Consider the following 72,089-nt stretch of genomic DNA (forward strand, 5'->3'; position numbering starts at 1 on the left):
GGATGTATCAACAAACACCCCTTCCCCGGATACCACGTGGCCTAAGAATTTGACTTCCCTCAGCCAGAACTCACACTTCCCAAACTTGGCATACAGCCTATGGGCTCTAAGTAACTCAAGCACCACTCTCAAGTGTGCCTCGTGCTCCTCCTCAGAAGGCGAATAGATAAGGATGTCGTCCACAAAAATGACTACAAACCGATCCAAGAATTCCCGGAAGATCCGGTTCATCAAGTCCATAAAGACTGCCGGTGCATTGGTAAGCCCGAATGGCATCACCAGAAACTCGTAATGGCCATACCGCGTACGGAATGCCGTCTTAGGAACATCCTCCTCCCTGACCCTCAACTGGTGGTAACCCGATCTCAAGTCTATCTTAGAGAAACAACGGGAACCCTTCAACTGGTCAAACAGGTCATCTATACGGGGCATAGGATACTTATTCTTAACCGTAGCCCGATTCAACTTCCGGTAGTCAATACACAATCTCAAGGCACCATCTTTCTTTTTAACAAAGAGGGCCAGTGCTCCCCACGGCGAAACACTAGGGCGAACAAAGCCCTTATCGAGCAATTCCTGGAGCTGAACTTTCAACTCAACCAACTCTGCTGGAGCAAAACGGTAAGGTGCCATAGAAATCGGCGCCGTGCCGGGCACTAAATCAATAGAGAACTCTATCTCTCGGTGAGGTGGCAAATTAACAAGATCTTCGGGAAAGACATCCGAATACTCACAAACCACCCTCGGCAACACAAGCTGGGTCTCACCACTCTCACCACTCTTAAAGCTGGCAAGTAGATTACTAAGCTCACTTCGCCCTCGCGAATCATACCCTAGTGGCAACACACAACCAACCCGGTCTCCCAAGAAATGGAACCACTCCCCGCTCAAGGTACATAACGTGACCCTCTAGCGGTAGCAATCGATAACAGCCCGGTATGACGATAGCCAGTCCATACCCAAAATAACATCAAAGCCCTTCATAGGCATGACAACAAACGGAAAAGGAAGCCTATAGTCGGCGACCTCTATATCACATCCTCTAACACCCTGTTTCAGGATCAACTCACCACCCAAAGGCGATACCACACAAATAGGAGATGCTAACTGTGCTAACTCCAATTCCAAAACAGATGCAAATGCTGCAGATACAAAAGAATGAGATGCACCCGTGTCAATCAACACACTAACAACCGAGTTGCAAAACAGAAAAGTACCTCTCACTACCGATGGAGCCGGTACTAAATCCTGCTCGGTAACAGCATACACGCGCCCCGTAGGCCCCTGGCCTACCTGCTCACCCCTCGGAGAAAAAGACTGCTGCACAGACTGGGATGATGAAGCTCCCGGATTGGCCCTCGAGGCCTGCACAGACTGAGCTGGCTGAAAACCCTGCGTCTGCCTAGAACCAGACGCTCCCGAAGTGGCACTCAACTGCGGGCAAAACCTCTTCAGGTGCCCAGGCTGTCCACACTGATAACAAGACAAGGGCTGCCCCCTGCCCAAACTCTGACTCTGCGGTCTAGCTGAAGAAGAAGCAGCTCTCTGACCCCCACCCTTCTGCGGGCAAACAGAAACCTTGTGACCCAGCTGGCCACACTTGTAACAAGAAAACTCCCCCTGATTGCCTCTCCCCGAGCCTGCACTCGGCACTGGAAAGGTCGATCTAGAAACTGCTCCTTGAGACTGCTGGGGGTTATAACCCCTCTGTCTCCTGCCATCACCCTGACCATCCTGGCTCCTCTTGGAGCCCCTCTGTTCTTCCTCCTCTTCCTGCATCATAATTTCCATATGAGCAGTAGCATCTACCAGGTGTCTATACTCTCGGATATAAGACCCACCAACTCTCAACTTGAGGCCCCGCCTCAACTTCCGCTCAAACTCATAGCAACGGCGTTCCTCGGACGCCACCAGTTCAGGTGCAAACCTGGACAGACTGGTAAAAGTAGCCTCAAACTCGGCCACTGACAAGCCCTGCTGTTTAAGCCGGCTAAACTGGTCCCTCAGCTTCTCCCTAGCTGCTGCAGACAGAAACCTCTCCTGAAAAGCATTCACAAACGCCTCCCAAGTACCACCAACACAAGCCTTGTCGTACTTCCACCATTGACCCGCATCCCCCTTCAGTTGGAAGGATGCCAAGGTCACTTTCAGTGCTCCGTCCTCGATGCCAAGCATCTCGAACGTCTTACTCATTTGCTCTAGCCACTCATTAGCCTTCAGCGGCTCCTTCGGATCCCCGATAAACTCATCCGGATTTGACCGGAAAAACTCCCTCTTCAAGAAAGAAGGCCCCGCCTCAGCTGCCTGATTCCCAGCTCTAAGAATACCCAAAGCTCCTGCTATCTCTCTGGCTAAGGCACCCATGGCCTGCTGACCCACTGGCTCGGCCACATTGGCCTGACCAACTCCCTCTTGCACTGCCGGAACCTCCTCCGGTAACGGTACCTCCTGCCTCGCAGGTCTACCATGCCTAGCACCTCTTCCTCGTCCTGACATCCTAATAAAGGTAATACAGAACGTTAGCACATTCACAAATGTGCCAAAACTAAACACTCACGTCCTAATACATGGACAACTTTAATTCACTCCACGTAAGCACATAAACACATAAGCACTTACGAATTTCATTTCCGGATAATGATAGTCCCGAGGCATTACTAGAGTTTCGGTTAGAAATAGCATTGATCAAGTGCTTTTCCAACAAGACTCCCAGAAACCCAAGGATCCAATCAACATCCTAGAAATTAAATCCCATACCCACATAGTCACATAAGCATGTTATCAATTAAGCACATAGCATATGATACTACATCTAAGTCTCTATCAAGCGAGACAAACCCATTGTGATCCTAATCACTTCCCACGTACCCAAAGTATTCGAACCCGGTATGCTCTGATACCAAGTTGTAACGCCCTCAAAAAAACAACATTAAACCCATCAATAAAGATATGCATTGATATGTAAAAGTTCCACATTCTTCCATTTATCAGAGTTCCATTACAAAAGTATTACATGTTAACAACAAAAGCAAATGCCCTATGGGCTTACAGCTTTCCAAGTTAACACTTGGTTACAACAAAAGAGTACTAACTCATTTACACATTAAGCCCTTGGCTTGAATTTACATGTAATACATCAAAAAGTAAAACGACAAAAGTATGTCCGCCTCTAGCCTCCTAAGCTATGTCCTTGGAGGTGGCATGCTACCTGTACCTGAAAATGATATTCCCATATAGGGTGAGCCACAGCCCAGTAGAAATACACTAACCCAACCATGAACAATGACTAAAAGATTAGTAATTGATAGATGGCCAACACTGATACATTCACATAAATCACATATTTATGTCATACGACTTATGAGTCCAAGTTACTTTTCATTTTCCCTTTTTCAACAGATAGGCATATAAGCTCTATCATCATCTCAACAGATATGTATAAAAACTATATCCCACATTCACAGATAAGCATATAAGCTATATCCACATTCTCAACAGATATGTATAACAACAATATCCCATATTCACAGATAAGCATATAAGCTATATCCACACTTCACAAAGATAAGCATATAAGCTCTATCTTCACTTCTCTAGACAAGCATATGAGCTGTATCTACGGAGTTCATCCCCTATCTTCTCCCAACACTATCCGGTTTAGAGGTACATCCTCCATCTTCCCCTAAACCGCGGAGTACATCCCCCATCTCCTCCTCTACACATAACGTATACAAACACATTGGTTCTATATACAATCACTCAATACATATAGTTAATGTATTCTATCAACCGTCAAATTCCATGACACATTCCATTGATTAGTTTCCGTTTGCCTAATCATCATGCATTGTCTACAACAATCACGACTATCCTCCACCGATAGCCCAAAGCAGTTATCTCTAAACAGAAAATAAATGCACAATGGATATTCAATCAACATTTCATTTCCTCATTTCTCACAATTAATTATCCCAATTAATCAAACAATGTAATTAGGTCATTATCCATAATTGACATTTCAACCCTTAGGTCCCATTTTCACCAATGATTCAACATTTATTCCATTTCTCTATGCCAAACATGCATCTAGGTTTATTATGAATAAAACCCCAATTTTTGTAAAATAACACAAAAGCCCCAAACTTTCACCAAATTACCAAACCAACCCCAACATCTCAAAATACTAAAATTTAAAGACAAAATCCATAGAGAGGAGTAGGATATCCCTACCTCGAAGTTTGAGCCAAAAAGGAGATGAAGACTCGAAGATCAACGTGCTCCAAATCCAAACTTTTTCAGATTAAGTCGAAGCTCTCAACGCCCTCTATCTTTTTAACAAAGGCCCTAGGCTAGATTCATACTCTAGGGAGATCAAATCTTAGAGAGAGTGTAGGTTTAGAGAGAGAGAGAGAGTCTCGGATTTAGGGTTTGAAAGAAAAAGAAAGTGAAAAACTGATGTTCAAAAACGCTACTGACCGCTGATATAAAACACGCTCGCTCGAGCGAAGCCTTTGTCGCTCGAGCGACCAGACACAGAAAACTCTCGCTCGAGCCAAGAAGTTCTCGCTCGAGCCGAAAACTCAAAAGTACGCTCGTGCGAAAGAATGCTCGCTCGAGCTAACAACTCAAACCCTCAGGTCTGCAACCAGAAGCACGCTCGAGCGACAGACTTCTCGCTCGAGCGAAGAACAAACCAGACCGCTCGAGCGAAGAAAACTCGCTCGAGCCAAGAAATGCAACTCTCAGGTCCAGAACCAGACGCAATCGCTCGCTCGAGCGAAGCCACTCTGGCTCGATCCACCAGACACGAACTCAACTCTCGCTCGAGCGACCAACTCCTCGCTCGGGCGAAGGTCCAAAAATCTGGGCAGCAGCACTAGGCTCCCAAACACAACCAACCTGTAACAACCCTGCCCAACACATCCTATAACTCAATATACAAAGTAAAGAGGATGCAAACAAGATAATAAACAATTACCAACATCCACGGACACATGTCCGGATCACTGTACAACAAGGGTAAACCCGGAATCGCTATACCACTTCTCGTTGCTTTGGCATTTGTGGTGGCTCCAAGTTTTCAATGACCTTGGGAATGGAAGAATTAGCCATTCCACTTTTAACAATGACAACTAGTTCTTCCAAAATACTTTTAATGTCACAAACAGTTGTCTCAATTTTTGAAATCCGACTATCATCAATATTTTTCATTCCCTCACTTTGTACTGATGGTGGCATTTTCTCTTCAACAACAAAATTAACAGTAACCTATTTAAAGACATGTTATAGAGAATTTAGTTTTCCATTTCAACATGAATAAGAACAAACAAAACCAAACCTAAAAGAATGGAAACAAAGGATGACCTTCTATTCTGGTAACTTCTTGAATTTTTGAATAGTTTCAATGTCTCCTTTATTTCTGCATCGCCCCAATCAGCCAAGCAAGGGACTGAGCGAGCACGAGCAACATGACAACCACTCGGAGCAACACGATCAAAATAAAACAACTACATCACAAAAATGTATGAATTTAACACATACTATGTAATGAAATAGACATTAAAATCAAGTATTTATAAGAAAACAATTATTAATTGGTTGCAAGTATACCATTATAAGAAATAAGCATCCATTTGGTTGCGATTGACTTTTTGATCTGTACTTGCATAAACCACGAACAAGGAATTAAAGAGTGAACTTTGACCAATTATAATCCTTCATGCCATCCACATTCTGAACGAGGTGAATGAAGGATTGCTTAACAACATCCTTTGTGGTTGGGCATAAGAATGCACCTAATATGTATAGGGCAAATATCCTCTTAAATTCCTCTCCAGCTCCATCGGTTTTGGTTAAATACTCTCTCAAAGCATTCAATTTGATAGCACCTTGGACAACTCCAAGTTCTTCAAATAGTTTGGGAAATTCTTTTGAAGATTTTTTCAATTCTATAGTTTTTCCTTTGGCAGGAATGCCCAATAACTTGTGAACGTCTAGTTCTGTAATGAGGAGTTGTCGCCCATGAACATTCAAGGAACAAGTTTTGGGATCAAATTTTTGAACCAACCATTTGTAGAGGTCATGATCAAGCTTTGTACATCTGAGATTCAATAGGCCCCCTAACTCACTATTACTAATTGCATCATGTTGTTCCAAGCTCAATCTTTTTATTATTTTAACAATTGATCTCAAGGAAATTCGCGTTTGGAAATGCCACTGAAAAAGAATATAGTGGGTGTTAGAATAATTTAAGATAGACAACTTCAATAAATTAACAATAGTGTGTGAATCAATTTATGTGAGTATATGCAAATGCAAACATGTTATTACAATGTGTGAAATAGTTCATATTAAAACAATAAATTTTTGCTCTCCCTATATTTCACCTTTCTTGGTTTTGTGGGAAGGGGACCTTTCAACTTGGCTTGCTTATCAACACTACACCTTCCTATCTCTTTGTAATCATTCTTCTCCTCCTTCTGTTGGGTTCTCCATTGATGTCCTATGTCATTTGTCATCTACATTGCCTCAAAAGTGAACATAAGTGATGCTAGTAGAAAAAAACAGATACAGATAACATTAAATATGATAACAATATGTGGTAAGCAATGTGCAAACCGTGTCGGTGACTTTTATTTGTGTTTCCTGCTTGCTTTTGTTTTCATATTTGCTATAGGTTCAACCAAATGAATAATAAGGACTAATATTTAAACCCAACATAACAAATGCAATTAAAATAAGAAATTGAATAGTGTGAAGAAATAATACTTGTAGAAGAAGAATGCCGGTGTAAATCGTTTGTGTATGCAAGGTTTGTTACTTCCTTCGCTCATTGTGTATTATTATATATTATCTACACAAAGAGAAAATTAAATCAAGTTAGTCAGTGCGAGAAAAGTACACACACTAAAAGAAAATAGTAAAGACAAACTGTTCAATTACACATTGTTTATAAAAATAAAAAAATAAAAAAAATTAAATGAGGCAAACAAATAAACACACAAAATTCAAAGAATACAACAAGAAAACTATAGATTTTGGGAGTCTTCATTTTTTGCAGGGATATGGAATTAGGGGAAATTTGGCGATCTACTAAAGTTTTGGGTGATTTTCTAGGCTAATTTGAAATTGGAAGTTAATATGCCATTAGTGTCTAAATTGTTATAATGTCAGGATCAACTCACATTGTGCCTTTGAAATCAGGATATCATGGGGAACTTTTTGTTGGTCTACTTGCTAAGCTGGTGGACTTTTTCAAAGTTGAGGTTTGTTTAAGGTCCTAGTGGTGGTTGCTACTGCTGTGTAGGTTGGTACTATTTGAGACTGATGTGATGAAGCTGTCATTATTGTTTGTCTATGGTGATGTTCTTGGCTGACTTCTTGTTGTTGGTTGTTAGGGTTTAGGATTTAGAAAAAACAAAAAACTGGGAATTTTTGTCCTTAAGGCATTAGCACCGCGGGGATCAAGAAAAAAAATGTGACATTGTATCTCCTGTGAAGGCCACCTCTGGAGACAGTATAGTGTCTGTGATCTACAAGAATAAATTGCAAGGTCCACTAACATTCAATGATGGAGCATTTAACCAAAAACTAGTTTTCAAATAGGAATCTTAACACCAGTTTTCGTTAGCTTGTCAATTTCTTTTCAATTCAAATGCATGTACTGCTTCCTCTTTGTTTTTTTTCTAACCAAGTAAATGACGTAACCATGAACACATAATGCACATAACTGGACTTGTGGGCAATATCAGGATAAACGTACCTAATTGGGTATCACATGGTGAGTTTTAAATGGTCTTACAACTAGGTGATTTCACACAAGTTCTTTTTTTTTTCTCCTCTTGTTGTGGTTGGCCTCTTGGCAACCATTGTTCTGGTTTTATTGCTCAACTTCCACAACCAATTGAGTAATAGTTTTCTATTAAAAACATTAACAGTGTTATCAATTGGACTAAACTGATACAAAATCTATAGTTAAGGGTCAAAATTGAGTCACATGAAAGTGTTTGGAGCAAAGGTACACAAGGGGCAAAACATAGAGACTGCAAATATAATTTACCATTTATTTTACTCAAAATATTATATAAAAAAAATTAGTGCATGATTTAGCTTTGATAGTAAAAATAAAAAGGAGTAATAGTTTGCAGATACATATGTGGTAATTGAAGGAAACTAAATAAAAAGTTTGAAGAAATTACATCACATCATTGAGAGAGAAATTACAAACTCATCCAAATAGTGCTTCCCTTCACTTCTCAATGAGGGAGAAATAAAAAACTATAACCTACCTATTATTGAGAAGACCAATAAAGGGATAGTAGAAGATTTTCAAGTTCAAAGATTTCTTATTCGAATGGGTATTGTATATACGATACGAACAAGAACATGAGTATTTTCATCATATATAACTCATCAAAAGCAACTAAGTACATCATATTAGGTTTTAAACACATGAACAACACATATATACATATTAGGATATATGCACAACTGAAAAACTGAATGAACACATAAAAATCCAAACACACCAAAACAAGTTTAAAGCAGGGCACTAAAATAAACTTACACAATTTCAACAATCAAAGAAAACATACCATACGTCTCTACAGCATGAAGGTGTTGGCTAGTAATGGTGGTGGCAGCAGCAACTGTGTGGTTTCTAGCAAAAAGAGTGACCGGCTGTAAGAGAATAGGAGGCTGAAAAAGAGAGAATAGGAGACAGGAAATGTGAGGGACAAGGGTTATATCCAAAACTCCAAGGGTTCCGTTTGGGTGGGAGTTTTTGGGTTCCCAAATAGGCATTGGTTGAGTTTTTAGGAAGTTTTAAATTATTATTTTCTTTGGAAACAAAATATATGATTATTATAATCGAGGTGGATTGCCTTCAGCACATAATATGGACCGGACCGTATTTTTTGGGCCTTCTGGGGGCCATCATGGATCCCATTTCAATACAAAACCCTTTATTTTGTCATGCGTTTTGTGTATTTTATTCACAAAAAAAATTAGATCGATCTGATAATGAATCCAAAACAAATCCGAAATCAAATAATTTGTGTAAAAATTAATATTATTAAAATAACATAGGTTAAGTTAATTTTTGAGTGATACTTCGATGGGGAAAATGATATTCCTCTTTTATCTGTAATAAAATAATTAAATCTTCATATTAAATTATGTTAGCCTATTTTCAAATAATAATTATAATTTATTATGACATTACTTACATAAATAATTTCTTCACAGATTAGGGCATGATTTGTATTTTTTAAAAAGCTTAATTACACATTCATAGTTTCTCACTTTGTTCTCGATACTATTCAGCTTGTTTGGTTCTGGTTTTCAGAAAACATTTTTCAGAAAATTCTACTTTTTGATTTTTCATGTTTTAATGTTTTCAATGACATTTTTTAATATTTTAAGCATTTTTTTTTAAATTTTTTTTAGACACACCTAACATAAATACACTTAAAAAGTATAATATTTGTGAAAAAAAAAATCTTTACAAAATACACTAAATACCAAAAAAAAAAAAAAATGAAAAGTCAGTACATTTCTCGTATTTTTGCATATTTATTAATTTTAAAAATATTTTTTCACAAATGTTTTACTATTTAGAAACATCTAAGTAATGTGCATCTAAAAAAGTAAAAAAATTACTTAAAATTTAAAAAATATTCACTAAAAACAAAAAAACACGAAAAGCAAAGAACTTAATTTTCAAAAGTTGAATTCAAAAAACTAAAACCAAACACACTGATTAGATTCCTTTCACTTTGGTCCAAATTGTAACAAATGTTATACTTCTGTGACGGAAAATGCCCCATGGGTCAAGTTCACCTAAAATTTACCAAATCCTTTGCTATAGACCACCTCAACATGCAACCCTCCATTATAGAACCCTTCCATTTACCGCTTACCATGAACCATCTATTTTGAAGTGTGAAAACAAAGGTCTCCGAGTGATCAAGGTAGGAAAGTTAATTTTAAAAATTCCAAAGTTTCCCTCAGAAGTTAGCAATTGGACCAAAGTAAGAAAAGACAAATAATGTAGTCATTAAGGTGGGCACAGTGAGAAACAATATATATCTACGAATGAAAATACAATTTATTATTTTTAAAAATGAGTGACAGTAAAAAGGTAGCGACTGTCTATGAGATAATAGGCAAGGGCTAATACTGGTACGTGCTAGGGTCATCAATGTGTCAAACTGATTCATAGGTGACGTCATCATTTCGACATGAAGATTGTAACGCCCTCAAAATAAACCCATAAATCATACATTCATGATACAAGAAAATGACAATATATTCCATACATCAGAGTGTCAAGTACAAGAGTATTACATGTTGACAACAAAAGTAAATGCCTTACGGGCTTACAACTTTCCAAGTCAACACTTGGGTTCAACAAAAGAAGAGTTCTAACTCTTTATACAAAATAAGCCCTTGGCTTGATTTACATGTAATGCACAAAAAGAAAACAACAAAAGTTCTTCAGCCTCTAAGCCTCCCAAGCTACGTCCTTGGAGGTGGCATATCACCTGAACCTGAAAATGATGTCCCATATAGGGTGAGCCAATGCCCAGTAGAGATATACTAAACCAAGTATAAGAAATAACTAAAACATTAGCATTTGATAAATGGTTAACACTTGTAAACCAACTTACAACACAATCCGGTTCCATGACAATTAAATGAGACTACATCTCATGTCAAAACACTTCCTTTATCCACAATTCAAATGAGACTACAACTCATGTCAAAACACTTCCAATACTTCAATTATCTACGTTACGCAAACGTAATTAGAATTTCGGGACTTTCACCCTGGACACTCCGGCCAACTTAGTTATCAATGGAGTCCATCCCCTATCTCCTCCCAAACAGGTTTGAGAGTACATCTTCTATCTTCCCTCAAACCATGGAGTACATCCCCTATCTCCTCCCAAACAATACACATATACACTGTGTTTAAACACTTATCATATACAATGATCAATCAATACACATATTCGATGTATTATTCCAACCGTCATATTCAATGACATATTCCAGATGATTAGTTTCAGTTTTCCCTAATCAACATACAGTGTCTACAACAATCAAGACTATCCTCCACCGATAGCCTAAAACAGTTATTTCTAAATAGATAATAAATGCTTCAAACAGATATAATATCAACATTTTCATTGGTGAGTGATTAATTTATCCAACTGCACCATTCAATCCCATAATTCCCCAATTTCATGATTTCCAACTCAATTTCACATTTCTCATACTTTCTCAAATTAATTAATCATAATAAATTAGGGCTTTTTCCCTTTTCTCAAATATTGCTCATAAGGCCAAATTTAATCATTCAGATGCCATAACTTCATTTTAGGGACCCTTCATACACTTGGAACTCCAAAAATAGAAAACTCCTCTTTTATAATTTCAATTTCAAAACCCTAACTTTTCCAAGTTACCCAAACAACACCATATATCCAAAATACCCAACATTTATGTCAAAACTCATAGAATGGAGTAGGTTATCCCTACCTCAAAAGAAGAAACCCAAAGGAGATGATGAAGAAACTCGAAGGTGCTCCAAACCCACAACTTTTCGGATCAAAATGGAGCCCACGCGAAGCTCAAGCTTTTTAATGAAGGAAGGGGGTGAATAGATCACTTGATCCTAGCCAAAATGTAGAGAGAGCGGGTATTCTAGAGAGAGAAGCTCTCAAACTAGGGTTTTGAAATGTTTTAGAGAGAGGAAGAACCAAAAAAGTGATTCAAAATGACCCAGCTGTGATCTAATATACGTATAGTCCGCTCGAGCGAAGAATAGGACGCTCGAGCGTCAAACACAAAAACTTAACCCGCTTGAGCGCAAAAATACCCGCTCGAGCACCAAGGCACAACAGAAAAGCACTACCCGTTCGAGCGCAAAAATACCCGCTTGAGCGTAGAATGCACTCCTCTAGTACTTTTACAGACTTCGAACACCCGCTCGAGCGTAAGGAACCCCGCTCGAGCGTGAAAAACACACCTGCAGTAATTTTGCAGACGCACAAAATGCTGAAAGGATGCAAACTCCGCTCGAGCAGATCATCAGAAATCTGGGCAACAAGCTTAGAGACCAAAACTCAACCAACCTATTCGAAACACGCCCAAGACATTTCTAAACTCAAATTTAAAGAGTTAAAGGACGGAAATGCAACATGTACTACAACAGACAACCACGGAACCGAGTCCGGAATATAGTAAACAATGAGAGGAAAACCGGGATCGCTATAACCTCCCCCCCTTAAAGAATTTCGTCCCCAAAATTAACAACATTTGTTTCAAAATTGTGATTTTTCAATTCTCAACAATATTACCATTCAATATTCAACATTCTGACCCATTATTGGTCATCCCATCTCTTTTCAAGAGGCAACTTACAACAAAACTTACAACATGCATTATCAACATGCATTACCTTGAAATTCATCAATTTCAACACATGTATTCCATAATTCAATAACATATTCAATGTTAATAATATATTTGCATTTCTACACCACGTTCAACATATACAATGTTAAATTAAACTTACAATTCCGAAATGTATTCAACAATTTCAATATTTCCATAAGCCAAAACATATACAATGTTTTTAGATTTCAACAAGACATAAGATTTCCAATACATGGCTAAACATTAACAAACAAGCCCGGATATTTCCACAGATCTCTAACTCACGTTCCCAAGTGGCTTCTTCCACTCCGTGATGTTTCCACAAAACCTTCACCAAAGGTAACGTCTTGCCTCGCAAGACTTGATCTCGCCTATCCAAGACCCGTACCGGTCTCTCCTCATACGAGGCATCCTTATCTACCTCTAAGTCGGTCCAATCCAATACATGCGACGGATCCGGCTCATACTTCCGAAGCATACTAACATGAAACACGTCATGCACCCCGGACAACTGCGGCGGTAAAGCTAAATGGTATGCAACCTCCCCAATCCGCTCAAGGAACTCAAAGGGACTAGTAAATCGAGGGGAAAACTTCCTACTCTTCCCAAACCTCATCAAACCCCGTCTAGGTGATATTTTCAGAAAGACGTGATCACCCACCTCAAATGACAAAGGCCTCCTTCTACGGTCGGCATAACTCTTTTGGCGACTCTGGGCTGTAACGAGTCTTTTACAGATAAGCTCAACTTTCTTCGTTGTCTCCCGAACCAACTCCGGGCCCAACAAAAGTGCATCATCCACCTCGGCCCAACAAATTGGGACCTACACGGTCGGCCATACACGGCCTCAAACGGTGTCATACCAATACTCGATTGGAAACTGTTGTTGTAGGCAAACTCCACTAAGGGCATATGCCTCTCCCACGACCCACTAAAGTCAAGGACACAACCTCGAAGCATATCCTCAAGGATCTGAATAGTACGCTCGGACTGCCCGTCAGTCTGAGGATGATAAGCCGTGCTAAAGGTCAATCTAGTACCCAAAGCACTCTGCAAACTCTGCCACAATCTAGCAGTAAAACGCGGATCTCTATCTGAGATGATCGACACTGGGACCCCATGCAACCTCACTATGTCCCGAATATACAAGTCGTCAAGATGATCTATCGAATCTCTCATGCGCATAAGGATAAAGTGCGCCGACTTAGTCAACCAGTCTACAACCATCCAAATAGCATCACTACCCCGTTGTGTCCTCGGAAGACCTACAACGAAGTCCATCGTGACATGCTCCCACTTCCACTCGGCAATAGGCAAGGGTTGTAACAAACCCGCTGGCCTCTGGTGTTCGGCCTTCACTTGCTGACAAGTAAGGCACTTAGACACAAAAACTGCCACATCTTTCTTCAAGCCCCGCCACCAGAACTGGCGACCCAAATCACGATACATCTTAGTGCCTCCCGGATGCACCGCAAGGCGTGAATAGTGAAACTCTCGAAGTACCTCCTCTCGGCAAGACTCTGGCACAAACAAATGGTCTCGGTACCTCACGCTCAGGTCGGGATACACAGTCAAACCCTTCTCAACTTTCTCACTGAAGATCTTCTCCCGGAGGGATTCTGCCTCAAGGTCACTCCCCTGTGCCTGTAACACTAGATTCACAAGTGTTGGTTGCGCAATTACAGAAAACAAGGCCGCAGACTCAATAGATTCGCCCAGAAGCAAATCAAACTCACCAAGTGCACCCAACATTTCCCACTCCCGGATGGCTATACAAGCTACATCGCTAATGGATTTCCTACTAAGGGCATCGGCCACAACATTGGCCTTTCCCGGGTGATAGTGCAACTCGAAATCGTAATCCTCGATGAACTCCATCCACCACTTCTGCCTCAAGTTCAAGTCTTTCTATGTAAACAGATATTTCAGACTCTTATGATCCGAGAACACCTCGAATCTCACACCATAAAGGTAGTGCCTCCAAATGTTTAAGGCAAAAATCACGGCTGCTAACTCTAGGTCATGTGTAGGGTAATTCCTCTCGTGTATTTTCAACTGACGTGAGCCATAGACTACTACTTTCCCTTCTTGCATCAGCACACAACCCAAACCCTCTCGTGAGGCATCACAATATACTGCATAACCCAAACCTCTCTCCGGAATAATCAACACTGCAGCGGTGGTAAATCTAACTTTCAACTCCTGGAATGACTTTTCACAAGTCTCACTCCACACAAACTTGACCCCTTTCCGCGTCAATCTAGTCAAAGGCGAAACTAGCCTGGAGAAATCTTTCACAAACTGACGGTAATAACCGGCCAATCCCAGAAAACTGCGGATCTCAAAAACGCTCTTAGGCTGTGTCCAATCTTGCATTGCCTCAATCTTGGATGTATCTATAAACACCCATTCCCCGGAGACTACATGGCCTAAGAACTTAACCTCTCTTAGCCAGAACTCACACTTTCCAAACTTAGCATATATCTTATGGGCTCTAAGTAACTCAAGCATGACTCCCAAGTGTTCCTCGTGCTCTTCCTCAGAAGGTGAATAAATCAGAATGTCGTCCACAAAGACGACCACAAAATGATCTAAGAATTCCCGAAAGATCCGGTTCATCAAGTCCATAAACACTGCCGGTGCATTGGTGAGCCCAAAAGGTATCACCAGAAACACATAGTGGCCATACCACGTATGGAATGCCGTCTTCGGGATATCCTCCTCCCTTACCCTCAACTGATGGTAACCCGATCTAAAGTCTATTTTAGAGAAACAACGGGACCCTTTTAACTGGTCAAACAGATCATCTATATGAGGCATGGGGTACTTGCTCTTGACCGTAGCCCGATTCAATTTTCGGTAATCGATACTGTTAGGTTTTTATTCTTGGCAATCCCATTTGACAAAACTCCTTTCAGTTGTACTTATTTTCGCACTTCGTATTTCAGTGAGGCTATGAGTTTTTAGATACGAATCCAACCTGAATTATGCCCTGCAGAGAAGTTTATGATGTTAATGCTTTCAAGATTGCCACTTCGCTGATTATGACGGGGATCGAGCTGCCCGGTCAGAGAGTCTTCGCTCGAGCGAGCATCGCGATTCAAATTTCTATAAGTACGTGTTTCTGTCAGATTTTAAGATTACTCCTCCAGATCTTCTTCTTGGATATTAAGGTTTATATCTGGAGATATTTTGCTAGTTTTCTTTGATATTTTGATTGAGTATTCAACTCATGGTTTAAAAAGTATACATCAAAGGATTATTTGTTTGTTCTACACAAAAGAGAGAGTTGTTCTTCGGTGGATTCTGAAGAATTCGAGCCTGAAGCTTTGGTGGATTCTGGTGTGGCTCATCGTCAAGACAATTTCGAGGTGAAGACGGGGTTGGAAGAGGCACATAGGGGTTGGTTCAATTCGGGCGTGGATTCGCTAGGTAATTGAGAGTATACCGGTGTAATTCTTTTATATCTTCTTAGTGGATTGTTTTGTGGCTGTTGCCCATGGTTTTTTTATCACAATTGGAGGTGCTCCAATTGTGGTTTTTCCACGTTAAAATCGTTGTGTCGATTTGTCTTGATTGTTTGATTGGGATTGTTTTATTGCTTTAAATTGATAGATAATCACAAATCAATATCTAGCGGATTTCTAGATTTTTCAGATACAAAGTCTCAAAGCCCCATCTTTCTTTTTAGCAAAGAGGGCCGGTGCTCCCCACGGCGAAGTACTAGGGCGGATAAAGCCCTTATCTAGCAACTCTTGGAGTTAAATCTTCAACTCACTCAACTTGGCTGGGGAAAAACGATATGGTGCCATGGAAATCGGTGTCGTGCCAGGCACTAGGTCAATAGAGAACTCGATCTCTCGATGAGGTGGTAAGCTAACAAGGTCCTCGGGAAAAATATCCGAGTACTCACAAACCACTCTCGGTAACTCAATCTGGATCTCATCACACTCACTACTCATAAAGCTAGCGAGAAGACCACTAAGATCACTCCGCCCTCACGGGTAATACACTGGTGGCAAAACACTACCAACCCAGTCCCTCAAGAAATGAAAACAATCCCCGCTCAAGGTACATACAGTAACCCTTTGGCGGTAGCAATCAATAACAGCCCGGTATGACAAAAGCCCGTCCATACCCAAAATCACATCAAAACCCGACATAGCCATAACTACAAAAGAAAATGGAAACCGGCGATCGGCGACCTCTATATCACAGCCCCCACACCCTTGTTTCAAAATCAACTTACCCCCAACAGGTGATACAACACAAATAGGAGAAGCTAACTGTGCCAACTCCAACCCCAAAACAGATGCAAATGCAGCTGATATAAAGGAATGGGATGCACCTGTATCAATCAACACATTAGCAACCGAGTTGCAAAACAAAAAGGTACCTCTTATAACAGATGGAGTCTGTACAAGATCTTGCGCGGTAACAGCATACACACGCCCTGAAGGTCTCTGATCTACCTGCTCACCTCTCGGAACAAAAGACTGCTGTACAGACTGGGACGATAAGGCTCATTGATTGGCCCTCGAGGCCTAAACTGACTATGCTGGCTGAAAACTCTGCGTCTGCCTCGAACCAGACACACCAGATGTGCCACTCAACTGCGGGCAAAACTTCTTCAGGTGCCCCACCTGACCACACTGGTAACAAGAGAGCGGCTGGCCTCTGCCCTGACTCTGGCTCTGAGGACAAGCCGAAGATGAAGCTCCTCTCTGCCCTCCTCCCCTCTGCGGGCAAGCTGGAGACTTGTGGCCCAGCTAACCATACTTATAACAAGTAAAGTCTCCCTGACTGCCCCTTCCAAAGCCTGAACTCGGCACTGGAAAGGTAGATCTCACAAAAGCACCCTGGGACTACTGAGGGTTAGAACCCTTCTGCCTCCTACCATTCCCTGGTTATCCTGACTCCTCTTGGAGCCCCTCATCCTCTCCTCCACCTCATGCATAATAATCTCCATATGGGCCGTAGCATCCACAAGGCACCCATACTCCCGAGTCATGGACCCTGCAACTCTTATCTTGAGCCCGGTCCTTAACTTCTTCTCAAATTCAAGACAATGGCGTTCCTTAGACGCCACTAGCTCAGGTGTAAACCTAGATAAGCTAGTAAATGCGGCCTCAAACTCGGCCACTGATGTACTCAGCTGCTTGAGCTGACAAAACTGATCCCTCAACTTCTCCCTGACAGCGGGAGACAGAAACTTCTCCGGAAAGGCACCAATGAAAGCCTCCCAAGTCCCTCCAATACGACCTCGCACAAACTTCCACCACTGACCCACGTCTCCCTTCAGTTGGAAAAATGCCAAGGTCACCTTCAAAGCCTCGTCTTCGATGCCAAGCATCTCAAACGTCTTCGTCATCTGCTCAAGCCACTCATCAGCCTTAAGTGGCTCTTTATGATCACCCACAAACTCGTCCGGATTTGATCGGAAGAACTCCCTCTTCAGAAAAGAAGGCCCTGCCTCAGCAACATGGGCCTGGACTTGATTCTCAGCTCTGAGAATGTCCATGGATTCCCTCAATGCTCCCGCCATCTCGCGGGCTAAGGCGCCCATAGCCTGCTAACCTACTGGTTCGGCCACGTTGGCCTGACCAACACTCTCCTGCTGCACCGGAATCTCATCCGGTATAGGCATCTCCTGCCTCCTAGGCCTACCTCGCCTACCACCACGTCCTCATCCTGACATCCTAATAAAGGTAACGAAAACATTAGCACATTCACAAATGTGCCGAAGCTATCTCACTCGCGTCCTAAGCATTGGACAACAGTAATTCATTCCACGTAAGCACATAATCACACAAGCACCTACGAATTTCATTTCCGGATAATGACAGTCCCGAGGCGTTGCTAGAGTTCCGGTTAGAAACAACATTGATCAAGTGCTTTTCCAACAAGACTCCTAGAAACCCAAGGATCCAATCAACATCTTAGAAACTACATTCCATACCCATATAGCCACATAAACATGTTATCACATAAGTACATAACGTTACACCTAAGTCTCTAACAAGCGAGACAAACCCATTGTGGTACTAACCACTTCCCACGTACCCGAAGTATTCAAACCCGGTACGCTCTGATACCAAGTTGTAACGCCCTCAAAATAAACCCATAAATCATACATTCATGATACAAGAAAATGACAATATATTCCATACATCAGAGTGTCAAGTACAAGAGTATTACATGTTGACAACAAAAGTAAATGCCTTACGGGCTTACAACTTTCCAAGTCAACACTTGGGTTCAACAAAAGAAGAGTTCTAACTCTTTATACAAAATAAGCCCTTGGCTTGATTTACATGTAATGCACAAAAAGAAAACAACAAAAGTTCTTCAGCCTTTAAGCCTCCCAAGCTACGTCCTTGGAGGTGGCATATCACCTGAACCTGAAAATGATGTCCCATATAAGGTGTGCCAATGCTCAGTAGAGATATACTAAACCAAGTATAAGAAATAACTAAAACATTAGCATTTGATAAATGGTTAACACTTGTAAACCAACTTACACCACAATCTGGTTCCATGACAAATATGAACATGTTTCATTCCACTTTCCTTTACTTATCCAATTCAATTCATAAATGTGGCTCAGAACCTAGCCAAACAATTAAATGAGACTACATCTCATGTCAAAACACTTCCTTTATCCACAATTCAAATGAGACTACAACTCATGTCAGAACACTTCCAATACTTAAATTATCTACGTTACGCAAACGTAATTAGAATTTCAGGACTTTCACCCTGGACACTCCGGCCAACATAGTTATCAATGGAGTCCATCCCCTATCTCCACCCAAACAGGTTTGAGAGTACATCCCCTATCTTCCCTCAAACCATGGAGTGCATCCCCTATCTCCTCCCAAACAATACACATATACAATGTGTTTAAACACTTATCATATACAATGATCAATCAATACACATATTCGATGTATTATTCCAACCGTCATATTCAATGACATATTCCAGATGATTAGTTTCAGTTTTCCCTAATCAACATACAGTGTCTACAACAATCAAGACTATCCTCCACCGATAGCCTAAAACAGTTATTTCTAAATAGATAATAAATGCTTCAAACAGATATAATATCAACATTTTCATTGGTGAGTGATTAATTTATCCAACTGCACCATTCAATCCCATAATTCCCCAATTTCATGATTTCCAACTCAATTTCACATTTCTCATACTTTCTCAAATTAATTAATCATAATAAATTAGGGCTTTTTCCCTTTTCTCAAATATTGCTCATAAGGCCAAATTTAATCATTCAGACACCATAACTTCATTTAAGGGACCCCTCATACACTTGGAACCCCAAAAATAGAAAACCCCTCTTTTATAATTTCAATTTCAAAACCCTAACTTTTCCAAGTTACCCAAACAACACCATATATCCAAAATACCCAACATTTATGTCAAAACTCATAGAATGGTGTAGGTTATCCCTACCTCAAAAGAAAAAAACCCAAAGGAGATGATGAAGAAACTTGAAGGTGCTCCAAACCCAAAATTTTTCAGATCAAAATGGAGCCCACGCGAAACTCAAGCTTTTTAATGAAGGAAGGAGGGTGAAGAGATCACTTGATCCTAGCCAAAATGTAGAAAGAGAGGGTATTCTAGAGAGCGAAGCTCTCAAACTAGGGTTTTGAAATGTTTTAGAAAAAGGAAGAACCGAAAAAGTGATTCAAAATGACCCAGCTGCGATCTGATATACGTATAGTCCGCTCGAGTGGAGAATAGGACACTCGAGCGTCAGACACAAAAACGTAACTCGCTCGAGCGCAAAAATACCTGCTCAAGCGTAGAATACACTCCTCCAGTACTTTTACAGACTTCGAACACCCGCTCGAGCGTGAAAAACACACCTGCAGTAGTTTTGTAGACGCACAAAATACTGAAAGGATGCAACCTCCGCTCAAGCGCAACAAGACCCGCTCGAGCAGATCATCAGAAATCTGGGCAACAAGCTTAGAGACCAAAACTCAACCAACCTGTTTGAAACATGCCCAAGACATTTCTAAACTCAAATTCAAAGAGTTAAAGGACAGAAATGCAACATATACTACAACAGACAATCACGGAACCGAGTCCGGAATACAGTAAACAATGAGAGGAAAACCGGGATCGCTATAAAGATAACATGACACTAGTAGCGGTAACAATGCTATTATAGTGGTCTAAGTCAATGATGAAGGTTGTGTTTCAGTGGACCAAAGGACGTGATTAATCAAAGCTTTTATGATTTTTGGGTGGGAAGTCTAAATTCTCCATAATTTGGCTCGATGTTGTGCCAATTGCTGAGATCAACCCAAATCCTCATAATTTTTTTGTGAAAAATACAGAAATAGTACCTACAAATGATAGGAGATGCCTCTTTTGGTTGGATATTTGGATTGGAAATCAAAGGCTTACAGATGTGTTCCCTAGATTGTTCTTGCTGTCTTAAGATAAAATGGAGTCTCTTACAATGATTATGGACATAAGGGGTGATTAAAGTGGCTAGGGTCTAGGGTTCAGGACAAGTTTACTAGCCTGAACCCAAAACAATAGGAATTAACAAGGCTTATTACTATTTTGAATGCTGCAACACATCTTAGAGAAGGTGTTGAAGAGAAATTAAGATGGAGAGCGGAACCCTTAGGGGAATTCAGTGTTGACTCAATTTGTAAATGGTGTGAATATTCTCAACGCCCAATCATGTTACCTCCTAAGCTGTTCTGGAACAACATTAGTCATCCAAAAGTTCAATTTCTTCAAAAAATTGGGGTTGTAAATATTAATGCTAATACTACTTGTGTCTTATGTAATGGTTAGGCTGACGATGTGAATCACTTATTCTTGAGTTGTAAACCTGTACGATGTTTATGGTCTGTAATGTTAAAATGGTGGTGAGTTCAATGGGCAATGCCAAACTCAGTGGAGGGAGTTCTACAATGGTGGGCAGGGTATAGATGGAAGAAATTTAATAAGAAAATTTAGAGAGCCATTTTACTCACAGTACTTTGGTCCATATGGAAGCAAAGGAATGACTGTATGTGTAATACGTCTCATTTTGATATGGAGGAGTTCTGTCAACTTGTTAAAACAAGGATTGTTTTTCGGGGTAAAAAGCAACTCACAAGAGATATACTATTCCATTATCGACTTCATTTCAAATTTAAATCAGGTAAGATTGTGTTTAGGAGGAAGGGGTGTTGTCTGATTTTTTGAATACACCATCGCTGTTTATGTTTGGAATCTGGATATGCTTGTAGGATCAGCACTCATGGCCAGGTTGCTTCAAACGCATTGTGCATACGATTGCTTCAGATTTTTTATGCTTCTCTGCTATTTCTCTGCTTGATGCTACTGCTGTTCAAGCTTTAGTACGGGGTCATTTTGGATACAATAATCTCATTTGCAAATGGCGTATAGATTTAGTTGTATAATGTCAGTCCATTGTATTGAATGTTGTTGTGTTTTTTAGGTTTGTTGGTGTGTATATTTAGTTGTGTTAGGTTTTTATTTTTGGCAATCCTGTTTTACAAAACACCTTTCAGTTGTACTTGTTTTCGCACTTTTATTTTAGTCAGGCTATGAGTACATAGATGCGAATCCAACCCGAATTGTACCTTGCAGAGAAGTTTGTGGTGTTTAATTCTTTCATGATTGCCACTTCACTGACTATGACGGGGATTGAGCTGCTCGGTCAGCTTGCGGGGGTCTAGGGGGCAGCGCCCCTTGGCAGGTTCGGGGCAGCGCCCAGGTGGGGTCGAAGGACAGCGCCCCCGAAGCAAAATGCAAAAATGCATTCAAAGTTGGTTCGTCGCTCAAGTGAAGAAGTCCTGCTCCCAAAAGTTGCATTTGTCTGCCAAAAACCTGAGAATATGTTTTTCTCGCTTGAGCGAGACTTTGGTGGCTCGAGTGAAGACACTCGGAAAAACATGAGTTTTAATCTCCTCACTCGAGCGAGCATTCTTTCGCTTGAGCGAGCATCGTGATTCAGATTTCTATAAATACATGATTCAGTCAGATTTTAGGGGAACGCCTCCAGATCTTCTTCTTAGATATTAGGGTTTATATTTGGGGCTATTTTGCTAGTTTTCTTTGATGTCTCATTGAGTATTCAACTCATGGTTTAAGAAGCATACATCAAAGGTTTGTTTGGTTATTCTACACATAAAAGAGAGAGTTCTTCAGTGGATTCTGGAGAATTCGAACCAGAAGCTTTGGTGGATTCCAAAGTAGTTCATCGCCGTGATTCGACATCGGCGTTGTGGATTCAACGTTGGGCAAGACAATTCTGAGGTGAAGACGGGCTTGGAAGAGACACATAGAGGTTGGTTCAATTCGAGCGTGGATTCGCTAGGTAATTGAGAGTATACTTGTGTAATTCCTTTATGTCTTTTTAGTGGATTGTTTTGTGGCTTTTGACTGTGATTTTTTTTTATCACAATTGGAGGCGCTCTAATTGTGGTTTTTCCACGTAAAATTGTTGTGTCGATTTGTCTTGATTGTTTGATTGGGATTGTTATTTATTGCTTAAAATTGATACATAATCACAAATCAATATCTAGGAGATTTTTAGATTTTTCAAGTTGTTTGATGTGAGGTTTGTTGGTTGTCTATGTTTGTTGGTTTCTCACCTTGTGTTGTGCTAGCAACTGATTTGGCTCCCTTTTCGGTGTCAACCTAGACCACACCAATTGAGAATGGCCAACCACACCAACCATGATCAATGGTAATGCAGCAAAATGTGGGAATCCGTCTCAACCTTACATCCGCCAAAAAAAAAATAAACAACACAAATCAGCCCCCATTAGAAGGATCCTTCTTTAAGTAACTAGATCTCTTGATGTAATTCTCTTTTTTAATTCCATCCAACAAAAACACTTCACTTTTGGAGGAGCAACATTTCTCCAAAGTTTAGAGCAATTATGGTTTATCATCAATGAAATGGTGGTGGAGTTTTGGGGTGGAGAATAGAACACTGTGGAAACAGATTATAAGATGCAAATATGGTATTGAGGGAGATGAATGGCTACCATCATTGGTGGCTTCAGGAAACATGTCACTTGTTTGGGGAGATGTTTTGTCTTTATTCAACTTCTAAATTAAATTCAGATGCTTTCGAGTGCTGATCAGTTAATTCAGTAATAGTATTCATGTAATACATTAGTAGCACAGAAGTGGGTTCCTTTTCAGTATGAGCTGAGTTCAGTAATTGTTCAAGTTCATTAACCTTGTTTTCAAGCTGTGTATTTCTCTTAACCAACAGTTCATTCTCTGAGAAAAACTATGCAACTTTCTATTCTGCCTCCGAAATCTTTCTTTTGAGTGGATGAATTTCCTAGACTTTTTACGTTGTCTATAGATAAGGGGGATCACTAAGGATGTTTGTGCAAAATAGGCTGTTTGTGAAAAACTGTGCAGCTTTCTATTCTGCCTCCGAAAGCTCCCCCATGACAAATAGGACTTGTGATAACTGACGGAATTAAATCCGAACACGTAGGTTGGGAGTTAGAGCCGAATACGCCCTAAACTTAGTTGAAAAAAGGCATTTCGGGGGCGAAAATTCAAAGCAGCCCTTGATCCACCATGTGACTCTCATGGATAGCTTCTCCATGACAAATAAGACCTGTGACAACTGACGGAACATAATTCGGACCCGTAGGTAGAGAGTTAGAGTCGAATACGCTTTAAACTTACTCGAAAAAGATCTTTTCGGGGGCAAAAATTCAAAAAAACCTCCTAAGGACCATGTGACTCTCATGGATAGCTTCCCCATGACAAATAGGACTTGTGACAATTGACGGAATGTAATTCGGACCCGTAGATAGAGAGTTAGAGCCGAATATGTCCTAAACTTAGTCGAAAAAAGGCGTTTTAGGGGAAAAAATTCAAAACAGCTCCCGAACCACCGTGTGGCTCACATGGACAGTTTTCCAATGAAAAATAGGACTTGTGACAACTGACGGAATGTAATCCGAATCCGTAGGTAGTGAGTTAGAGTCGAATACACCCTAAACTTAGTCGAAAAAGGGAGTTTCGGGGGCGAAAATTCAAAATAGCCCCCGAACCACCGTGTGGCTCACACGAACAGTTTCCCAATAACAAATAGGACTTGTGACAATTGACGGAATGTAATCCGGAGCCGTAGGTTGGGAGTTAGAGCGGAATACGCATTAAACTTACTCAAAAAAGGGCGTTTTGGGGGAAACAATTCAAAACAACCTTCGAACGACTGTGTGACTCTCATGGATATCTTCTCCATGACAAATAGGACTTGTGACAACTGACGGAATGTAATTTGGACTCATAGGGTGGGAGTTAAAGCTGAATACGCCCTAAACTTAGTCGAAAAAAAGCGTTTCGGGGGGCGAAAATTCAAAACAGCCCTCGAACCACCGTGTGGCTCACACGGACAGTTTTCTCAAGACAAATAGGACTTGCAACAACTGATGGAATGTAATCTGTACCCGTAGGTTGGGAGTTAGAGTCGAATACGCCCTAAACTTAGTCGAAAAAGGGCATTTCGGGGGCGAAAATTCAAAAAAGCCCTCGAACCATCGTGTGACTCTCACGGACAGCTTCTCTATGAAAAATAAGACTTGTGACAACTGACGGAACATAATTCGGACCCGTAGGTAGAGAGTTAGAGCCGAATACGCCTTAAACTTACTCAAAAAAGAGCTTTTCGAGGGCAAAAATTCATAACAGCCCCTGAACGACCGTGTGACTCTCACAGACAGATTCCCCATGACAAATAGGACTTGTGACAATTGACGGAATGTAATCCGGACCCGTGGGTTGGGAGTTAGAGCCGAATACGCCCTAAACTTACTCAAACAAGGGCGTTTTGGGGGCAAAAATTCAAAGCAGCCCCCGAACCACCGTGTGACTCTCACAAAAAGTTCCCCTATGGCAAATAGGACTTGTGACAACTGATGAAATGTAATCCGGACCCGTAGGTTGAGAGTTAGAGCCGAATACGCCCTAAACTTACTTGGAAAAGGGCATTTCAGGGGAAAACATTCAAAACAGACTCCGAACGACCATGTGACTCTCACGGATAGCTTCCCCATGACAAATAGGACTTGTGAGAACTGACAGAATGTAATTCGGACCCGTAGGTTGGGAGTTAGAGGCGAATACGCCCTAAACTTAGTCGAAAAAGGGCGTTTCGGGGGCGAAAATTCAAAACAGCCCCCGAACCACCATGTGGCTCACACAGACTGTTTCCCAATGACAAATAGGATTTGTGACAACTGATGGAATGTAATCCGGAGCTGTAGGTTGGGGGTTAGAGCAGAATACACATTAAACTTACTCGAAAAAGGGCGTTTCCGGGGCAAAAATTCAAAATAGCCCCCGAACCACCGTGTGGCTCACACGAACAGTTTTTCCATGAAAAATAGGACTTGTGACAACTGGCAAAACGTAAGTTGGATTCATAGGTTGGGAGTTAGATCCGAATACGCCCTAAACTTAGTCGAAAAAGGGCGTTTTTGTGAGCGAAAATTCAAAACAGCCCCCGAACGACTGTGTGACTCTCACGGACAGCTTCCCCGTGACAAATAGGACTTGTGACAACTGATGGAATGTAATCCGGACCCGTAGGTTGGGAGTTAGAGCCGAATACGCCCTAAACTTACTCGAAAAAGGACGTTTCGGGGGCAAAAACTCAAAACAGCCTCCGAACCACCGTGTGACTCATACAGACAGTTCTGCTATGAAAAATAGGACTTGTGACAACTGACGAAATGTAATCCAGACCTGTAGGTTGGGAGTTAGAGCTGAATACGCCCTAAACTTACTCGAAAAAGGGCGTTTCGGGGGCCAAAATTCAAAACAGCCTCTGAACGACTATGTGACTCTCACGGATAGCTTCCCCATGACAAATAGGGCTTTTGAGAATGACATAATGTAATTCGGACCCGTATTTGGGAGTTAGGGCCGAATATGCCCTAAACTTAGTCGAAAAAGGGCGTTTCGAGGGTGAAAATTCAAAACAGCCCCCGAACCACCGTATGGCTCACACGGACAGTTTCTTTATGACAAATAGGACTTGTGACAACTGATAGAATGTAATCCAGACCTATAGGTTGGGAGTTAGAGCGGAATACGCATTAAACTTACTCGAAAAAGGGCGTTTCGGGGGCAAAAATTCAAAACAGCCCCTGAACCACCATGTGGCCCACATGGGCAGTTTCGCCATGGCAAATAGGACTTGTGAAAACTGACGGAACGTAATTCAGACCCATAGGTTGGGAGTTAGAGCGGAATACGCCCTAAACTTACTCGAAAAAGAGCTTTTCGGGGGCGAAAATTCATAACAGTCTCCTAATACGCCTTACACTTAGTCGAAAAACTCGCAATACTTAGTTTAAAAAATGACAACTTTATGAAAATAACATCTACATATTCTAATAATTGCCTTTATATATTTATAGGACGAATAAATTACATATTCGATTGTTTGTGCAGTTGGTTGGAATAAATATTGCTTGTTACATATATATATATATATATATATATACTTTCTTTTATTTCCAAGAAGGCATTTCTCGACTGTTCTACCTTAATTGCATGTTAGAACATGTTCCATATGGTTGACTGAATTGATATTTTGTAACTGATTCTAATGTTTCGTTTTTTGTTTTTCTTTGTAGAGGGCTGTGTTGTGTGGACTTGTGGATAATCCATATTGGTGTATGGAGAAGAATTTTCACTTTTGTGTAGAACTAATATAATACTTTTGTCGTCCTCAGCTTTTGTGTAATTCATTATTACTGATATAGAAAACTTTTGGCAATCAACAGATAATGACTATCATGGTACATAGATCACCTTCTGTCGTGGTACATATATACCATTTGTCAGTGTACATATATGACCTTTTGTCATGGTCTATAGAAAACTTTTGTCGTGGTACATATATCACCTTTTGTCGTGGTACAAATTATGATGGTAATTTGTACCATGCCAAATGGTAATTTCTCTTGGTAGTAAAGGTATTTTTTGTATACGGAGGGCTTTGATTTTTGTATGATATATTTTGTATGGAATTATTATTTTAGTTTGGACAATAGTTGATTTGTATGGACTTTGACATTTAAAGTTATTTATTTTTTGTATATGGATGCAGATTGTGGAATGATTGATAGTATGTATCATTTTGTTTATATACGTATTACAGGTTGCATGGAATATAGACAAGTTGTGGAGAAATTATAATTTTGCGATAAAACATAATATCATGTTTTTGGCGACTAGACAATTAGTAGCTAAAAAGAAATTGGGAAAAGACATTTGGCGACTAAAAGTTTTGTAGCAAAAAATAAAAATAAAAAAAGACATTTGGCAACTAAAAGTTTAGTAGCCAAAAGAAAATCAAACATTTGGCGACTAAAATATTTCGTAGCTAAAAACAAAAAGCTAAAGAATAAAAACACTTTTGCCGACTAAAATTTTAGTAGCAAAAAATGTGGGACTTTAGGCGACCAAATATTTAGTAGCCAAAAGAAGAACTTTTTGCCGACTAAAAATTTAGTAGCCAAAAATGTGGGACTTTAGGTGACCAAATATTTAGTAGCCAAAAGAAGAACTCTTTGCTAACTAAAATTTTAGTAGCCAAAAATGTGGGACTTTAGGCGACCAAATTTTTAGTAGCCAAAAGAAGAACTCTTTGCCGACTAAAATTTTAGTAGCTAAATATGTGGAACTTTAGGCGACTAAAAGTTTGGTCGCCGAAAATGGTCTAATTTAATTGAATGTCCAACTTTTTGGCGACTAAAATTTTAGTCAGAAACTGTATACATTTGGCGACTAAAATTAATTACCTTTACCGACAATTCTTTGACGACTACTTTTGCAACCAAATAATTTAGTCGCTAAAACCCTTCGGCAACTAAAAATTAACTTTTGGCGACTGAAAATTTAGTCGCCAAAAGTGAAAATTCTCGTAGTGTATGATTCATTAGTAAAAGTTATGACATTTTGTTAATCTTATTATGATTGTGGAGAAAAAAGTTGTGGTTATGATTCATCAGTAAAAGTTATGATTTGTCATGGTGAATCATAATAAAAAATGTTACAATTCAAATGGTATGATAATTAATTGCCAATAACTATATTTGTTATGAGTTGTCATTATATTGTTATGATTTATAGTGTCTTTGTTATGACACTTTGGTGAATATTATGACATTGTTATGATTCATTGTAGTATTGTTATGATATTTGAAAAAAAGTTATGATTCTTTCTGTAACCTGTTACATGATCGGCTTAGCAGGTCACTTTTTATGATGTGGCACGATATGGACCACACAATAAGTGCATATCATATGCCCTTTTATAAGGTGCATGTTGTAGACTTTCCCTTTGTTTGCATATAATTTAACATGTTTTAAACTTTATAGTCACCAATATTGAATTTTGAGTCACTTGATTAGGTTGTGATAAAAAAAAATTGAGGAGTGGAAGATCATTGGATTGCTAAATTGTATTGTCAATTCATAGAACCCTTTGCATTGATTAATATGTTTAGTGTGTGCCCTAGTTTGGCACAATGTCATGCTTGAATAAATTAATAATATGCCTCCACCTAATTGCCTACCATTGAACCACACATAAGCCATAAAATAAGCTTTCTTGTTAGATATTGTAATCAACTGTTTCAATATTATTCTCTCCATCTTTTTCTCATTGAAAACTTGCCTAACTTTAATATAGTTAAGGACTAATGACATCCCATACCCCTTTACTTCGTCAGTTGTGTCAATATAATCTTTATAGTTTTAATTATATCAATTTTATCTGCACATTATGTCAATTTACTTCAATTGATAACATTTATTTAGAAATTAGACTAAATTAAGGGGTACAATATTCTATTCACATTTAAAATAGTTCATTCCCTTTTGAATAGATTATTTTGGCCTTGATTTTATCTAATTTTTTAACGAATGTTATTAATTAAATGTGTTAGGTTTTATTCTTGGAAACTCCGTTTGAGGCTATGAGTTTATTTATTTTCGTACCTTTTATTTCAATGAGGCTATAAGTTTATTAGATGCGAATCCAACCCGAATCGTGCCTTTGTCAATTTCCATGGATAAGAACCAAGGTTGTAAGAGGATCAAGTGTTCCAGATTTTCCAATTTTGGTCGTCCCGCTCGAGCGGGGAAAGTGACGCTCGAGCGGGGATTGCAAGCTCACAGCATCTCTGCGTCGCCTGAAAAAGTACTGGATGGTGTGATGCGACGCTCGAGCGCGAAGCCTATATGAATCACACAATTTTGAAGCCTCCGCTCGAGCAGGAATTCCCACGCTCGAGCGGACCGCGCAAACACAGATTCTTGGATTTCTATAAGGAATTGGTTTTCTTCCAAAACTAGGATTACTTTGGATTTCTGTAAGTAGTTGGTTTTCTCCCAAAACTGGGATAAGTTCTCCAGATCTTCTTTTTGGATTCTAAGGTTTATATTTGGGGATATTTTGCTAATTTTCTTTCATGTTTTGATTGAGTATTCAGCTCATGGTTTAAAAGAGTATACATCAAAGGATTATTTGTTTGTTCTACATAAAAGAGAGAGTTGTTCTTCGGTGGATTCTGAAGAATTCGAGCCTGAAGCTTTGGTGGATTCCGGAGTGGCTCATCGTCAAGACAATTCCGAGGTGAAGACGGGGTTAGAAGAGGCACATAGAGTTTGGTTCAATTCGGGCGTGGATTCGCTAGGTAATTGAGAGTATACTTGTGTAATTCCTTTATATCTTCTTAGTGGATTGTTTTGTGGCTGTTGCCCGTGGTTTTTTATCACAATTGGAGGTGCTCCAATTGTGGTTTTTCCACGTAAAATCGTTGTGTCGATTTGTCTTGATTGTTTGATTGGGATTGTTATATATTGCTTAAAATTGATACATAATCACAAATCAACATCTAGGGGATTTCTAGATTTTTCAATTGGTATCAAAGCAGGTTGCTCGTTTGTTTTTTTTTTAAAAATCTTTTGAGCGAGATCTTGTTTGATTTGTGATAATGGATTCAATTCGTGAGGGAAATTCTATGGTTCGACCACCCCTACTTGACGGATCCAATTATTCTTTTTGGAAAGCTCGGATGAGATCGTTTTTGAAATCTATAGATGAAAAAGTTTGACAATCTGTCATGAATGGGTGGACCGAACCAACAATTACCGTTGATGGAGTAACTTTTCCCAAACCAATTGAAAAGTGGGACACAATTGATTACCAAAATAGTAGCTGGAATAGTAAAGCTATCAATTCTCTCTTTTGCGCTGTCACACCTGAATAGTTTAGTCGAATTTGCAATTGTGAAGTCGCAAAAGAGGCTTGGGATATCTTACAAATTGTTCATGAGGGCACTCCTTCTGTGAAACGCTCAAAACTTCAAAGGCTCACATCTAGTTTCGAAAACCTTTCAATGAAAGATAGTGAGACTTTTGATGAATTTTATGCGAAGTTGAATGACATTGTAAATTCCAGCTTCAATTTAGGTGAAAAAATACCAGAATCCAAAGTTGTGGGAAAAATTTTGAGATCCTTGCCTGATCGGTTCCAACCAAAAGTTACGGCTATTGAGGAGGCTCAAGATGTTGACAACCTCAAGCTAGATCAGTTGGTAAGAAATCTCCAAACTTATGAGGCACATAGGAATTTCAAAAAGAAACAAAAAGATATTGCTTTTAGTAGTGCTCATAGAGTTGGAGAGGATTCTGATGTGGACTGTGAGATAGATTCCAAGATTACGACTGCTTTTGTTAAACAATTTAAAAAATCTTTTTTGAAAAAGAATCCTAATCTTTTGGAATCTACTCATAGTCATAAATCTAAAGGCAAAGATAAACTCAAAATTAATTATATAGCCAAGAAGGAGAAAGGAAAGATACAAGGGAACTCTGAAAAAGTCCAATGCTATGAATGCCAAGGATTTCGCCACTTTGCTTCAGAATGCCCTACTCGTTTGAGGAAGAAGAAAGCCCTCGCTATCACTTGGGATGATGAATCAGAATCCGATGAAGATGAAAGTGATAATGAAGATCAAGGTGAAGAGGGACATAAACAATTCCTTGCTTTCATGGTGGTTTTTAAAACTGAAGGACGAACAGAGTATCCGAAGAGCCCAGTTGAGAATACCACTGATGATGAATCCTCGGGAAGTGATGATGAAGAGCTTGAGCAAGCTTATAAAAAGTTGTATAAGGAATCTCTTAAGTTATCCAAATTGAATGACAAACTCACTATGAAACTCACAGCATGTGAAAGTGAGAATGTCAAACTAAAGGAGGAGATTTCCGAGGCTAGGCTTGATGCCATCAAGCTAATGATCGACAAGCTCTTTGTGCAAAACTCTTGACTTGTGAGACAGAGAAGAACGAGCTACAACAAATCTATGCAACATATGAAGAAAAAATTGAAACTCTCGAGATATCTCAAGTTGCTTTGGAATAACTAATGATCAAGAAAGAGGAAGAACTCAAGTGTGCCATGGTTACCATTGGTCTTTGGAACAAAGGATCAAAGACTTTGGACAATATCATTGGGTCTCAACAAATCTGTTCTGACAAGAGTGGCATTGGCTTTGGTGGTAAGAAAGAGCAAAAACAGAGTGCTTCAACATCTCATGATACAAGAACTCAAGGAAAGTGAGAACAAAAAATTCAATATAAGGATGGATTTCTCAAACTTCCTAGAGTTAGTAAGGTAAAAGAAAAGAAGGTACACCCTGTTTTTATTTGTCATCATTGTGGTATGCATTGTCATATTCGCCCTTATTGTTATAAGTTGCATGGGAGAGTGTATTTGCCTAGATCTAAAAATTGGAAGTTGGAAGCCAAGTCGAGACGGGTTCCCATTGCAGGGAAAAGGAACCACAACGTCAAGACACTACCCAAGAACTGCAATTCTCACAACTTTGTTCGTACTAAAGCAGTTTGGGTGAGAAAACTTGACTTGTATTAATTTGTTTATTTGTTTTAGCTTTTGGGTTTTTGTGTGTTGTTTTTAACAATAAAAAAAAATGTGTGCTTGTTCGTTTTTTGTCTTGCTTCGGTTAAGAAAAAAAATAATAAAAAAACCCAAAAAGATTTTCTTAGTATGGTTTTGCAAGCTTGAAATTTTTGAGTGATCCTTGGTGCATATTGGAATTGATGAGAATATCCATTACATGTTAATATATGTGTGCTTTCTGTGGTCATTATTCATTTTGGAGTGCGTGTTTTTTGATTAGTATGTCTCATTCTGTACACACTCTTGGATTAGCAAATTTTGGAGTCTTCCGCCTTAGTGATTTTTTTTCTCTATGGACTTCTGTCATTGATCTTTTGCGTTTCTAGAGGAATTGACCTATACTAGCATATCATGGGTGATGTTGAGTCTCTTAACCACCTTTCATCTTTTTGCATCTCCATGGCTTTCCCCTCTATTCTTTGTAGTCCAGCCATGAGGAAAAGGTTACCTCAGAGTCACCAACCAAGCCATCCTTATTATATTCATGCTTCTCTGGTTCGGTTTCCATACTCTTGAGCGTGTCAACCGCCAATGAGTGTGCAAAAGAAAAAGAAAAAGAAAAAGACAAATACAAAGAAAGAGAAGAAGAAAAAATTATGCAAAAGAAAGAAAAAATGTGCAAAAGAAAGAAAAGAAAAAGATGTAAAAAAAATAAAAATAAAGGATTCATTGATTGAGGGGGAGCCTCCGCCTTTACTCACCAAATACCCCTTGATTCCTAGTGGTTTGACTTTCCTTTGTTGTGCTTAGATTCTCTTGCTGGAGGTCCAACTTTCAGATCACTACTAGGATTGAATCTAGTGTTTGTCGAACTCCAAGAGTCACGCACACACTTTTATCATGGGATCTATGCTTTTCACATAATGCATCACTTTCTTTCATGAGGAATTTTCTACAGACTGTGCACATTGTGTTTACTAGTAATTGTGTTTCTTGGATATTCTTGTGTGTTTTACGGTACAAATCTGAAATTCCTTGCTTGCTCCACCATATTATTTTTGTTGTTTTCTTCTTGTTCACTATTTTCAGTGTTTGTGGTTGCTTTTAGTAAGGGGGAGTTTGGTTCATCTTGACTTGGGTTGGTTTATGATCTTGTTTTTTTCGTTTAAGAGTTGTTTTTTATGAGTCTTAGTTTTCATCTATTCATGTTTTCCATCTCATGTTTCAAGATAATCGTGTCATATGTCTATTGCATTTTCATATACTCTTGTGGGACTAATAGTTGTTTTGGAGATTGTGGCACTAATAACTGTTTTGCAGATCAAGACCTTGAGAAAGAAGTTGGGTTTTGTTGGCTGTAATGGGTTGGGGTGTTTAGGATTTTATTTGTTAGGTGTGTTTTGTCACAGCATTGCCAAAGGGGTAGATTGTTAGGTTTTATTCTTGGCAACCCCGTTTGACAAAACTCCTTTCAGTTGTATTTGTTTTCGCACCTTTTATTTCAGTGAGGCTATGAGTTTATTAGATGCGAATCCAACCCGAATCGTGCCTTTGTCAATTTCCATGGATCAGAATCGAGGTTGTAAGAGGATCAAGTTTTCCAGATTTTTCAATTTTGGTCGTCCCGCTCGAGCGGGGAAAATGACGCTCGAGCGGGGATTGCAAGCTCACAACATCTCTGCTTCGCCTGAAAAAGTACTGGATGGTGTGATTCGACGCTCGAGCGTGGAAACTTCCGCTCGAGCGTGAAGCCTATATGAATCACACAATTTTGAAGCCTCCGCTCGAGCGGGAATTCCCACGCTCGAGCGGACCGCGCGAACACAGATTCTTGGATTTCTATAAGGAATTGGTTTTGTTCCAAAACTAGGATTACTTTGGATTTCTATAAATAGTTGGTTTTCTCCCAAAACTGGGATAAGTTCTCCAGATCTTCTTTTTGGATTCTAAGGTTTATATTTGGGGATATTTTGCTAATTTTCTTTGATGTTTTGATTGAGTATTCAACTCATGGTTTAAAAGAGTATACATCAAAGGATTATTTGTTTGTTTTACATAAAAGAGAGAGTTGGTCTTCGATGGATTCTGAAGAATTTGAGCCTGAAGCTTTGGTGGATTTCGGAGTGGCTCATCGTCAAGACAATTCCGAGGTGAAGACAGGGTTGGAAGAGGCACATAGAGGTTGGTTCGGGCGTGGATTCGCTAGATAATTGAGAGTATACCTATGTAATTCCTTTATATCTTCTTAGTGGATTGTTTTGTGGCTGTTGCCCGTGGTTTTTTATCACAATTGGAGGTGTCCAATTGTGGTTTTTCCACGTAAAATCGTTGTGTCGATTTGTCTTGATTGTTTGATTGGGATTATTATATATTGCTTAAAATTGATACATAATCACAAATCAACATCTAAGGTATTTCTAGATTTTTCAAAATGAAATTGGCATAGCGTAAAAACTTAAAGGGCAAAATTAATACAATTAGAACTATAGGAACTAAATTAATATAAGAAGTAAGTTATAGGAACCATTAATATAATTTATCCTATAGTTTCCAAAGGAAGACTGAGAAATATATAAAGATCATCCGTACTATTTGCTTATCCATATTGATAGACGGACGTAAGATTCTAATTTCAAATAATCAAGATTAATAAAGGGACATGTATTGAATTTTAAAATAATCTTAAAGGACAAATTTATATAATTTGATAATATTTATGAATAATACTATTACAATAATAAGAATTTTTTTTATAAAAAATAGAACTTTGAGAGACAAGTTCCCATGGACTTTTATCTACCTTAACAGTAAAGACAAAAGTAGAATTATGGATTGTTGAAATAACGTTGAGTTTTGGATTTAAACAAGAACATGTGGAGGGGGGAGAAAAAAAATGGAAAAAGAGAAGGAAAAAATTTATTACAAACTTTATTTATCTTTTGCAAATCCAAGGTCTTACATAGAAAATGGTTATTATCCTCCTTAATTTTCATGTTCCACCCCTTGTCCATTGTCATCTACCAATTTATAGATGAAAAATAATTCAGAGCACTAAAAGTGGTGCTATAGCACCACTAATGATGTGACAGTGGGCCTCGCCCATTGCCTATGCCTTTTTTTTTTGGTGGTGATAGAGAGCTCTAAAAGTAGAGTTCTAAATTGAGCTCTACTTATGTGGCAATAAGAAAAAAAAGAAAAAGAAGAAGGCCAAAGCATCACTTCAATGTTGGGTCCCACTCATTAGAGCTCTCAACCATTTTTGTTATTGTTTATAGATATGAGAAATGTAATACATGACATCAATCAGGGACGGACGCAGTATTCTGATGTTGGGGGGGGGGGGCGAGTGTATATGCAATCAAAAAATTTGTAATGAGCATGTGATATACAATATCAATTTCTACCAAAATATCACAAAAATATATAATTAAATGTTTCCATTTGTCGTATATAATTACAAAATATTATCAAAATATAATTGGATATCTTTTAGTAAATCCATATTAATTTTCAAAAAAGTAACTATTTGCTCTACATATCTACTTAGGCATCTAAAGTTATGCTCGACGTTCTGTCATAATATAAAAAGCATCTATGATGGAATCTACATCAAAATCTCGAGCAATGTCTTTCTTAGCATATGTTAACAAGTAGCTTGAAAGAAAATCATCGTCCATCCTATTGCGCAATCTAGTCTTTAAAATTTTCATAGCCGAAAATGCACGTTTTGTTGTCGCCATAGAAACTAGTAAAGTTAGACCAAGACAAATTAATCTATCGACAAAAGGATAAATTGTTGACTTCCTTGTTTTTACCAACATTTGGCACAAGTCAGAAATTGTCAACAACTGCTGAAACTCAAGATGTTTAAGGATATCAATCTCGTAGCTTTGCAATTGGATTTTCAAATATATTTTTTCTTGCACTATAAAGTCATTAGGATAAAATTGATTTGCAAGCTTGCATATATCTTCAATTTTGAACGAACTGTAATCATCCCTAGGATCTAAAGCATAGCTAAGAATAAGCAACTCTATCACATCTTCTTTGAATCTGTTGTTCAATTCTTGCAATTGAGAGTCACAAATAATTGTAACAATATCAACCCGAAAATGATGCTCAATAGTAATGTGATCTTTTTGGTGACAAGCACGATCTCTACTAGATGTGTAACGAGCACTCATATCAGGAATATCTATGTCATATTTTCCACAAAATAGTTGAACATTCTGCAACAAAGGAATCCATCCATCTTCTCTATATTTTTGAACAAGTGCTTTTGTAGGTTACACTAGATGCATTGCATTCAATATAACTTGGGATTTACGTTGCAAAGCTTGGCAAAGACATCAGTAGTCCCATAATATCTCTCATAAGATGTAAGATAAACACAAACTCAAAAGATGTAATCTTATCATAAACTCCATCTACATCTGCATGTTGAGTAGAGGTGGCTCCATCATTGATGACATTACTTAAGACTGAAAATGTTGCACTAAACATATTTATCAAACTGGAAATAGATCCCAAGTGAGAACCCCATTGAGTATCTCCAGCCCGTTTCAATGTCCCAACTTGATTTTTGCCTTTACCAATTTCAATTTCATCAATGGCAAGTTTTGCTGTAATTTCTTCAACTTGAGCAACTTTCAACTGATCATGCCTTTTTGGGGGTAGTGGTCCTTAAATTTTTTGCAAAAACTTTGGGGTGGCGAACCTATATAATTTTTAAATATTTGAAATTTTTTTACTATATCTAAGGAGTTTTTTCAAAACTTCTGGGGTAGCAGTCGCCCCTGCCAGCCCCCCTCCCCGGTCCATCCCTGACATCAATATTGTACATATACTATTTTGATAAAATCTTAATAGTGAGTGGATTGTTTTTCGAAACACATTAGTCGATCTGCTAGATAATTTCTTGTAATGATGGTCAAATAACTTTGTTTGTGGACTCTTAAATATATTTAATCCAACAATATGAACAAAAATTACTCAAAAAAAAAATTTGTAAATCATATTTATTGTAAGTGTGATCTATATTCTATTAATTTTAACTTTACATCATACACTTTATCATCAAATAATAATTTTTTTTAGGAGATTTGCTAAATTTTAACTTTAACTAAAATTATAACCTGCCATTAAAGATGTTATAAACTGATTAAACTATATAAATTAGATTGCAACAAATGACTTCTATCAGATTTTTCAAAGTATAATCCAACTAATCCAAAGTTAAAAGTTGTGGCCAAAAGGGATTCCATGTTTGTGCCATGTTGTATGTTCTTGTTCATGTAAGGGTACTTTTGTCAACTGCAAAAACTTTTTTTAAAATTATTTATTTATTATTATTTTTTTTGTGTGCACCATATAGAGATCCATACTTTAATGACTAGCGTGTGAAAGTTGTCCAAGGATGGATAGAGATATGTGAAAGCAAATGGAAGTTTCAAATAAAATAAAAAATAAATAAAAAAATAAAAAATATTTATCATTTTCGTATAATTTTCTTGAAATAGACTGTTTTTTATATTTATTTTTATCAGTTTTAAAGACCAATTTTAATAGTTATTTTATTTATTTATTTATTTGGAACTATATTTTTCCTATCAACACCTACCTTTGCCAAGAAGAGTTTGTTTGCAAGTACCTTTTAGCTTTGAAATATGAAGATTGGTATTGCATATTTTATGGTGTCTTGGAAGTTGCCAAGTTGTAGATCCATGACATCAATCAAACATATAACTCAATGAAGTTTTATATTTGCAAATTTCTTTTCATCACTTTTGTGTCCATGCTTGAAAAGATGGTATGTCAATTAGCAGTAACAAGTGACGACATGTCACGCCCTCAAAATAATAACAATAAACCCATCAGATAAGACATGCATTTACATTTAAACTAACTGCATTCCTTTCATTCATTAGAATTCCAAGACATAAGTATTACATGTTAACCTCATAACAAAATGCCCTACGGGCTTACAGCTTTCCAAGTTAACACTTGGTTACAACAAAGAGTTCTAACTCGTTTACACATTAAGCCCTTGGCTTGAAATTACATGTAATACATCAAAAGTAAAACGACAAAACTATGCCCGCCACTAGCCTCCCAGCTATGTCCTTGGAGGTGGCATGCTTCCTGCACCTGAAAATGACATTCCCATATAGGGTGAGCCACAGCCCAGTAGAAATACACTAAACCAACCATGGACAATGACTAAAACATTAGCAATTGATAGTTGGTCAGCACTGATACAATCACATAAATTACGTATTTATGTCAACGACTTACAAGTCCCAATTACATTTCATTTTCCCTTTTTCAACAGATAAGCATACTAGCTCTATCATCATTTCCACAGATATGTATAAAAACTATATCTCACATTCAGATAAGCATAAAAGCTATATCCACATTCTCAACAGATATGTATATCAACAATATCCACAGATAAGCATACAAGCTGTATCCACACTCTACAACAGATATGTATATCAACAATATCCACAGATAAGCATACAAGCTGTATCCACACTTCACAAAGATAAGCATATGAGCTCTATCTTCACTTCTCTAGACAAGCACATGAGCTCTGTCTATGGAGTTCATCCCCTATCTCCTCCCAATACCTATCCGGTTTAGAGGTACATCCCCTATCTTCCCCTAAACCGCGGAGTACATCCCATATCTCCTCCTCTACACATAACGTATATAAACACATTGGTTCTATATACAATCACACAATACACACAATTAATGTATTCTATCAACCGTCAAGTTCCATGACACATTCCATTGATTAGTTTCCGTTTACCTAATCATCATGCATTGTCTACAACAATCTCGACTATCCTCCACCGATAGCCCAAAGCAGTTATTTCTAAAACAGAAAATAAATGCACAAATGGATATTCAATCAACATTTCATTTCCTCATTTCTCACCAATTAATTATCCCAATTAATTAAACAATGTAATTAGGCCATTTTCCATAATTACCATTTCAACCCTTAGGTCCCATTTTCATCAATGATTCAACAATCATTCTATTTTTCTATGCCAAACATGCATCTAGGTTTATTATGAATAAAACCCCAACTTTTGTAAAATTACACAAAAGCCCCAAACTTTCACAAAATTACCAAACCAAGCCCAACATCTCAAAATACCAAAATTTAAAGACAAAACCCATAGAGAGGAGTAGGTTATCCCTACCTCAAATTCGGAGTTCCAAAGGAGAAGACGACAAAACCCAACGTGCTCCAAAACCCGTGATTTTCAGATTAAAATGAAGCCCTCGACGATCAACAACTTTTTTGTAAAGGCCAAAGGTGAGTAAATCACTCCTACTAGATCAAAACCTAGAGAGAAGGTAGAGTCTAGAGTGAGAGGCTCAACAATGGTGATTTTGGAAAAGTAAGAGAGAGAAGAGAAAGTGAAAAAGTGATTTGAAAAGTCACAATTTCGGGATTTAAACCCAGTCTTTCGCTCGAGCGTAAAACACCCCGCTCGAGCGGCCACTCACAGACTTCCGCTCGAGCGACCAACCTCCCGCTCGAGCGCAGAATGCACTCGCCCAGCACTTTTGCAGAACCAGGCCTCCGCTCGAGCTCCCAATCCCTACGCTCGAGCGGCCACTCACACAGATTCGCTCGAGCGGCCAACTCCACGCTCGAGCGTACAACACTGCACAACAAATACTGGATGGGTGTATTATCCGCTCGAGCACCAACACCTCCGCTCGAGCGTACAGGCCAAAAATCTGGGCAACTAGTTTTGGTTTCTAAACTCAACCAACCTGTAACCAACCCACCCAACACATCCTATAACTCAAATACAAAGTAAGAAAGGATGTAAACAAGATAATAAACAACTACCAACATCCACGGACACATGTCCGGATCACTACACAACAAGGGTAAACCCGGGATCGCTATAACCTCCCCCCCTTAAAGAATTTCGTCCCCGAAATTAAACACAAGTTTTCAAAAACAAGTTTTCCTCCATTTTAAACAATGTTACATTTTAACATTCAACAATTTGACCCATTACCGATCATCCCATCCCTTTAACAAGAGACATATCACAATATGTAAACAACATATGTATTTTCAACATGCATCAACATTATGCACTATCCTTCCAATTTCAACAATATATTTAACACATATAATGTCACTTTCAACTTCCATATGAGGCAAGTTCCAAAACATATTTCCAATAACCAAAACATTTTTAATGTTTCACAACTTAAGACATATATCAAAGCTCTTAAGTTCAACAAAATGTAAAATTTAAATATAAGATTACATAACAACAAACAAGTCCGGATATTTCTCTCGGACTTCCAATTCACGTTCCCAAGTGGCTTCCTCCACTCCGTGATGTTTCCACAAGACTTTCACCAAAGGAATGGTCTTGCCACGCAGGACCTGATCCCGCCTATCCAAGACCCGAACCGGTCTCTCCTCATACGAGGCATCCTCATCTACCTCTAAATCAGTCCAATCCAACACATGTGATGGATCTGGCTCATACTTCCGAAGCATACTCACATGAAACACGTCATGCACTCCGGACAACTGCGGTGGTAAGGCTAATCGATAAGCAACCTCACCAATCCTCTCAAGGATCTCAAAAGGACCAATAAACCGAGGGGATAACTTCCCACTCTTCCCAAACCTCATCAGACCTCGCCTAGGTGATATCTTTAGAAAGACATGATCACCTACCTCAAACGCCAAAGGCCTCCTCCTACGGTCGGCATAACTCTTTTGTCGACTCTGGGCTGTAACAAGCCTCCTACGGATAAGCTCAACTTTCTCCGTCGTCTCCCTAACCAACTCCGGACCCAACAAAGGTGCATCACCCACCTCGGCCCAACAAACTGGAGACCTACACGGTCGGCCATACAAGGCCTCAAACGGTGCCATACCGATGCTAGACTGAAAACTGTTGTTGTAGGCAAACTCTACCAATGGCAAGTGCCTCTCCCACGTCCCACTGAAATCCAGGACACAACCCCGAAGCATATCCTCGAGGATCTGAATGGTACGCTCGGACTGCCCGTCAGTCTGAGGATGATAAGCCGTACTAAAGGTCAACTTAGTGCCCAAGGCACTCTGCAAACTCTGCCACAACCTAGCAGTAAAACGAGGATCTCTATCTGAGACGATCGTCACTGGGACCCCGTGCAATCTCACTACGTCCCGAATATACAAATCGGCAAGATGATCTACCGAATCTCTCACGCGCATAGGAATAAAGTGCGCCGACTTAGTCAACCGGTCTACAACCACCCAAATAGCATCACTATCCCGCTGAGTCTTCGGAAGACTTACAACGAAGTCCATAGTGACATGCTCCCACTTCCACTCGGCAATAGGCAAGGGTTGCAACAAACCCGCTGGCCTCTGATGCTCGGCCTTCACTTGCTGGCAAGTAAGGCACTTCGATACGAAAACAGCCACATCTCTTTTCATACCCCGCCACCAAAACTGGCGACCCAAATCCTGATACATCTTAGTACCTCCCGGATGCACCGCAAGGCGCGAATGGTGAAACTCTCGGAGTACCTCCTCTCGGCAAGCCTCCGGTACAAACAAACGGTCTCGGTATCTCACACTCAGGTCGGGATACACCGTCAAACCCTTCTCAACTTTCCCACTGGAGATCTTTTCTCGGAGGGATTCTACCTCAAGGTCACCTCTCTGTGCCTCTAACACTCTAATCACAAGTGTAGGCTGCGCAACAACAGAAAACAAGGCCGCAGCCTCGACAGATTCGCCCAGTAGCAAATCAAACTCGCCAAGTGCTCCCAACATCTCCCATTCCCGGATGGCTATACTAGCAACATCCCTAATGGATTTCCTACTAAGGGCATCGGCCACAATGTTGGCCTTTCCCGGATGATAATGTAACTCAAAATCATAGTCTTCGATGAACTCCATCCACCTCCTCTGCCTCAGATTCAAGTCTCTCTGTGTAAACAGATACTTCAAACTCTTGTGATCCGAGAATACCTCGAACCTCTCACCATAAAGGTAGTGCCTCCAGATTTTCAAGGCAAAGATCACAGCTGCTAACTCTAGGTCGTGTGTGGGGTAATTCTTCTCGTGTATTTTCAACTGACGTGAGCCATAAGCTACCACTTTTCCCTCTTGCATCAACACACAACCCAAACCCTCTCGTGAGGCATCACAATAAACTGCATAACCCAACCCTCTCTCCGGAATAATCAATACCGGAGCGGTGGTCAATCTAACTTTCAGCTCTTGGAACGACTTTTCACAAGTCTCACTCCACACAAACTTGACTCCCTTCCGAGTCAGTCTAGTCAACGGTGACGCTAACCTGGAGAAATCTTTCACAAACCGACGGTAATACCCAGCTAATCCCAGAAAACTGCGGATCTCAAACACACTCTTAGGCTGTGCCCAATCTTGCACTGCCTCAACCTTGGATGTATCAACAGACACCCCTTCCCCGGATACCACGTGGCCTAAGAATTTGACTTCCCTCAGCCAGAACTCACACTTCCCAAACTTGGCATACAGCCTATGGGCTCTAAGTAACTCAAGCACCACTCTCAAGTGTGCCTCATGCTCCTCCTCAGAAGACGAATAGATAAGGATGTCGTCCACGAAAACAACCACAAATCGGTCTAAGAACTCCCGGAAAATCCGGTTCATCAAGTCCATAAAGACTGCCGGTGCATTGGTAAGCCCGAATGGCATCACCAGAAACTCGTAATGGCCATACCGCGTACGGAATGCCGTCTTAGGAATATCTTCCTCCCTGACCCTCAACTGATGGTAACCCGATCTCAAGTCTATCTTAGAGAAACAACGGGAACCCTTCAATTGGTCAAACAAATCATCTATACGGGGCATAGGATATTTATTCTTAATCGTAGCCCGATTCAACTTCCGGTAGTCTATACACAATCTCAAGGCACCATCTTTCTTTTTAACAAAGAGGGCCGGTGCTCCCCACGGTGAAACACTAGGGCGAACAAAACAATCTGGTTCTCACCACTCTCACCACTCTCAAAGCTGGCAAGTAGACTACTAAGCTCACTTCGCCCTCGCGAATCATACCCCGGTGGCAAAACACTACCAACCCGGTCTCCCAAGAAATGGAACCACTCCCCGCTCAAGGTACATAACGTGACCCTCTGGCGGTAGCAATCAATAACAGCCCGGTATGACGATAACCAGTCCATACCCAAAATAACATCAAAACCCTTCATGGGCATGACAACAAACGGAAAAAGAAGCCTATAATCGGCGACCTCTATATCACATCCTCTAACACCCTGTTTCAGGATCAACTCACCACCCAAAGGCGATACCACACAAATAGGAGATGCTAACTGTGCTAACTCCAATTCCAAAACAGATGCAAATGCAGCAGATACAAAAGAATGAGATGCACCCGTGTCTATCAACACATTAGCAACTGAGTTGCAAAACAGAAAAGTACCTCTCACTACTGATGGAGCCGGTACTAAATCCTGCGCGGTAACAGCATACACGCGCCCCGTAGGCCCCTGGTCTACCTGCTCACCTCTCGGAGCAAAAGACTGCTGCACAGACTGGGATGACGAAGCTCCCGGATTGGCCCTCGAGGCCTGCACAGACTGAGCTGGCTGAAAACCCTGCGTCTGCCTAGAACCAGACGCTCCCGAAGTGGCACTCAACTGTGGGCAAAACCTCTTCATGTGCCCAGGTTGTCCACACTGATAACAAGTCAAGAGCTGCCCCCTGCCCAAACTCTGACTCTGCGGTCTAGCTGAAGATGAAGCAGCTTTCTGACCCCCATCCTTCTGCGGGCAAACAGAAACCTTGTGACCCAGCTGGCCACACTTGTAACAAGTGAATTCCCCCTGACTGCCTCTCCCCGAGCCTCCACTCGGCACTGGAAAGGTCGATCTAGAGACTGCACCCTGAGACTGTTGAGGGTTATAACCCTTCTGTCTCCTGCCATCACCCTGACTATCCTGGCTCCTCTTGGAGCCTCTCTGACCCTCATCCTCCTCCTGCATCATAAGCTCCATATGAGCTGCAGCGTCCACTAGGTGTCTATACTCTCGAATATAAGACCCACCAATTCTCAACTTGAGGCTCCGCCTCAACTTCCGCTCAAACTCATAGCAACGGCGTTCCTCAGACGCCACCAGTTCAGGTGCAAACCTAGACAGACTGGTAAAAGTAGCCTCAAACTCGGCCACTGACAAGCTCTGCTGATTAAGCCGGCTAAACTGATCCCTCAGCTTCTCCCTAGCTGCTGCTGATAAAAACCTCTCCTGAAAAGCATTCACAAACGCCTCCCAAGTACCACCAACACGAGCTTTCTCGTACTTCCACCATTGACCCGCATCTCCCTTCAGTTGGAAGGATGCCAAGGTCACTTTCAGTGCTCCGTCCTCGATGCCAAGCATCTCAAACGTCTTCGTTGTCTGTTCGAGCCATTCATCTGCCTTAAGCGGCTCTTTAGGATCCCCGATAAACTCATCCGGATTACACCGGAAGAACTCCCTCTTCAAGAAGGAAGGCCCTGTCTCAGCTGCCTGATTCCCAGCTCTAAGAATACCCAAAGCTCCTGCTATCTCTCTGGCCAAGGCACCCATAGCCTGCTGACCTACTGGCTCGGCCACATTGGCCTGCCCAACTCCCTCCTGCACTGCCGGAATCTCACCCTGTAACGGTACTTCCTGCCTCGCAGGTCTACCACGCCTAGCACCTCTTCCTCGTCCTGACATCCTAATAAAAGCAACACAGAACGTTAGCATATTCATAAATGTGCCGAAACTAAACACTCACGTCCTAATGCCTGGACAACTGTAATTCACTCCACATAAGCACATAAACACATAAGCACTTACGAATTTCATTTCCGGATAATGATAGTCCCGAGGCGTTACTAGAGTTCCGGTTAGAAACAGCGTTGATCAAGTGCTTTTCCAACAAGACTCCCAGAAACTCAAGGATCCGATCAACATCCAAGAAATTAAATCCCATACCCACATAGTCACATAAGCATGTTATCAAATAAACACATAGCATATGGTACTACATCTACGTCTCTATCAAGCGAGACAAACCCATTGTGATCCTAATCACTTCCCACGTACCCAAAGTATTCGAACCCGGTACGCTCTGATACCAAGTTGTCACGCCCTCAAAATAATAACAATAAACCCATCAGATAAGACATGCATTTACATTTAAACTAACTGCATTCCTTTCATTCATTAGAATTCCAAGACATAAGTATTACATGTTAACCTCATAACAAAATGCCCTACGGGCTTACAGCTTTCCAAGTTAACACTTGGTTACAACAAAGAGTTCTAACTCGTTTACACATTAAGCCCTTGGCTTGAAATTACATGTAATACATCAAAAGTAAAACGACAAAACTATGCCCGCCACTAGCCTCCCAGCTATGTCCTTGGAGGTGGCATGCTTCCTGCACCTGAAAATGACATTCCTATATAGGGTGAGCCACAGCCCAGTAGAAATACACTAAACCAACCATGGACAATGACTAAAACATTAGCAATTGATAGTTGGTCAGCACTGATACAATCACATAAATTACGTATTTATGTCAACGACTTACAAGTCCCAATTACATTTCATTTTCCCTTTTTCAACAGATAAGCATACTAGCTCTATCATCATTTCCACAGATATGTATAAAAACTATATCTCACATTCAGATAAGCATAAAAGCTATATCCACATTCTCAACAGATATGTATATCAACAATATCCACAGATAAGCATACAAGCTGTATCCACACTCTACAACAGATATGTATATCAACAATATCCACAGATAAGCATACAAGCTGTATCCACACTTCACAAAGATAAGCATATGAGCTCTATCTTCACTTCTCTAGACAAGCACATGAGCTCTGTCTACGGAGTTCATCCCCTATCTCCTCCCAATACCTATCCGGTTTAGAGGTACATCCCTTATCTTCCCCTAAACCGCGGAGTACATCCCCTATCTCCTCCTCTACACATAACGTATATAAACACATTGGTTCTATATACAATCACACAATACACACAATTAATGTATTCTATCAACCGTCAAGTTCCATGACACATTCCATTGATTAGTTTCCGTTTACCTAATCATCATGCATTGTCTACAACAATCTCGACTATCCTCCACCGATAGCCCAAAGCAGTTATTTCTAAAACAGAAAATAAATGCACAAATGGATATTCAATCAACATTTCATTTCCTCATTTCTCACCAATTAATTATCCCAATTAATTAAACAATGTAATTAGGCCATTTTCCATAATTACCATTTCAACCCTTAGGTCCCATTTTCATCAATGATTCAACAATCATTCTATTTTTCTATGCCAAACATGCATCTAGGTTTATTATGAATAAAACCCCAACTTTTGTAAAATTACACAAAAGCCCCAAACTTTCACAAAATTACCAAACCAAGCCCAACATCTCAAAATACCAAAATTTAAAGACAAAACCCATAGAGAGGAGTAGGTTATCCCTACCTCAAATTCGGAGTTCCAAAGGAGAAGACGACAAAACCCAACGTGCTCCAAAACCCGTGATTTTCAGATTAAAATGAAGCCCTCGACGATCAACAACTTTTTTGTAAAGGCCAAAGGTGAGTAAATCACTCCTACTAGATCAAAACCTAGAGAGAAGGTAGAGTCTAGAGTGAGAGGCTCAATAATGGTGATTTTGGAAAAGTAAGAGAGAGAAGAGAAAGTGAAAAAGTGATTTGAAAAGTCACAATTTCGGGATTTAAACCCAGTCTTTCGCTCGAGCGTAAAACACCCCGCTCGAGCGGCCACTCACAGACTTCCGCTCGAGCGGCCAACCTCCCGCTCGAGCGCAGAATGCACTCGCCCAGCACTTTTGCAGAACCAGGCCTCCGCTCGAGCTCCTAATCCCTACGCTCGAGCGGCCACTCACACAGATTCGCTCGAGCGGCCAACTCCACGCTCGAGCGTACAACACTGCACAACAAATACTGGATGGGTGTATTATCCGCTCGAGCGCCAACACCTCCGCTCGAGCGTACAGGCCAAAAATCTGGGCAACTAGTTTTGGTTTCTAAACTCAACCAACCTGTAACCAACCCGCCCAACACATCCTATAACTCAAATACAAAGTAAGAAAGGATGTAAACAAGATAATAAACAACTACCAACATCCACGGACACATGTCCGGATCACTACACAACAAGGGTAAACCCGGGATCGCTATACGACAACTCTTCTATAATTATTTTAAATCGAAAGATTATAAGAGGAGCAAAATAGATCACTCTAAGGTTTATAGTCTTATTTATAATAAAGACAATTCTCAGTTACTAAAAATGACCAATTACTAAAGACAATTCCCAGTCAATCAAGTCAAACATTAAAGTCACAAATTTACAAAAATGACAAATTTAAGTTGAACTCGAATTTGGATACTAAAGACCAAAGGAACACATGCTAAAAAAAAAGTTAGATCAATCAATTAAAATATATGGGATGAAATTGATTTGTATTACACAAGATATGATGTGGCAGGGATACCATTTTGGATGAAATTGATTTCATATTCCAGCTGGCAAACATGAAAACATAGTTGCATTAATACCTTGGGATTCTATTTGTCTCAAAATTTACAAGTACTGTGTACAATGATTCCAAGTTTTGTTTGAAACCACTCACTGAAACAAAAATGATTTACTGTTCAATTGATTAAAGTTCTGAGCTTGGTGTTTTTGAGCATCTTTTAATTGAAACTGTGGATGGGGTCTACTGGCCTACAATGGCATCTTGGCATATCTTGCTGATGCATTAGTACCGAACTTACTTGCATAGTGTATGAAAAGGAGATTTTTTTTTTGTTTTTTTGAATCGCCCGCCACATTCCCTGTTAGTAAGTTGTTGAGTTTTGTTTCCAGTGTTTCTTATTCAGCGACCGACCACTTTAGTAACGTTCTATTTCTGATTGCTACAGGGAAGCATCCTGTCTTGTCTCCTGAGTACAAGAAAACTGAGGAGGTTTAGTCCTTGGTTTGACAGGGAGTTAGGTTTCATTTCTTCTCCTTTTTGTGATTGTCTTCTTCCTCTTCTAGTTCGAATTAGGTTTGTCGTTTAATGAAGTGTATTGTTCTATACTAGCTAAATTATCTATATGTGAAGGCACTTCCTTATTTGAGAAATAACACTAACTGTTAGATTTATTCAATCTTAACTCTCAACTACGCCACATAAGACCTTTTATTTATTTTTATTTATTTTCATTTTCTAAGCTTTAGACTTATTCATATGAACTGTCAACTATGCCACATAAGACAATTTTTCAAAAATTGGTCAGCTTTATTATATATGTGTGTATATGTATATATCTTAGAATGTTCATAATGCTAAACTAGAAAATGATGGTTCTTGATTTTAAACCCAATAAATGTGATTGAAAATAAAATTATACGTCTTGGTAGATTTTTGTAAATAAAAAAAAATACACTCCTTTGATTGCCACAATCGTTAAGCTTATGCTTATGATACCACACAAATGCATCAAAATTGTGATGTAGGTGTTGACGATACCTAGTACACTTAGTCCCCTCTACAACACAAATAATACCAAAAGATTGCAAGGATAGCAAATTCATCAAATTTAACAAATGCTAGTATCAAATGTGCAAAATATTGAGGAAATTTTTCTAAATTCAACCATAAAAACCTCACTGAAGGCATGATTCAGACAACTTTAGATCTTATCATTGGCAACAATTGTTAGTATTGCCATGAATAGCAATTGAGATTGCTTAGCAACTGCATATTCTGATCATTTCAACAAATACCCTTCGTGTTGCTTCAACATTTACAAGTTTTTGACATGTTAGTCCTGTATTCTTGAAGTAAAAACTGTACATTCTTCTAGTTTCTTCTTCAGTCATGAATTTCTCGAGTTCTCAGATCTCTTTGTTCTGCTTCCATTCTTTTCACCAACTCATGCTGTGTACAATCTCACACCGGGATGAACTGGTTGGAACCCCTTTTTTGTGTTTGAATTTTACATAGTGAAACTTGATTGAGCTTCATGGGTAGTCTCTGCCACGGTTCTCAAGGCAGGCCCCAATGCTTGTTACCGCTAGAAGACCTTCTCTTGAATTCCATTACCAGCTTTGAGAAAGCAGAAGAACTGTTTTTGAGCAACTCAGTTGGCGAATCATACTCAACAACCTTGCCTACATTAATCAAGATCCTAATGTAGGCAATTTGATATTTTCCGTGTTAGTACTACCAAGTTTAAATCCTGTTTGGGAAGAACTTAAATAAGTAGCTTTTTTTGCTAAGAAAGCCAAAAGCAAATAAGCTTGTTTGGGATGGCTTCTCCATTAAGAATAACAATAAAAACTATTTTTTAAATGCATAGTTGTAAAAAGACAACTTTTACTCTCAATACTTTTAGAAATTTCACCATGTCCCTACAAGGACTCCACGGTATTGTAAGGGTAATATAATAATTTCTCACTAAAAAACAAGTTTGAAAAGATTTAAAAAAGTAACTTTTAAGCAAACACATCAACTTTTTTTAGGCTTTGCTTTGGAAGAACTAAATAAGTAGTTTTTTCTATTACAAAAAAAAAAAAAGAAAAAAAAAAAGAAGCTTGGGATGGATTTTCATAAAAAAGCAATTTGTTTTTAGCAATTTTGTGAAAAGATGATCTTACCTTCAATACTTTCGAAATTCCACCGTGTCTTTGAAAAGGGCTCCACAATACAATAGGGAAAAGTATTCAAAAGCCCAAAAAATGAAAAAAAAATAATAGAAAAGTAATTGCCAAATCCCATCTAAGTATTTAATTGAGTATATAACCTTGGCAAAGCATGATAGTAAAAATGATTCCAGTAGCCGATCTTACCTGATTATGATACAAGTCTTAGTTTGGCTTTAGTATTACCAAATTTATCTTGAAATGTCAATCATGTTTCATTATAGTTGGTTTTTCTTTGCACAGTTGAAAATATGTTTTCATAAATTTATAAGTCTTACCTTCATCGAGAACCAGAACAAGGTCATTGTCGATGATGGTGGGTATCCGATGGGCCACTATTATGACCGTGCACCAGCTTGTTTCTTCTCTGATTCTCCATTGAATCACATTGTCTGTTGCTGTGTCTACTGATGTCGTGGCCTCATCCAAGACCAATATTTTCCTCCTCTGTAGCAGCACCCGAGCAAGACATATAAGCTGCCTTTGTCCCATGCTCCAATTTTCTCCATCTTCTGCAACTGCACCACCAATTCAAAGAAAATGAAAAATATGTAATATAACACAAATTACATTGAAAGGCTCAATATTTCTTAAATTAAACATCAAAATGTCAACCACGTAACAATTACTCTCTGAAGAATGCAAAACTACAATAGAAAATTGTAGTACATATGATATATTTATCTTATAAATGTTTCAAAACATATTTAGACTACAAAAATTGTGGTCTAAAGAATGCAAAAACTTTGTTATTATAAAGGGATTCATCACATAGGACGTGTTCAGAAAAGGTTCAAGAAGTGTCGCTAAAGTGTTCGATATTATGAATTTAATTTTTTAATTAAGACACATTTTTAGGAGTGTCCAAAAAGTGTTGGTGCCGGGCACGAGTGTCAAATCCTCTGCTAAAGTGTTCATGCTTTTTAATGGACAACTTAGTAGCAAGAAAAGATTGTGTGCTCGCACGCGTTTAGAGGGGTGGATTTTCGCACTTTCCATACCTGGCATATCAAGAAGCCTTTGATCATGTCTTACAATATAAATAAATTTTAAAAATTAAACCCTAAACCTTAAATTGTAAAATAAAATAATAAATTTTAAGAATTAAACCTAAACCCTAAAATAAAAAAAAATAAATTTTAAGACTTAAACCCTAAACCTTAAAATAAAAAAAAAAAAAATTTTAAGAATTAAATCTTGAACCCTAAAATAAAATTAAAAAAATAAATTTTATCCCTAAATCCTAAAATTAAAAAAAAAAGTAAATTTTAAGAATTAAACCCTAAACCTTAAACTCTAAACCCTAAAATAAAAATAAAAAAAATAAAAAAAAAGGATAAAATTGTGCCATTTTAGGCACAGCAAGGAGAGGCACAACAGTGACCCTGCTTCCACTCTAATGACACATACAAGCATTCACCACCTGTGATCTACCCATTTTCACACAAATTTCTCACACTTGCAATCCAACCTCTTATCTTCGTACAATTTTCAACTATTTTTCACATCCAATATTATTTCATAAAATAACAAAAACACCAAACACAAAATGAGTGACGAAGTTTCAGGCATCTCTATGCATCTTCATAAAAAAGTTCTCCTAAATATCCAATTTTACGCCCATCAATTTTGTGTCAAAAAGAGTCCAGAGGACAGCCCAGTGTATAAGGCTCTCATAATAACTACAGAAACTGAAAAAAGTATAAACAACCTTGCAAAAAACACACATAAAGCTGGCATGCACCCGACACTTACAAAACCCCATTTTAACAGAATCATCATGCATTGAGTCTTTTTTTAACAGTTATAAACTCCAATTTGGCATCCATTAATTTGTGGAAAAACAGAAAAGAAAAAAAAAAGTCCCACAATTACTTTAAACTGCTTATTTTTCTAAGGAAAAAAAAAATCCCTCTCTACAATGCACTAGTGCACTGTATTATTAATAAAACACTATATAGCCTCTTGCAAAAGCTGGCCAGAGGCCAATCATTCCAGCGCCAAACAGGCCAATGCCCACACCAAAACTTGCAACCTTCAATCACAAACCATGCAGCAATCGTGAAACAAACATTAAGAAAATATAGACTATGCAAGTGCTCGAGGAAGAAATCACAGTGATAATTCAAATATCTTCTGGCACAGTAAGAGCTGATGCAGTCTATGTTGAAGTTTAGTTTCAACCCAAAACTTCACATAGGCCCTAATCTACACATGTAGCTCATCAGACTACACGCCTCTCCCAAAAAGTTACAATCGTGACGAGAAAGAAGTGCTGACATTCCAATAGCCGGAAAAGAAAGTTTGAACACCGTGAAACGACAAGAATAATGAAAAGATGGTAAACTATCTTGAAATATTTTCTTCCTTTTACCTTTTTCCCTTAAATTAGGGGAAAAGAAAAATATAAAAAAAAAAAAAAAAAACTGCACTACTACCAATAATGAATTTCAAATTACAAAAAAAAAGAAAAAAAAATTAAAAAACAAATATATTGAGAACCTATTGAAACTGTACACAAGAATGAAGACAGAGCAGCACAAAGAATGTTTTTTATTCTGTGAATGATTACCTACACTCCCACACAAAAGGGGAACTATAACTAAAATGGAAGAATCATTCTGAATAATGGGATTGATAAACACCCATTGCTGCTTCCTCAATGCTTTTCTAATCTGCTAACCTGTTAAAGTTCATCTATCCCACATGGCCTGAAAAATGGCTGGTCTGTGCTTCAACCAATGTACCAAATCCCTCTCTAGTGGAGCATTATGCAAAACAGCATCTAGCATTGGACTGCCAAATATTTTAGGCGAATTCTTGAAGGACCATATCCGGTCCTTGGGCCATGGTCTCTGGGGCTTCTTTTCCTGGTGAAACAACAGAAATGGACCAGTTAAGAAACTAGTTTGTCTCAAGGACATGAGCTGCTGGATAATCAAAATATACATGAAGTAAGGCAATAACAACTACAAAATGACCCCACTGGTGCAATTTGATCCTCCAATCTTAAGGGTGCCTCAAACTACTTGATTCATCTTTTGGCCCATTGTACAAAATGAACCCTAAACCAACTCCATCCATCCAGATGCCATCACGACCATCCTGGGTTGGCTTTGCCATGGTTGCATAATGCCACAACCAACTTAAAACTCTCATTGTTTTAAATTAATAAAAATATTCAACAACCATCCACCATAACTAGCAGAATTTTATTTTTTTTTCTCACACTTATTTATGACTTTGGCACATTTAAATTCATTAGTAATTTGCAATACAATCAGGTCGTCAGTTTAGTATTCCTATAGAGTTCTCGAGCAATTCAACTATAAATTCTCTAATAAAGAGTTTAGAAACATTTATTACATAAAATATTTTAGGAGCTCCATTATAGAGTTAGTCAAGAGGTTAACGCTAATATGTTTTATTACAATTTATGGAACAAATTTGACTGCCCAGGGTATAATTAGACCGGTTAATGCCAGTTACAATATTTATATTACAAGGAATCCAATCATAAGCAACACTAAAGTGGAATTTTAAAAGAAAAATTACCAATATGATAAAGCTCGGTGTTAGGGATCTACTACTAAAGAAGATGTTAGGGATCTACTACTACAGAATATCACAAATTGATTAAGTCAACTTGTATTCCAGAAACATAAACAAATAAAAAGCAAACAAAAATAAAGCTTACCATCCTTGCTAACATGAATTTTACAGTCCTTGGGCCATAAACACGATGTCGAGATGGCTTCTGGACCTTGGCATAGAAGGAACCAATGTCAGGCAACGACAGACAACCCCTAATCGCTCTGGCTAGGCTAGAGTCTGGCTCAGCAGCACTAGTCTGGTTATGCCAATAAATCAGCTGCCCTAAACAATAATTTTCACCGTAAGTCTTGCGATACTCCTGGAAACCTGACCCCATTTTATCAGTGTACTTGGGGCCCAGGTCTAGAGGACTAATGGAAACAGGTGGGGAAGTTACAGCCGTGTATTCCTGCAAGCAAAAGTAAAATCTGATTTAAGCCAAGAAGGGCCAAACAATTACAACTTTAAGTTACTCGAATTTCCAAACCAAAAAAGAAGAAGAAGAAAAAAAGTATTATGATAAGGCCCACCTTTACTCTAAAGAAGCACTCTGTATGAGCATATATGTGAATCAGATCAACAGCAGCATCATGCCTCCACTTATATGTACATGGAAGATTTCGTACTTCATCCCTTAGCCTGAAACAAGAATGAACAAGGTCCATAAGATTTGCTTGTTCCACCAAGTAAATATACTAACATGAATTAAGAGTGCACGAAACTCACCATATTAAAGATCTCCGAAGCTCCTTCTGGATGTCATCAGAACCAGATGGATCATGAGCACGAATCTTGGACTTAAGGTCATTTAGCATGCTATCATCCATATGAGGTGCCATGCACTGAATAAGTTCGTCTACAAGTGATCCCTCCGCTTTCCAGAGAAAGGACACTGCTGCTTCAGGACTCAACCTCTCCAGAGGTGGCGGAGCTTTCTTTGGGTCACCAAAAACACATCTTATGACATACCTCACCTGTAAAAGGCATTCAAAATGTAAAAAATATAAGATCACAACTGCTTTTCATCTCTTATACTAAAAACCTCTAATCCAAGCACTGAGACCTCAATCAGCCTACTATGTGGGTGTTTGGGAAATGGGTTTTTTTGTAGGTTTATTATGGGGTTTGATGTGATATTTTGTTTGGATTTGTTTTTTTTGGTTTTGTAACCAATTTGTCTTTTAGTGAAAAAAAACAAAAATCCTCCTTCGCAAACAGTGCTTATATCTCATGGAGACATGAATGAAAATTTGTCTCAAGATCACTCGATCCCAACTAATAATAAACAGAAGTAAAATGCATAATTAATTTTCAACTAATTCACCGTTTGGACTGGAAGGACCCAACTCCTTGTGTTGAAATTATGGTTCATTCACACAGGCACCATCTTTGATAGTTCATATATCATTCATTCAGATATGATATTTTTAAGTAGTCACATTTAGTGTCTGAAACTCAATAACAAACATGCTCCCATTCTTATGAAACATAAATGTATTTAAAAACAACATACCATGTCAAGAGTAAGAGCCAAATTTTGAAGCCTTTGGTTGTAGACTCCCTCTGCCTGTCTCATACAAAAACAAAAGGGATAAATATCAACAATAGTTAACAGCAAGAATACCTCTCAATATATTACTCTAATCCCAAGTTCACATGGAAAACAAAGACTAAGGGAGAACTTAGTGTGTATGTGTGTTGTTGGAAGGGAGGGGGTGCTGTCAGCAAGATTCACCTGGACCTCAGCATCACTGTTTTCAATCTCAATGGAGATATCTGCAAAGTATTTCCTCTTTTCTTCCAAATTATGCCTCAAAATCTCCTCACGAAGCTTAGTTCGTTCAAAATTGATAAATCTCACCTTCACATAAGATGAATGTTTCAGATGAACAGAATCTTTTAAAAGGCTAAACCCATAAATGCAAGCTAGATATAGCATAGATATATACCAGACAAGCTGAGTAAGCAATCAGCCAACTCGGCAATCCCCCAAGTAAACAACTTCCCAAACCAGCCCTACCCAAGTCAATATAATCTTCTTCAGATACAAAATTTAATTCACAAGCCCCTAGCAACAAGTGATGTCGATCCAGTATTCCATGTCAATCCTTCAGAACCTAGTGAATATTAGAATAAAGTTAAATGAAAATATAACTGACTTAGTTTCAATAGGAAAGGAATAACCACATTTACCACCACATGAAAATACTAAAAGTAAATAAACATGGATGGTTTGCTGTAGAAACGGCTCCCACTCTGAGCTTACTTTAAGGAAAGATAGGATTGTGCAATACCACTGGTTCTGAAGCTTGCCGTGTTATTTCAGAAAGGGGAAAGGAATTCATTATAGATTAAGAGTTGAGTAAGGGGGGCAGAGCTTGAAGCTCATCAGCCGCAGGAACAAGGAGCGAATCCTCCAAAAATGGAATGAGCTTACAACTGCCAAAATGCTAATGAAGCAAGCCCCTTGTACAAGGCCGGTTGAACCCCAAACTTCACGAGACTAACTAAAACTTTCTTTTCCTTTCCTTTTGCTTTTGTTTTGTCCAGTTGACAAAACTTGATGTGATATTCAGATTTGGAAATTACAATTAAGAAAAACATATTCAAGCCTGTACCTTCTGAAAGGCTCCTTCACCCGTCAGATTCAAGTAGCTCCCACGGCAAACTTGGCTCCCACATAAACAAACTGATGTTTCATATTCTTCTTTACTCTGCAGCATAATAAGCAGACATACATTGCCAGCAATATTATAATAGTTTCTATTAACAATCACATAAATTATCACCCAGAATAGAAATAAAAATAAAAGCTTAACAAGCTCAAAACACACACCTCCGTAACAGAATTATAATCAAATGTGATCTCTTCACCATATTCAATTGGGCGTACTGCATAGATTCCAATCTGGTACTGACCATCAACAGCAGTAACTCTGCTTTCACAGAAAGGAGGAATGAGTATGCAACATTCAGACAACCACAACTAGTCAATCATGAAGGGAAAATTTTATCAAATGATATAGAGCAAACTTGTTAAACAAAAATAAAAAAAAGAAGAAGGAGAAGCAAACAAACAAACAAACAAACAAACAAACAAACATAAATCCATCAAACAGACTAGGGGTGACGGTGGGGATGGAGATGAGGATGGGAAAAGTGGGAGGAAGAAGTCAAGGAGAGCCCCAACAATGAGATTGGAATAATTGCAGGATTTTTTTTTTTTTTTTTTTTTGCAAGTTCTTGAAACAATTATACAATACAACTAAATGGTTTTCGGGGTCTCTTTTTGTTACTTCTAATTACTTCTTTGATAAGATGTTTGTCACTCAAACCAAGATAGAGCAATTAACCAAAAAGGGCAACAAGCTTCTGTCTACAATAGCATAAAATATGAAAGCAAAATTTGACAAGTATTGGAGGAATGGGGAGAAAATCAATCTACTTGTTTATGTTGTTATGGTTCTTGATCCCCTAAAGAAATTTAAATGTTTGAAATTTTGTTTCTTACAATTAGTTGAAAAAGTGGTGAGTGAGATGACAGGCGGATGATTCAATAAGTGACCAAATGTCTAATTTGAGTGAAGCTTCTGGGACAAAGGTGGATGATGATTGTGATAATCTACGTCTACTAATTGCTTCTCAATTTAGATTTTTTTTGGAGGAGAAATATACTAGCATGTGTAAGTTTGAATAAGATAAATACTTGGCAGACTTGTGTGAAGCTTCTAATGAAGAGAATTTTGATATATTGGGATCATGGAAGGTCAATTTTTCGAAGTAAAGAGTGTGGTCCCAAGTAGCACATGATGTCTTGACAATACCCATCTATACAGTTGTTTCTCAGCCGTTTGTATGGGAAGACACATACTTGATCCATTCCGTAATTCATATCTCCCATGACGCTAGAGATTCTGATTTGTGCATAGAATTGACTTCATTGCTTCTGAGTTGGCTTTTAGTACAGGACACATAGTTGATCCATTTGATTTATGTACATAATTGGCTTCAAACAACATATCCCATTTCTCTTCGAAAGGCAATGGATGATGTTGAGTAATTTATATAATACAAATTTTGGATTATTTTTATAATTATGTTATGTACTATTCAATGAAAACTCTCTACTAAATATGTATATAAATATATAAAATTATATATATCATATAATCATATTAAATGAAATGAATCTTACTATTCCCGATTAACTATTTTAGCAATAAGATTCACAATTCCATTCATGATTTGACAATAATAACTATAATTCATAGCTTCAAACAATCACAAAAATTAGCAAAATTCCAAGATGCAAAAATGAAAAATTCAAGAGATTCAATTTGCTAACCAATTTTTAGTTTCTATCTCTCCTAGGGGTTACCTGTATAAATTTTCTGAATACCAACAAAAGCATACACCCACTAAGAATCACGGACACGGAAATTTTCAAAAAATGCAGAACACGGGCATGTGCGCACAAAATATAAAATTTTATATATTTGTTATATGTCATATATATATGAAAATATCATTCCAAGAAAATAAACAAATATAATATAACACTAATTTCTATAAATTGACATTGTTTTTCTTTTTATCATCATATTCTAAGTTATTTTGTTTAAACTTATAATTAGTTTCATGTGTCTAATCAATGAACACATGTGTTTAAATAATGGAAACCTATGTCCTCCAAGTGTTCCAAGACTGTATGGGACTAAATTTTTTTAAAAAAAAACTAAGACACATTTGGATGAGTGTCAGACACGTCAAGAAGTGTCCGACACGAACACGCCACCTTTTTAGAAGTGTCCATGCTTCTTAGCCACCCACAACACGAACTCAAAGATGATGTTTTAATGCTATTCAACACACAAATGGTCCAATGGGAGCAAGAATTTCCAAGAACATTTTGTTTCCAAGCAGAAGAGTCATTTTCAAGTAGTGTACAACCAATTACATATTAGAGGAGGCAAACAGGCAGGTTTAGGCCGGTCAAAATAGGTTATGCATTTAAAACAACTCAGCCCAAACCCGCCCATATAATAAACGGGCTTAAACGGGTTACTTTGGACTGAACAAATGAACATGAACAACACATTTACTTCATTAATTTTTATTTCAAAAATTACAACAAATTTTTTCAGTGAATTTTAAATAATAAAAAAAATTGAAAAAAAAAAACAACTTATTTTGATTTTTTTAAAAAGATTTTCATATAAATAATAATAATATAAAAATAATTAATCTTTGCAAACTTCTTGTTATTTTTACTTTTTGAGAATATTACAGCAAAAATGAACAATGAAAAAATGGAAACATAGGCTCTAGATTAAATCAACAAGAACATATAGGATGTTATTCTCTGAGCTAATAGATTGGGTGTTCTACATTGCTTAAGGTTGCTCTCCCTCTACTTCTTTCTCGATCCTCTGCTTCATTATAGGATTTACTGGGTTTGTCTTCAGGTTCTCAAGCTATTCTCAGACTATGTGGTGCCGGTGCTGGTGCTGGTGCTGCTGGTGGAGGTGGAGTAGCGGTGGCAGCAGCAATGGTGGTGTTGGTGCTGGTGCTGGTGCTGGTGCTGGTGCTTGTGGAGTGGCAGCGACAGTGGTGGTGGAGTTGTAATGGAGATGATAGTGTTGGTGTGGTGGAGGAAGTGGTATCCGTTTAAATTTAAACGGATACCATGTCCAACCCATTTAAGCCCAATTTTAATTGGGTTTGTAAAATGCAACCCATTTATGAATTTGGACCGATTTAGACCAGCTTTTAATGGGTGTAATTGGAGACAAAACTTCAAGTTCATTTTAAGCAACAATATATACATGCTCACTATTGATAAGTTGAACAGTTACTTCTAAAATTTTGTATTTTTCCTCTTTGGAGATACACTTTCTAATAATGTGTGCAACAAAAAACACCATCAAAAATTCGCGGATAAGCAATCATACAGCCATGCATTTCACAGAGAGGGGACATGAATACAAGTACATATCACTTACCTTGCTTCACAATTAGGGCAACACGAATGACAAATTCGACTTGCGTAGTTTGCTTTGTGCATCGCATCAACAACAACTAAATCATACCCATCAGCATCACCCTGGAAAATAAGAGCACACGATCAAATGAACAAGTTCAAACAATCAAGAAGAAACACAAGGTCGTAACAACTCAAGCACAAAATTTGTTCAAGTATAAAGTGCACCTTTAGCTGCTCAAGATAAATGTTGTAGAACTCCGGCGCTGGATCTTTAGAATTTTTTTGCAAAGAACGAATCCCATCTCGCTTCTCAAACCATTTCCAAGCAGGATAAACCTATAACCATAAAAAGGAAAATAAATATAAAAAAAAAAAAAGAGAAAAAGACCTTAACAAAAGTTTCAGCATCATAAAACTTTTTAAGGAACTCTAGTACAAAGCAACCAACTCCAGTTAGAAGATATGTGAATGCATTTCAATCCATATTTGTTCTACAAAAATAATAATAAAAGAATGAAAATGGCTCCATCAAAGTTATACAAATCTCTTCTCTAGGGTAATAGGATAAAGCATAAGAAAATACATGGAAAATATTTTGAAAAAACTAGTTTTGAAACTGAGAAAATGTATCATATTCCCAAAACTACATGTGGACTGCACTCCCAGTGCCATTTATCTTTGTTTTGGGCCTTGGTGTCATCTCCTTTCAAAAGGATACCTTTGTGTTTTATTTCTAGAGATTGGAGAGCCATTTGTTATTTGTTATTTGTAATTTGCTCTCCACGTTTCTTTTTGGTGGATTCATTGTCCTCCTTTTTTCTTGTGTTTCTTGTCTTACTCTGTTTAACAATATTTCTCCATAGCATATCCAAAAAAAAAAAAAACTGCACTCTGACTGCTCACCGTGTCATAGAATGAGCTACCATCGTGAATGCCACCTTGAACTAACTTGATTTGAGTTGCAGGATATCATCTGTCGGTTCACAAGACAAACCTAGCATGCAAAATTGTTCAAGCGAAAGTTAAGCGTCGTGTGCTTCTTAATTCTTAATCTTCAGGAAAAACAACTTATTTTATTCTTACCTCCCAAAGTTCTTGATCTGAATGCTGTTGTAGAGGATCAAGATTACTCCTCATGGTTCCTTGAAACAGTGTTGGGTCTTGTGGGATTATACTCAACCTAGACCTCAGATCCTGCAATCCGATCTTTGTAATATTTACTCCATCAATCAAAATCTGTCCTTCTGATGGCTCCACAACTCTGAATAGAGCTTGAATTAGAGTAGACTTTCCACTACCCATTCTTCCAACAACACCGATTTTCTTATTTCCCGGGAAGGTGCAATTGATTCCTTTGAGCACTCTCAGGAGAGCAGGGCTATATTGGACATGAAGGTTTTCCAGATCAATTCTTTCATTGATTGGCCATTCTTGTTCTGGTCTATAATTTTCAATCACCAAGTGGAGCTTCACTCGGTATATTGGTGAATTGAAGAATTCGCTCCACTGATATCATTTTGTTCTCGACGTTGCATAGGTTCCATATAACCCAAGCTTGGAGAACATTTAGATTTAAACCATAAGTAGCCACCAGTCCTGCTAAGCCTGTGATCAGACGAGTCGTCTATTAGTTTAGAATCCATATCTAATGTCCCCACAAATATATTTATTTTTTGTAGTAAATGCCCTATCTAATGTCAAATATCGTGGAGGTGAAGAGAGTACTCTTTTAAGGCTATTTTTGGATGGCAACAATCAAATGGAGGGGGCAAGAATCACATTACTAGAAATAAAACTCCAGAGTCAATGCTATTCACATGTTTGGTTTGGTTTTGTTAGGAATTCTTGTTCAGTTTGAGAATGTGATTCCTCGTGGTGTAGATAATGAGGAATCACATTCCTATTCTATTATGTTCCAAAAACATTGGAATCATGAGGATTTGGAATCACATTCCCATTTCCCCTCAGGATTCCTACCATCCAAAACATAGCCCAAGTGTGTACTTTCAGGTTTTCAAAACCTTTTATATTCAAAAAACCTCTTATGTCCACTCCCCAAAAACAATTTTCACTAGCATCTTTAGGAATCTCTCATGACCAAAATGTAACTTATAGTTCCTACTAGCAGACTAGGTCAATAGAGAATTAGAAGAGCAGCTTACTGGGTTCTATGGCTGACCTTGGCAGGTTCACCAAGATGACAAGAACAAGGAAGAAGACAACGTTGAAGAGAAAGTTGATCCGGACACAGAGCCACTCCATTGTGGCAAAATTGTGGAAGGCGACGCGAGAGTAATCATCAACCAGTCCTAAATTTTTCCTGAGAAAACGATCTTCCTGATTGAAGCAACGAATCGTTGCAGCCCCGGTCAGAGATTCTGAAAAGTGGTGGAGGATTGGAGCTTTTTGAATCCCAACCATCCTCGCTAATTCTCTGGCAGTTGTGATGTAGTAACATTACAAAAAGTTTTGATTCTTCAGAACTTATAAGAACAAAAAGAAAACACAAAACACAAAATAAAATAAATAAATAAAATTTAAATTGAAGTCGGATCTTGCCTGTTACCACATCTGAATCACCATAGATTGCCCTTGCTAATTGTATCCTCCCAAACCCCCAACCCCCCCGGCCCCACCCCCTACCCCCCCAACCCCCACCCCCCGCCCCGCCCCCTACCCCCCAACCTCCTCCCGTCCCGTCACTCCCGTCACTCCCCTCTCCTCACTCCCCTCACGTCACTCCCCTCCCCTCACGTCACTCCCGTCACTCCACTCCCCTCCTGTCACTCCCCTCACTCCCCTCCCCTTACGTCACTCACATCACTCCCCTCACGTCACACCCGTCACTTCACTCCCCTCACGTCACTCTCATCACTCACGTCCCCTCCCGTTACTCCCGTCACTCCCGGCACTCCCCTCACGTCACTCCCATCACTCCCCTCCCGTCACGTCACTCCCCTCCCCTCCCCTCCCGTCACTCCCATCACTCACGTCACTCCCGTTACTCCCCTCACTCACGTCACTCCCCTCACGTCACTCTCGTCACTCACGTCACTTCTGTCACTCCCCTCCCGTCACTCACGTCACTTCCCTCCCCTCCTGTCACTCCCGTCACTCACGTCACTCCCGTCACTCACGTCACTCCCCTCCCCTCGCTGAGTGGTGGTGGTGGTGGTGGTGGTGGAATAGGGAGAGGTGTTGGTGGTGGTGGAATAGGGGGAGGTGTTGGTGGTGGTATAGGTGGTGGCGGGGGTATTGGTGGTGGAATAGGGGGAGGTGTTGGTGGTGTTGGTGGTGGTATTGGTGGTGGTGGTGTTGGATGAGGTATTGGTGGTGGTGGTGGTGGTGGTATTGGTGGGGGCATAGGTGGTAGTGGTGGTGTTGGAGGAGGCCATTGGTGGTGGTATAGGTACTGGCGGGGGTATCGGTGGTGGTGTAGGTAGTGGTGGTGCTATTGGAGGAGGTGGTAGTAGTGGTGTTGGAGGAGGTATTGGTGGTGGCGTTATGAAAGCTCCCTCCCCCTCCCTCTGTTATCAAAGCTCCATCCCCCTCCCCTACCCTCCCCTCTGTTATCAAAGCTTTCAATTGCTGCCTCCCCTCCCCTGCCCTATATATATATAAACGGGAAGCTGAGATGGAAATAAAACTCAAAAAATCAAAAAAAATCAAAATTCCCTCCATATGGCTCAACTATACCAGACGGCGGGAAGCTGAGATGGAAGGAAGCCTCATACGTCGCGGACTTGATCGTGATTAGCGGCAGCAACGTCGCGGACTTGATTCTTTTCCTTAGTCAGTTCAAGCGTAGTCATTTTTTTTTTGTTCTTTTCCTTTTAAAAATTATTGTTTTTATTCATTCTTTTCCTTTTTTGTTTTTATGTAGAATTTTTCTTTTCCTTTTCCTTTTAGATTTGAATCTCATGATGTAAATATTAAATTTGAATCATTCATCACTTTTTTCATAATAATTTTTTTAAATTTCTATCTTAAGCAATGTTACATATACAAAAAAAAAAAAAAAAATTCTACATATATATATAAATTTTCACATAAAAATGGAACCATACATGTAAGAAACATCCTCAATTAAAAATTTGTATGAATAGTGTGTACAAATTTTTTATTTAAATATATCGATTTCACAAAAATCAATGGTTAGGTTTTTTTTTTTTTGTTTTTTTTTTTAGTGGTTAGGTTGTTTACTCTGCAGTGGTTAAGTTGCCAAAGAGGTTGCCATCAACCACGTGGATGAATTGCTATCACAAGCACCTTAATGGCTGTGGCGACCCACCATCCAAATTTATTTACTCTAAATGATTAAAATTAAAAATAATATTATCGATTTAGAATTTTTTTTATATAAATTAAATTTATTGTAAATACGTCTCACACTACATCAAGTTAAATTTATATTATATAGTCACTTTCTAAGTAAAATTTGTAGAAAAATCTTCAAAAAGAATCACACAATTATTGGACATACATCCTTCATGTATTTTATATGTTAATGATTGGACATACTTCCTGTTCAAATAAAATTCGTTCACAATGTGTTGGAGAAAATACCAGAAACTAAACTATATTATTGATAAATGATGCAAAGAAAATGAGATACAAATAGATCAGGCTGAGGCACGGATATCTCGTTTTCTTTAAGGAGATCAAGCCCACTGCGGTAGGAAGAATCCAAATACCGATGCAGCAGTCACAATACTATGACTTGTCCCCTCCAGGATACAACAGCCCGACCACTTGTCGTATGGTTCAGGCCAACTCTGCACAAGATGGTGAACCCAAAGCTCCACCAATAAAACACCCTTCTTTGCTAGTAATCTCTCTTGTATAGAAAATAGCTTTTTTTTTATAGATAGAAAAGAGTAGACTATATATATAGGCTATAAGGACCTTACAGTTACACCAAAAATAATGACCATTAAACAAGAAAATGGTTACACCAAAATAATGACCATTAAACAAGAAAATGGTTACACCAAAATAATGACCATTAACCAGGTTCATGAATTCTATTTAACCTCCATTTATGACCAAGAGGTTACCAAAGTAATAAAACCCCATTTATGAAAAAGATAAACCAATAAATAAATATAAGATATTAAAATGGTCCAACAATCCCCCACTCATTTTAATATCAACAAGGATAAAAATAAAAATAAGAGAGATTACCAAACAAAGATAGATTAGTATGCATCATGAAGGTGTGCTCTGCATTGAACCTTCATTAGTGAAACAGCAACCTCTACTCCAGAGTCAGTAGTGGTCTCAGACTTGAACTATGACTGCTTAGGGGAAATAAAGTATTACTGCTCACACATAATAGTCCAGGTGTTGACATGAGCTTTAATAGCCAGCACATTACGGCCTTGTGCTAATCCCAGTTTTCATGAGCATATTTGAGAATAAGCCTAGTTCTCATAGAAAGCGGCCCCACTTTCATGCTCACATAGGTGAAATCTGTCAAGGATGTTCCTGTAATTTACACACCCCACTCAACAAGAGCTACAGAATTTCATTAAGAGTATAAAAACTCAACCCTCCAACATTACAGGACAAATGCACTTACATCATAGGGATGGATAACAAAATATTAAAGAGTGCATTTTTACAACCACCATATGATTCGTTCTTCCCATTTAACCTAGTTACAGGATCTCTGGTCCCTAGGTTGGGTATCCTCATACATGGTTTTTGATTTTATAGGCTTTAAACCCATCCCCCTCGATGTATTCCAGACCCTATCTCTCGCCAAGGCCTTGGTTAATGGATCCGCAAGATTATCACAAGATCTTACATAATTCACAGTTATGATGCCATTACTCAAATATGATCTCACATTACTGTGTTTCCTTCTAATAGGTCTGGATTTACCATTATAAAAATGATTGTTCACTCTACCAATAGCAGCAGTGCTATCACAACGAATTAACACAGGAGGAATTGGTTTTTCCCAAAAAGGAATTTCATGTAACAAATCTCTCAACCAATTCACTTCCTCACATGCTGAAGCTAACGCTATAAGCTCAGCTTCCATTGTAGAATTAGCAATTATCGTCTGTTTTTTAGACTTCCAACATATAGCACCACCACCCAAGGTAAAAATAAAACCCGAGGTAGAGAGAGAATCACCTGACAAAGTGTTCCAATCGGCATCACTATATCCCTCAAGTACCGCAGGATACTTGTTATAAAACAAACCATAATTTTTTGTTCCAAATAAATATCTCATAATTCTTCCCATGGCTAGCCAATGATATCGACTTGGTTTGCTAGTAAACCTGCTAAGTACTCCAACAGCATATGCAATGTCAGGTCTAGTACAGTCAGTAGCATATCTCAAACTACCAATCATACTAGCATATTCCTTTTGATTAACCACTTCTTTTTCATTTGTTACAACAGACAAATCTATGCTTGCATCAAAAGGAGTAGCAACATGTTTACAGTCTAGAAAATTATATTTCTTTAACATTTTCTCAACATAATGCGACTGATCAAGAAAAATGCCATCCTCAGTCTTGGTAACTTTAATTCCCAAAATAAAATTAGCTTCACCAAGATCTTTCATATCAAAGTGGCTATTAAGCATATTTTTAGTCTCATTTATAATATGCAAATTAGAGCCAAAGATAAGTAGATCATCCACATGTAGACTAATAATCACATGTGCATTCTCACAAGTTTTATAATATATGCACTTATCATATTCATTAGTCTTATAGCCATTCTCAAGCATGCAGGAATCAAATTTCTCATGCCACTGTTTAGGAGCTTGTTTTAAACCATAAAGGGATTTAGTTAGCTTACACACTTTGCTTTCTTGGCCAGGCTTCACAAAGCCTTCAGGTTGGTCCATATAAATCTCCTCATCTAGATCTCCATTTAAAAATGCTGTTTTTACATCCATTTGATGAATTTTTAAATCATGAATTGCAGCCACTGCAATCAACAGTCTAATGGATGTTACTCTAGTAACCGGAGAAAAAGTATCAAAGAAATCAAGATCAACTTGTTGCTTAAAACCTTTAGCGACAAGCCTCGCTTTATATTTATCTATAGTTCCATCCGGTTTAAGTTTTTTACGAAGGACCCATTTACACCCAATAGTTTTACAACCTGGAGGTAAATCCACTAGCTTCCATGTTTTATTTGAAAGTAGTGAGTCTATCTCATCATTTACAGCCTCTCTCCAGAAAATAGCATCAGGTGATAATAAAGCTTCTTGTACCGTATGAGGAATTTCTTTCACATTGTAAAGATAATAGTCAGGGCCAAAATCTTTTTCAACTCTAGCTCGTTTACTTCTTCTTGGTTGAATTTGAAAATTTTCTTTTTCTTGAAAAACTTGAGAAGGAGTAGAAGAGCTAAAAATATTTTCAGATATTATTTGACCCCCACTATTTCTAGATTTGAAAGGAAATTTATTTTCATGAAAAATAGCATCACCTGATTCAAAAATAATATTATTTTCCATATCAAAAAATCTATAAGCTGTACTATGCAACGCATATCCAAGAAAAGCACAAGTGGTAGCTCGTTCACCCAATTTAGGTCGTTTAGGATCTGCAAGCCTCACAAAAGCTAAACAACCCCAAACCCTCAAATAACCTAAATTTGGTTTATGCCCTCGCCACAACTCATAAGGGACAATTTTAGTCTTTTTGTGTGGCACTCTATTTATCACATGGCAAGCTGTCAAAATAGCCTCACCCCAAAAATTTGAGGGAGTACCTGAATCAATAAGCATAGCATTCGTCAAGTCAATTAACGTTCTATTTTTTCTTTCAGCTATGCCATTTGATGAAGGTGAATATGGTGGAGTAGTCTCATGAATAATTCCCAATGACTGAACAAAAGAGTTGAATCCTAGAGATTCATACTCCCGGCCTCTATCACTTCTAATTCTTTTAATCTTTTTACCGAATTGATTTTCCACTTCAAGAAGGAATTCTTTAAATTTCTCAAAAGCATCACTTTTATTTTTTAATAAATATACGTTTGTATATTTTGAAAAATCATCAATAAAAGTGATAAAATATCGGTTACCACCCCGAGTTAAAATTCCTTCAAACTCACACAAATCAGTATGAAATAATTCTAGCAATTCGGTATTTTTTTCAACACTTTTATGAGGCCTCTTGGTAATTTTTGCTTTACTGCAAACTTCACATTTCTCAAAATTTTTTGTCACTTTAGGAATTAATTCTAAACTACTCATGATTCCCACATATTTACTATTTATATGACACAAGCGAGCATGCCACAAATTAATAGAAGACAAAGTGTAAGTAGTGTCATAGTAATAATCATAAAATTAATCAACAAGTAAATTTAAGAGATAAAAGCGACATTTATACTCATCTGTATTGTAGGAAGCCACTTTGCTTCATGTGCTTCGTAGTCTTCATCATTCATCTCCTCGGTTAGGATTTTGTTTGGATTCTTCTCTGTAAGAACATATGCAACTTTCAAAAGGCTAAGGTAAAAAAAAACTTTTCCTTTCCACCTCTTAAAATGAACTCCTTTGAACTTGAAAGGTTTGTTGAGATCTCCAATTCCATCATTGGTTTTTTCTGGTACTTGTTCCATGTTTGATCTCCTTAAAATTGTTGGAGAAAATACCAGAAACTAAACTATATTATTGATAAATGATGCAAAGAAAATGAGATACAAATAGATCAGGCTGAGGCACGGATATCTCGTTTTCTTTAAGGAGATCAAGCCCACTGCGGTAGGAAGAATCCAAATACCGATGCAGCAGTCACAATACTATGACTTGTCCCCTCCAGGATACAACAGCCCGACCACTTGTCGTATGGTTCAGGCCAACTCTGCACAAGATGGTGAACCCAAAGCTCCACCAATAAAACACCCTTCTTTGCTAGTAATCTCTCTTGTATAGAAAATAGCTTTTTTTTATAGATAGAAAAGAGTAGACTATATATATAGGCTATAAGGACCTTACAGTTACACCAAAAATAATGACCATTAAACAAGAAAATGGTTACACCAAAATAATGACCATTAAACAAGAAAATGGTTACACCAAAATAATGACCATTAACCAGGTTCATGAATTCTATTTAACCTCCATTTATGACCAAGAGGTTACCAAAGTAATAAAACCCCATTTATGAAAAAGATAAACCAATAAATAAATATAAGATATTAAAATGGTCCAACACAATGTAATTTACCGAACACATCAGAATATTAAAACCAAACGTTTTTTAAGAAGATATGATAATATAAATTTGAATCTCAGTTACACACATTATAAATTTGACCAACATTAATGTTTCAAATATTCGTGTTCAGTTACCACCTTAGTTGGTACATAATGTTTGCTCTTACAGCTGCCATTGGTACGTAATGTTCATCTTAGTTGGTTGTCACTTTGCAGTTTATAACTACAAAACTCAAAATTACTGCCAATAAGACATCGTTCGAAAAGAGTTTTTTTGGTTTATAAACGGCTGTCACCGACAATAATTTTAGGAAAAACCGTAGTGTCAAATCAAAAGTTTATATTGTTTTTAAACTGACATTTCAAATTGTTAGTAGCAAATATTTTTTTTTCAAGTCAGTTTTTTGTTTCAAATCATTTTTCTGGCAAGTAATTGTTTTTCAATTAATTTTGATTTTCATATACTGATTTTCCACCTACAATTTTTTTGGGTGAAATAAACACAAGTGGCCATTCAGTTTTTTTTTTTTTTTCAAAAAAATAAATTTGCTATTATTGTATTACTAAGGTGCCGTTTGGTAACACTTACGTTTTCAGTTTTCTGTTTATATTTACAAAAATTTAAAAAACTCAAATAAAAACTTGTTTGGTAAAATTTTTGATTTATAAATCAATGGTCTCAGTTTATAAATTTGGCCAAAAAATGAAAACACAAAAAATGTGTTTTCGTTTTGAGTTTTGAGTTTTTTTTTTTTTTTTTTTTTATCACCCAATACTAGCCACCACCCGCTACCATTTTCCACCACCGTCTTCCGGCACCACCACCCATCCCCCACCACCACCACCACCACCACTCACCACCCACCTGTCACCACTAGCCACCAGCCACCACCCACCTGTCACCCACTCGCCGCCGCCGCCACCACCACCTACCACTCACTCGCTACCACCTACCACCCGCTACCATCACCCACCCACCCACTACCACCACCACCACCTGTCACCCGCCATCCGCCACCTACTTGCCACCACCACCCACCACCTGCCACCTGCCACCACCACTGCCACAACCACCCACTTGCTACCACCTGCCACCGTCACCCACCCACCCACCACCCACCCGCCACCACCCGCCATCCGTCACCTACCTGCCACAACCACCAACCACCACCACCACCACCACCCACCACCCGCCACCGTCACCCACCTACCCACCACCCACCACCCGCCACCGTCACCCATCTACCCACCACCGTCACCCATCTACCCACCACCCACCTACCACCACCACCCGCCGCCACCACCATCACCACCCACTCACTACCACCGGCCACCGGCCACCCGCCACTGTCACCCACCCACCCACCACCACTACCACCCATCCGCCACCCACCACCACCACCAACCCACCACCCACCATCCGCCACCCACTTGCCACCGCCTCCCACCACTTGCCACCACCACTGCCACAACCACCCACTTGCTACCACCGTCACCTACCCACTCACCCACCCGCCACCACCCGCCATCTACCACCTACCTGTCGCCACCACCAACCACCACCACCACCACCACCACCCACTTGCTACCACCCACCACCCGCCACCGTCACCCACCCACCCACCACTACCACCACCCACCCGCCATCCGCCACCTACTTGCTACCACCACCATCACCACCCACTCGCTACCACCCACCACCGTCATCCACCCACCGACCCACTACCACCACCTGCCACCTACCCGACACCCATTTGCCACCACCACCAACCACCCGTCACCACCACTACCACCACCCACTCGCTACCACCCACCACCCACCACCGTCACCCACCCACCCACCACCACCACCACCACCACCCACCCGCTACCACCCCCTACCAGCCGCTATCCGCCACCCACCTACCACTACCACCACCACCACCCACTCGCTACCACCTGCCACCCACTTGCCACCACCACCACCCACTCGCTACCACCCACCACCCGCCACCCGTCATCGGCCATTCGCCACCCACTTGCCACCACCACCCTCAACCTCCCGCCGCCACCACCACCACCACCACCGACTCACTACCACCCGCCACCGTCACCCACCCACCCACCCACCACCACCACCACCACCCACCGGCCACCACCCACCGCCACCAGCTACCCACCACCCACCATCACCACTTTTCACCACCGTCTTCCACCGCCACTTGCCACCATTTGCCATTTCTTACTCTTTTTTATATTTTAAATTTTTTTTAAACATTTTGTCAATTACCAAATGCGTTTGTAGTTTATGTTTTTCTAAAAATAAACAAAAAATAAACAAAAACCAGTTTATAAAATTTTTGTAAATATAAACTGAAAACGTAAACGTTACCAAACACACCCTAATTATTTTGTTTTCCAATTTTGTTTTGAAATACTTTTTCTGTCAATACATTGTCTTGTCAAATACAACAGTTTTGAATTACATTTCTGTTTTCTGTAAATAGTAGTTTTAAATATTTTGTTTCAACGTAGAAATTTTTCAAATTAATTTATTTCATAAATTTGTTTATTTACAATTTTTTTAAAATGATATTGTGTATGTTCACAGTATCATGTAGACATGTTCACATTCTCACAATTTTTTTAACTTTTTTTTTAAAATCAATTACCAACTGTAAATAGTAATTTAGACAGATTTTTGTGTTCAAGAGCAAGTATGATGTCGTAATTTGTCTTCTATTATTTTAAAATTATACTACTTTGTTAAATGTTTAATAATTTTTACCAAGTACGAGGTGCGGGAAGCGATGTTTAGGCTCGGTTGTCACATTGTGCAACACCCTGCTGTCGTGCATGCTCTCGTCCCAACTGGCTGACACAAAGGTGAAGCACAAATCAAAGTCGCATACGGCCAGTATATTCTGTGTTGGCATGCCTTTCCGGCCATAGTACGAAGTGGCATACTCTTGCGAGACACGAGCCATCACATGCGTGCCGTCTAGTGCACCGATGCAGTCCTACGCAACGCACCATTATTCAAAAAGTATAAATACAAAATTCAGGGTATATGTCGCCACTGTGATATTTAAAATTTTATGGAAAGTGTCATCTTGAATGGCCG

General features: G+C 39.0%; 3 protein-coding genes and 1 pseudogene across 4 annotated transcripts; all 4 read right to left on the reverse strand.

Moving 5' to 3' along the window:
* Positions 1–35,976: 35,976 nt before the first annotated feature.
* Positions 35,977–36,922, reverse strand: LOC114266723 (uncharacterized). Its single transcript, XM_082890655.1, has 2 exons — positions 36,747–36,922; positions 35,977–36,676 (listed from the first exon to the last, which is right to left on the reverse strand). Exons 1-2 carry the CDS (start codon positions 36,920–36,922, stop codon positions 35,977–35,979), a joined length of 876 nt encoding a protein of 291 aa, XP_082746781.1.
* Positions 36,923–49,270: 12,348 nt separating this feature from the next.
* On the reverse strand, positions 49,271–50,703 carry LOC145801791 (ABC transporter C family member 3-like). Its single transcript, XM_082893481.1, has 2 exons — positions 50,486–50,703; positions 49,271–49,676 (listed from the first exon to the last, which is right to left on the reverse strand). Exons 1-2 carry the CDS (start codon positions 50,697–50,699, stop codon positions 49,552–49,554), a joined length of 339 nt encoding a protein of 112 aa, XP_082749607.1. The 5' UTR covers positions 50,700–50,703; the 3' UTR covers positions 49,271–49,551.
* A 1,751-nt stretch (positions 50,704–52,454) lies between these two features.
* Positions 52,455–54,466, reverse strand: LOC145800903 (histone-lysine N-methyltransferase ATXR3 pseudogene; annotated as a pseudogene). The gene is made up of 3 exons (XR_014341519.1): positions 54,332–54,466; positions 53,905–54,210; positions 52,455–53,077 (listed from the first exon to the last, which is right to left on the reverse strand). The product of XR_014341519.1 is annotated as a histone-lysine N-methyltransferase ATXR3 pseudogene (transcript).
* A 1,864-nt stretch (positions 54,467–56,330) lies between these two features.
* On the reverse strand, positions 56,331–60,038 carry LOC145801792 (histone-lysine N-methyltransferase ATXR3-like). Its single transcript, XM_082893482.1, has 3 exons — positions 59,804–60,038; positions 56,638–56,737; positions 56,331–56,515 (listed from the first exon to the last, which is right to left on the reverse strand). Exons 1-3 carry the CDS (start codon positions 59,863–59,865, stop codon positions 56,408–56,410), a joined length of 270 nt encoding a protein of 89 aa, XP_082749608.1. The 5' UTR covers positions 59,866–60,038; the 3' UTR covers positions 56,331–56,407.
* Positions 60,039–72,089: the final 12,051 nt, after the last annotated feature.

This window comes from Camellia sinensis, chromosome 10 (assembly GCF_055761805.1).
Source record: "Camellia sinensis isolate YWXY chromosome 10, ASM5576180v1, whole genome shotgun sequence".
Classification (NCBI taxonomy): Eukaryota; Viridiplantae; Streptophyta; class Magnoliopsida; order Ericales; family Theaceae; genus Camellia; species Camellia sinensis.

Coding starts and splice junctions, on each gene's coding strand:
- LOC114266723 (XM_082890655.1), bottom strand. CDS start 36,922: ATGTTTAGTGCAACATTTTCAGTCTTAAGTAATGTCATCAATGATGGA. Junction 36,677..36,746: donor TCTTTGCCAAGCTTTGCAAC/GTAAATCCCAAG, acceptor TCAAAAATATAG/AGAAGATGGATGGATTCCTT.
- LOC145801791 (XM_082893481.1), bottom strand. CDS start 50,699: ATGGGACAAAGGCAGCTTATATGTCTTGCTCGGGTGCTGCTACAGAGG. Junction 49,677..50,485: donor TGTTCTGGTTCTCGATGAAG/GTAAGACTTATA, acceptor TGATTAATGTAG/GCAAGGTTGTTGAGTATGAT.
- LOC145801792 (XM_082893482.1), bottom strand. CDS start 59,865: ATGCACAAAGCAAACTACGCAAGTCGAATTTGTCATTCGTGTTGCCCT. Junction 56,738..59,803: donor TGCCCTAATTGTGAAGCAAG/GTAAGTGATATG, acceptor CTGTGAAAGCAG/AGTTACTGCTGTTGATGGTC. Junction 56,516..56,637: donor ATTATAATTCTGTTACGGAG/GTGTGTGTTTTG, acceptor ATTATGCTGCAG/AGTAAAGAAGAATATGAAAC.